We start from the raw sequence: 72,089 nt of genomic DNA, 5'->3' as shown, positions 1-72,089 counted from the left end.
CAGATCATATATCGCACCTTAGTTGTGCTTGAGTTTTGTAGCGTATGGTGCTGTCGGTCCTCCCAGGGATGGTATTATGTACTTAGCGTGCTTGTGTCCGATATTCAGATATTTTGTAGTAATGAGCATTCTAGCTCGGTAAGTATTTCCTTATAGATTTTATGTGTGGATCGGGTGGCACGCCGCCATGGGTATGTTGTTTGGATCGGGTTGCGCGCCGCAACAATGTGATGTTGAGTACAGTCCCCTATATTCTATTTTGTGTGTTTTGTGTCCCATTTTCTGAGGAAGGTTTGTGACACCTTTTCGGTTGTCTAATTAGTTACGCGGGTTGAGTAATCCTTTCCAGAGATTCATTTTCCTTATGTATCACGTTCGAGTTTGTAGCTTCGTGGCACATTGTGGCAGCATATGAGACTTTTGGTCATGTTTGGGGTGGTTTGTTGCCTGAGCGGTTTATACTGGGTGAGACGAGATCTTGGATCTAGGATCAGTGCGATCAGATTATATGAAGTATATTAAAGAGCAATTACCATTATTTGGTTCATAATAAGGTGATGATTCTAGTCAAGAGGGGAGATTCAATGGTTTGATAACTCGGCAGTTGGTTGTGAATTTCTACACATCTCTTCCGTTGTGGCGGTATTGCAAGAGTTAGAGTAGGACTTATATATGCTATGAGGTGCATTGTGAGCATCGAATTCGGGGAATGTCGCCTATTATGATCAGAGAATGTTATTATGGTCATGTGAATGTTGCGGTGCATGGTGTGAATTCGGCAAAGGTATGCAGTCATGTTCTGGTATATCGTGTGGTGATTGATACAGTGTTCGTATGTTGGAAGCAGGCCTGACAGAGAATTTCGGATGTTGGAACTGGGCTCTAAGGCTTATTTGCCTAAATAAAAGAGAATATCTTCAGATTTGATTGAGCTAATGTGCTCAACTGAGTTGTGGTAGCACGGGTAGGTGCACGAGTTGTTAAACAGTGATTTCGGACAACTCCAGCGCAGTTCTTAGCACGTTCGAGGACGAACGTATGTTTAAGTGGGAGAGAATATAACTACCCGACCAATTATTTTGAGCTCTAACCCGTCGTTCGACGGTTTGAGGCCATGAGCAGCTTCACTTCAGGTATTATGACTTGTGCGTATGGTCGGAATTGGATTTCGGGATGTTCAAAGTTGAATTGGAAAGCAAATTCTCATTTCTAAAGCCTTAAGTTGAAAGAATTGACTATGATTGGATTTTAGAGTAAACGACAACGGAATCGGGATTTGAAGGTTCCAGTAGGTTCGTATGATGATTTCGGACTTGGGCGTATGTTCGGATCGGGTTTTGGATGCCCCGGGAGCGTTTCGGCACCTATTGTGGAAGTTAGCATTTTGGAAGAATTTCATAAATTTGGGTTGAAGTGCATTTCAATGTTATCAATGTCTGTTTGGGATTCCGAGTCTGGGAGTAGCTTCGTATAGTGATTCTGGTATTGGAAGCTCGTCCGGAAGTGGATTCGAAGGTCCGTAGATCATTTTGGAGTCATTTGGCTAAAGTTAGAAATTTGAAGGTTTTTGAGAAGTTTGATCGGAAGTGGACTTTTTGATATCGGGGTCGGAATCCAATTCCGGAAGTTGGAATATGTCTGTAATGTCAAATGTGAATTGTGTGCAAAATTTGAGGCCAATCGGACATGATTTGATAGGTTTCGACATCAAATGTAGGAGCTTGAAATTCTAAAGTTCACTAAGCTTGGAATGGGGTGCGATTCATGAATTCGACGTTGTTTGATGTGATTTGAAGGCTCGATTAAGTTCATAATATGTTTTGGGACATGTTGGTATAATTGGTTAAGGTCCCGAGGGCCCCGGGTGGATTTCGGGTGGTTAAGGGATCGAATTTGGAATTTGAAGAAAAGCTGAAGCTTCCAGCTTCTGGTATGATCGCACCTGCGCATGGGCAGCAGCAGGTGCGAGCCACCAGTCGCAGGTGCAAAGGTGAGGTACTGGCCAGCAACTGCAGATGCGAAGGTGAGGAGCTAGCCAGCAACCGCAGATGCGAGGTATTTTGGCGCACCTGCGAACGCGCGAGTGCGAGGATTGGGCGCAGAAGCGGATGGATGCGCAGGAACGAAGGGGCAGGCATACCTGCGGTTGCGCAGAAGCGAGCCATTGTCCGCTGGTGCGGTGCCAGGCCAAAAGGGAGAAATACGCATCTACGAGGAATATGTCCGCAGGTGCGAGTGTGACTCCGCAAGTGAGAAAATTGCAGAAGGCAGAACCTTCATTTAAGTCTGGAGTTACGTATGTTTAGTCCATTTTCTTCATGTTTTGGGCGATTGTGGAGTATTTTGAGAGGGGATTTCAACTAGCAACTTGAAGGTAAGTTAATTCTACACACTTTGAGTTAAATACATAGATTTTAGGGTGGATTATACCTTATAAATCTTGGAAATCAAAAGTTTAGATGAAAAACCTAGATTTTTATAAAAATGAGATGTTAACCACGAAAATAGTTATGGAATTGGATGAAAATTATATATATGAGTTTGTGAGGCTATGGGTAAACTTTATCTTCGAAAAAATTCGGAATCCAGGCAAGTGGGCCTGAGTGCGATTTTATCGACTTTTCAAGCAGAGTTGGGAATTGTTATAAATAGGATTATAATGAGTATTTGAGTATATATATTAATGGGTTTGCAAAGTTATTGGCTAATTTTGGAGCGTTGTGCATCGATTCAAGTTGTTTGAAGGGCTCGGAAGCCGGTTAGGGAACTTCGGAGAGAATTTACCCAGTCCGTGCGTAGCTACTATTGTGCTAAAGTCCGGGTAGTCTAGGACCAAAAAGCATGCTCTATTTGTAATATTCGCAACCTTGTTGTCAATTTAAAATGCTTAAATCATATCGAACTTTGTTAATAAATTTCTAAAAGGCTAGACATCGTTTTCTTGAGTGTTAAAAGAGAAATTTGCCTTTTTCCTTGGATAATTGCCCCTTGATGAATTCTTGATTGATTATTTGAATGTGTTATTTTTTTGGAACGCGCTGAACGCCTCGGTAGATTAAATAGTTGCATCTATGGTTCGTGCCATTCGACCCTCTGGCAGTGCACAATTTAAATAATTGTTGGATCGGGCCATACGACCTCGGCATGATTTGCGCATGCTTGTATTGCTTTCCTTAAAATTTATAAATAACGATATTGCCTCCCTGGTCTGAGATAAACTGATAATTTGATATGGCCTTATTGACCGGAGATATAATCATTAAATAATGGGAGATAAAAATTTGGAGATTTCTTAATTATGAAAGAATTGTTTACTCACTTCAGAATAATGGGCTTGCAACCGTATTAATTAATCCATGTCTAATTTAATGATATTATTCCATTTATTTATAGCCCATAGTAATTGTCGAAGTCGACCCCTCGTCACTACTTCTTCGGGGTTAGGCGGGATACTTACTAGGTATGCATTGATTTACGTATTCATGCTACACTTGCTGCATATTTTTGTGCAGGTACACATATGTTTAGCGGCCTTGTGGGCGCATAGGTGCGATTATGGCTATGACTTAGGTGAGCTGCACTCTATACGACGATCCGCAGCCAACAGAGTGTCCCTCAGAGTACTTACATTTATTTTTCTGTCCAATTTGTATTCCAGATAGTTGTTGTATTTTATTGTACATTCCTAGTAAATGCTCATGCACTTGTGACACCGAGTTTTGGGAGGATTATGGATTGTGTTGTATTGGAAATTTTAAGGATATTATTATTTATCTTGTAAACTTCATCTTTTATGATTTAAATTGAAGAAAAAATATGTTTTCAAAAGTAACAAAAATGAGAACAAAATTAAGTACTTATTGTTGGCTTGCCTGACAGTGGTGTCTGGCGACATCACGACCTTTATGGACTTTGGGTCGTGACATGTCACTTGAAAAGGAAGCTGAGTTGGCCAAGTTTCCGCAGAAGCGGACGGATGAGCGCAGATGCGCGTACACAGGTGCGGATGGGTGTGCGTAGGTGCGAGCCTGGGAGTTTAATGAAACTCCGCAGGTGTGGAGTTTTAGCCGCAAAAGCAGTTGCACAGATACTGCTATTTATGTCGCAGGTGCGGTCACGCCTGGGCAGAAAAGAGAAATTCGAGGGTTTGATTTCATTCTTCGTTTTTGGACTTGAGAGCTCGGAATTTGGCGATTTTTCGAGGGATTTTCAGAGGAAACTTTGGGGTAATGATTCTTAACTCATTTTTGGTTGTAGTCCATTAATCTATAGTTGTTTTCTCCATTTAGTTTCGGATTTGGGTTGAAAGGTTGGGAAAATGGGGGAAAAGTTCTTCAACCGAATTTCTAAGTTTTTTTTGGGATTTAGACATCAGATTTGGTTAATTTTGGTAAGAGTGAACTCGTGAGTAAATGGGTGTTCATATTTGGTAATTTTTACTCGATTCCGAGACGTGGGCCCGGGTCTACCTTTTAGGACGGATTTCAAAATTTTTGTTAAAGTCTTGATTTCATTAATTAGATTAGTCTATTATAGTTGTATTTATAATATGTAATTATTTTTGGATAGATTTGGGCCATTCAGAGTCGGATATTCGTGGTCAAGGCATTTGTTACTAATTGATTGAGCTTGGTTCGAGGTAAGTATCTTGCCTAACTTCGTGTGGGGGAATTTTCCCTTAGGATTTGAGTCTTCTATGCTAATTATAGTCCGTGTACGCGAGGTGACGAGTACGTGTCCGGACTTATTTGTGGAAATTGGCCTTTTAGGAATTCTTAGGTCCTTATATTTATTGAATATGCAGTTGTTTTCGTTATGATTACATTTCTAAATTTCCAGTTTCACTTCTACCTGCTTTAATTGGAATTTATTGCTTCATGATCCACTCTTATTGTTCATTTGATTCATATGTGCCTTAACTGAAATTGGTAACTCTTCTATTATCGTGTTATCTTTTCCCTAACTGCTGATCTTTATCTGAAATTATAATTATCTCTTCTGTAATTGTTCATCCTTAATTGAGGCAAATGATTATCCTTATACTGCTTATCCTTAATTGGAGTTGTTGTATCTCTCGCTTAATTGCCTAACCTTAAAAGAAGTTAGATATCCTATATTTTAGTTGACTTGTCCTTATTTGGAATTATTCGTCTTGTGTTAGCTCCCTCGGTGTCAAACTGTACATTGTGGACCGTTGCTACATGATATTTCCTTTCTTGTTGAGCTGCTATTATTATGACTAGTGTTCTCTATTGTGTCTACTCCTTGTGAATTAGTTCCTCCGTTTCCTTGAGTTCTAAAATTTCTGAGTTGACGTATTTGTCGTATCCTTGTATTATTGTCATTGTTGTTGTTGTACTTGTTATTGTGATGCACCAGGTTTCTACCGTGCGATTGTTGTTATAGGGTTGCACGAGGTTTTTGCCGTGCTATTGTTACTATTGATAATTGCCCCTTGATGAATTCTTGATTGATTATTTGAATGTGTTATCTTTTGTGGAACGCATCGAATGCCTCGGTAGATTAAATAGTTGCATCTATGGTTCGCGCCTTTCGACCCTCTGGCAGTGCACAGTTTGAATAATTATTGGATCGAGCCGTACGACCTCGGCATGATTTGCGCATGCTTGTTCTGCTTGCCTTGAAATTTATAAATAACGATATTGCCTCCCTGGTCTGAGATAAACTGATAATTTGATATGGCCTCATTGTCTAGATATATAATCATTAAATAATAAGAGATAAAATTTTTGAGATTTCTTAATTATGAAAGAATTGTTTACTCACTTCAGAATAATGGGCTTGCAACCGTATTAATTAATCCATGTCTAATTTATTGATATTATTCCATTTATTTATAGCCCATAGTAAGTGTCGAAGTCGACCCCTCGTCACTACTTCTTCGGGGTTAGGCAGGATACTTACTGGGTACGCGTTGATTTACGTACTCATGCTACACTTGCTGTATATTTTTGTACAAGTACACATATGTTTAGCGGCCTTGTGGGCGCAGAAGCGCGATTATGGCAGGAACTTAGGTGAGCTGCACTCTATACGACGATCCGCAACCAACAGAGTCTCCCTCAAAGTACTTATATTTATTTTTCTGTCCAATTTGTATTCCGGATAGCTGTTGTATTTTATTGTACATTCCTAGTAAATGCTCATGCACTTGTGACACCGGGTTTTGGGAGGATTATGGATTGTGTTGTATTGGAAATTTTAAGGATATTATTATTTATCTTGTAAACTTCATCTTTTATGATTTAAATTGAAGGAAAAATATATTTTCAAAAGTAACAAAAATGAGAACAAAATTAAGCACTTATTGATGGCTTGCCTGACAGTAGTGTCCGGTTCCATCACGACCTTTATGGACTTTGGGTCGTGACACGTCACTTGAACATTGATGTCAACATATAGCGGTGCAACATCAACCAACGTAAATTTGACGGCGAAACCTCGCTTGACATAATTGTCCAAAACAAAAAGTTTCCAGCCTACTTCGAACCTTTTTCGATCACCAACGCTCATATATACATACCACTATTTGTCACGATAGTAAAGAAGTGTAGTTTCTACTGTTGGAGGAAGATGCTTGTAGATTGTTTTGAAATATACTGAAAAAGGAAAAAAACATTACTATTAATGTAACGATCCGGCCGGTCGTTTTGAGAATTTAAGTCCCGTCCGGCGGAATAAGGCCCTAAATATCTTCGTATTATGTGTATTGACTTGCGTGCGTGGTTAAATTCAGTTACCGGATGATTCGGAGTGATTTGGGATACTTAGTCGCTAAAATGGAAGTTTAAGTCTCGGGATTTTGACCGTAGTTGGAACTATGTGAAGAGGACTTCGGAATGGAGTTTCGTTGGTTCCGTTAGCTCCGTTGGGTGATTTTAGATTTAGGAGCGTGTCTGGACCATGAATTTGAGGTCCCTAGCTTATTGAGGCTTGAAATGGCGAAAATTGAATTTTTGGAGATTTGGACCGGTAGTGAAAATTTTGATATCGGGGTCGGATTCTGATTACGGAAGTTTGAGTAGGTCCGTAATATTAATTATGACCTGTGTGCAAAATTTGGGGTTATTCAGACGTGATTTGATAGGTTTCGGCATCGGTTGTAGAAATTTAAAGTTTCAAGTTCTTTAAGTTTGAATTGGAGGGTGATTCGTGATTTTAGCGTTGTTTGATGTAATTTAAGGACTCGACTAAGTTCGTATGGTGATTTAGGACTGGTAGGTATGTTTGGTTGAGGTCCCGGGGGCCTCGGGTGAGATTCGGGTGCTTAACGGATGGAAAAATTGGACTTATGCAATTGGTGAATATTTTCTGATTTTGGTGTTTCGCACCTGCGGAAGGGAGACCGCAGGTGCGGACTCGCACATGCGGAGTTAAGGGCGCATGTGCGCTTTTGGTCATGAGTGCCAGTGGTCGCAGGTGCGACGTGTAAGCCGCATAAGCGGAGCCGCATCTGCGAAAGGGTGATCGCAGAAGCGGAATAGAAAAGGAAGCTGAGTTGGCCAAGTTTCCACAGAAGCGGACGGATGAGCGCAGATGCGCGTCCGCAGGTGCGGATGGGTGTGCGCAGGTGCGAGCCTGGGATTTTAATGAAACTCTGCAGGTGTGGAGTTTTAGCCGCAAAAGCAGTTGCGCAGATACGGATATTTATGTCGCAAGTGCGGTCACGCCTGGGCAGAAAAGAGAAATTCGAGGGTTTGATTTCATTCTTCATTTTTGGACTTGAAAGCTCGGAATTTGGCGATTTTTCGAGGGATTTTCAGAGGAAACTTTGGGATAATGATTCTTAACTCGTTTTTGGTTGTAGTCCATTAATCTATAGTTGTTTTCTCCATTTAATTTCGGATTTGGGTTCAAAAGTTGGGAAAATGGGAGAAAATTCTTCAACTGAATTTCTGAATTTTTATTAGGATTTAGACATCAGATTTGGTTAATTTTGGTATGAGTGAACTCGTGAGTGAATGGGTGTTCATATTTGGTAACTTTTACTCGATTCCGAGACGTGGGCCCGGGTCGACCTTTTAGGACGGATTTCGGAAATTTTGTTAAAGTTTTGATTTCATTAATTAGATTGGTCTATTATAGTTGTATTTATGTTATGTAATTATTTTTGGCTAGATTTGGGCCATTCAGAGTCGGATATTCGTGGTCAAGGCATTTGTTACTAATTTATTGAGCTTGGTTCGAGGTAAGTATCTTGCCTAACTTCGTGTGGGGGAATTTTCCCTTAGGATTTGTGTCTTTTATGCTAATTGTAGTCCGTGTACGTGAGGTGACGAGTACGTGCCCAGACTTATTTGTAAAAATTGGCCTTTTAGGAATTCTTAGGTCCTTATATTCACTGAATATGCAGTTGTTCTCATTATGATTACGTTTCTAAATTTTAGTGTCACTTCTACCTGCTTTAATTGGAATTTATTGCTTCATGATCCACTCTTGTTGTTCATTTGATTCATATGTGCCTTAACTGAAATTGTTAACTCTTCTATTATCGTGTTGTCTTTTCCCTAACTGTTGATCTTTATCTGAAATTATGATTATCTCTTCTGTAATTGTTCATCCTTAATTGAGGCAAATGATTATCCTTATACTGCTTATCCTTAATTGGTGTTGTTGTATCTCTCTCTTAATTTCTCAACCTTAAAAGAAGTTAGATATCATATATTTTAGTTGACTTGTCCTTATTTGGAATTATTCGTCTTGTGTTAGCTCCCTCGGTGTCAAACTGTACATTGTGGACCGTTGCTACATGATATTTCCTTTCTTGTTGAGCTGCTCTTATTATGACTAGTGTTCTCTATTGTGTCTACTCCTTGTGAATTAGTTCCTCCGTTTCCTTGAGTTCTGGAATTTCTGAGTCGACGTATTTGTCGTATCCTTGTATTATTGTCATTGTTGTTGTTGTACTTGTTATTATGATGCACGAGGTTTCTGCCGTGCGGTTGTTGTTATAGGGTTGCACGAGGTTTCTGCCGTGCTATTGTTACTATTGATATTTGTACATGCGGCGTGACAAGGCAGGATATATATATGTGGGTTGCGCATGTTGCGCATGTGGCGAGACAAGGTGGAATATTGTTGTACACGTGTGGCGAGACAAGGCAGGCACTTACTTTATTATTGCACACATGATGAGACAAGGTGGGTTGTGTCAGGGATTTATTTGTGATGATTTATGATGGCCTGGGGGCATTCTTGTTGTTGATATTTGTGTAGTGGTACACTTACCTGTGTGAGATTTATCTTGTGAAAGCTGTGAGAAAATATTCTACGTGATGTCCGTTCTTTTTTCTTATGCTTATTTCCTGGGATGGACTATGTTAGGACACTTGCACAAGCATACACGTAGTGAAGCACTCTTATCGGATAAGAGGTGTTCTTGATATTGTTGAGCATAGATGCTCATCCTTGTTTACTTGCCTTCTATGTGAAAATGGCTCTATTGGCACGTGGGTCGTCAGTGCGGTTATGAAGTGTAATGAGGGCACATGATGCCAAGTATTAGGGTTCAGGTATTGAGACTCGTGAGTTGTGATTTTTTCGAGGTTCGGTACCTCGTGGAGTTATTGACTAAAATCTGATGTAAAAGCGGTTGTAGTTGCTGCGTTATTACTTGTCCTTGTCGTATTTGTGATTGCGGATTTAGGTTGTATTCCATTCACTTTTCTGTGTCACTTTTATGGTATTCCGCTGATACTTGTTGTTTCCTTTCTTGTTGAATTTGCTGTATTGTGAGCCATATTGCATAGTCTTTATGTAGATATCATTTTTCTGTTGTTTCCTATACTTATACATATTCAGTTTATTAGACCAGTGGGTGTCTTGACTGTTCCTCGTCACTATTCCATCGAGGTTAGTCTTGATACTTACTGGGCACCGCTGTGGTGTGCTCATTCTACACTTCTGCATATTTTTGTGCAGATCTAGGTATTTGTTCGTTAGTAGCTGTGCGGGTCATTGCTGTGGAGACTCAAGGTAAACCTGCTGCTGCATTCGCAGGCTTCGGAGTCACCTTCAAGTTTTCATTTTGCACTGTTTATTCTTATTTCTGGACAGTTATATTTAGAAGTTTTCTAGCAAATACTCTGTAGAGCTTATTACTTGTACTACCGGTTTTGGAAATTATAAATTTTAAGAGATTTCTATTTCAAATTATTGGATGTTATTTAAATAATGTTGTTATTTCAATTAATGTTAGGCTTACCTAGTCCCTAAGACTAGGTGCCATCACGATACCCAAACAGAGGGAAAATTGGGTCGTGACAATTAAGTTTTCGAAAAATATGAAACTGAAACACGAAAAAATATATGTACAATACTGATGCATATATATTTTCTGGAGTTAAGGTATAAGAAACAAAAGTATTTTATGTAAAACAAATTCAGTTAGGATTAACTCAAGAAGTTATTGTAAAATTTAAAGGACATAATAATTTACCAGATCGTCGTAGTTGATTTATGAATCAGTCATAACCACTTCAAATGTTGGATGATTCTCTTCTTCATCATCACTAGTAGAAGAGTAAGATAGGGCTCGTTTGGTAGAGAGAGAGGCGTCCATAGTTAGGGTTTGTTGGTGAGTATTTTTTAGGTTTTTAGGGATTGAGTATATGAGACTATATATATGGGGCCAACCCAGTCCAAAAAAATATTTCAAACACCTTCCTCAAAAATTTTGAATGCTAATTTTCCCTCTTAAATTTTTTCTTCGTACAATTTTGACAGCTTTGTATCATATCGTTTGAGTGCCAATTAAATAGTGTTTTAACACTAATTCCATCATTTTTCATCCTAAATTTGAATCATAAGTAGCAATTTTGATTATGAAATATAGATATATTTTGCATAGAGAGGTCCCTTTTAATAAACACGATTTTAGTTAGACCACTGAAAAAAAGAATCTTAATTAGACTAATAATTTAACCACTGAAATTATTTACATTCTAATTAGCCTAATGAATCCTCTATTTTAGTTAGCCTAAAGAATTCTGTCAGTGAACAAATAACCTATTACTGGTGCGACTATCTGGTTTAGTTTGAATAGAGTTGTTGTTGAAATTAATGGTGTTAATTGAATTGTATTAATTATTTTGGTTACCAAAATTGTATTGATAAATACAATTTTTGAATCCCCATGTAGATATTGAATCCTATTTATTAACAAAACTAGTCACATACCAACCATTTAACTTCTCAATGAAGCATTTATACCTCTTATTTACTCTTCCTTACTTTTTTGAATTCAAGACTCTTTTAGTCTTTTGAAATGATACAAAAAATATTTTTAAAAAGAGAAAAGAAGATACAGTTATAACAAAAAGAAAACACACAAGAGCTGGATGAAGATAGAAATTTGATATTATTCATAGTTCAATAGAAAATAAAAGTACACATACCATAACTGGATGAAATTAAAAATAAAAGCTAACAAAGGGAAAAAAATAACACAAACATAACATAAAAACTAATTAATTTCAACCGGATCTTCAGGAGTTCCTTGTCCTTTCACTTGCACTTCGAAGACACAAACAATTGTGCAATTTCAATCAACTCAAATTTAGCGACACAACCTCGCTTGATATCATTCCCCACCACAAAAAATTTTCAGCCGTCTTTGAGCCATCTTCGTTCACCAATAGTCATTCCTACAAACCACTCTTTGCCACCATATTGAAGAAGCACGGTGTTATTTATTTCAGGAAGATGCTTGTAGATTCGTTTTGGAATATGCTGCAAACAGAAGAAAAAATCATTAGTAATAACTTTTAACCCTAAAATATATAGCACAAAGACACACTGCCGGAGGCATCAAAAAACTTACTGATGCATATAGTAATCTGAAGTTAAGGCATAAAAAATAATAGTAAGAAACTCATTTAGCCCAAATCCCCCCCCCCCCCCCCCATAAAAAAGCCACACTGCCGGAGGTTATAAAAAAAATTCATTTACCAGATAGTCTTGCTAAATGTATGAATCTTTCATAAGCACTTCAAATGTTGGATAATGCTCTTCCTCGTTATCATCAGAAGAGGGGTAAGATAGAGATCGTTTGGGAGAGCTGGTCCATAGCTGCTTATGAGTTTACTGCTTTATCTATATTTCTATTGTCTTGGTGGGTGAATGTGTATTTGTGTAAGAGTGTGTGTTTATGTCTTTAGGGTTGTGTGGGTGAATGTGTATATATACACGGCCAACCGTTCAAAAAGGCATATTTGACTATAAAGTTTAGTAAAATGCATATTTGGAACCTAATTAAAATGTGTATTTTGCATATTTAGTCCCCTTGTACTAGTCAATTGACACCAATCGTTGTACTTTGGGATATAATTAGCAATTTAATTATGAAATATTAATGAATTAAGCATCCCTGTGTAATGTTCATTATGACCTCAATTGTTAAATTATTTAATTCAAATCATAATAATAAGTATATATTAATAGTAACAATATAATTCCATTTACTAAGGTTGTAGTCATATACTACGCTAATATTAATTACATTGTTGCGCTTTATAGTTATATTGATCATCTATATAATAACCAAAATATAATTTCGTTCTTAAGGTCATACGTATCGGCCACTATTTATTCATAGCAAACCATATAATGCCATTTACTAAGGTTGTAGTCATGTACTACGCTAATATTAATTACATCGTTGCGCTTTATAGTTATATTGACCGTCTATATAATAGCCAATATATAATTTCGTTCATTAAGGTCATACGTATCGGCCACTAGTTATTCATAGCAAACCATATAATTCCATTTACTAAGGTTGTAGTCATATACTACGCTAATGTTAATTACATTGTTGTACTTTATAGTTATATTGACCGTCTATATAATAGCCAATATATAATTTCGTTCATTAAGGTCATACGTGTCGGCACTATTTGTTCATAGCAACAATTACTATTCCATTTACTAAGGTTGTACTCATATACTATGCTAATGTTAATTACATTGTTGCGCTTTATAGTTATATTGACCGTCTATATAATAGCCAATATATAACTTCATTCATTAAGGTCATACGTATCGGCCACTAGTTATTCATAGCAAATCATATAATTCCATTTACTAAGGTTGTAGTCATATACTACGCTAATGTTAATTACATTGTTGCGCTTTATAGTTATATTGATCGTTTATATAATAGCCAATATATAATTTCGTTCATTAAGGTCATACGTATCGGCCACTAGTTATTCATAGCAAATCATATAATTCCATTTACTAAGGTTGTAGTCATATACTACGCTAATGTTAATTACATTGTTGCGCTTTATAGTTATATTGATCGTCTATATAATAGCCAATATATAATTTCGTTCATTAAGGTCATACGTATCAGCCACTATTTATTCATAGCAAATCATATAATGCCATTTACTAAGGTTGTAGTCATATACTACGCTAATGTTAATTACATTATTGCGCTTTATAGTTATATTGACCATCTATATAATAGCCAATATATAATTTCGTTCATTAAGGTCATACGTATCAGCCACTATTTATTCATAGCAAATCATATAATTCTATTTACTAAGGTTGTAGTCATATACTACGTTAATATTAATTACATTGTTGCGCTTTATAGTTATATTGACCGTCTATATAATAGCCAAAATATAATTTCGTTCATTAAGGTTATATGTATCGGCCACTATTTATTCATAGCAACTATTACTAGTCCATTTACTAAGGTTGTAGTCATATACTACGCTAATGTTAATTACATTATTGTGCTTTATAGTTATATTGACCGTCTATATAATAGCCAATATATAATTTCGTTCATTAAGGTCATACGTATCGGCCACTAGTTATTCATAGCAAACCATATAATTCCATTTACTAAGGTTGTAGTCATATACTACGCTAATGTTAATTGTCGTGATGGCGCCTATCGTGGAACTAAGAAAGCCGACTCATTTCCAAAACAAACCGATATTTTCATTTCAAAGATAATGCCAAGGCTATTTAACATAAAAACCTTCGTAAAGTAGTTCAAATCAAAACAAAAGTGCGGAAAAGAAAAGCCCGACATCGGGGTGTCACTAGTCATGAGTATCTACTATAATTTGTCTGACAATATCGAGACTAACATAGTCTGGAAAATATCTAAATACAACTAAAGAAAGATAAGAGGGAGAAGAGCAGGGTGATCGCCAGGCAGCTACCTTGCTATCCTCGAGAAAATCTACAACCGGAATAGTCAACAGCCGCTACCGTGTCCAGATACGCCTGGATCTACACACAAGGTGCAGGGAGTAACGTGAGTATGCCAACTCAGTAAGTAACGACAGTAAATAAAGACTGAGAAGTAGTGACGAGCAATAATGCAAGTAAAGTTCATATCACAAAAATTCAGTAAAATATAGCATGCTTTTAAAACCCGAGTTTGAATCAAATAAGTTCTTTAAAATCCAATTCCAGTAAAATCATTTAAAGACATCTTTCAACAATTTTCAAACAATGGCTCAATGCAAAGGTGAGCAAAAATAATGAAATCATAATCAGCCCCTCGGGCAACATCACTCATATACAGCCCTTCGGGCAAACCTCACAATTACTCGTATACAACCCCTCGGAAAGACCTCACCATCACTCATGCCTCCAAGTCACTCAGCACTCGGCACTCATACTCAATAGGTACTTGCGCTCACTGGGGGTGTGTACAGACTCCGGAGGGGCTCCTTCAGCCCAAGCGCTATATCAAGTCAATCATGGCATAAATCAATGAGGCCCTCGGCCTATATCAAACATGCTACAGCGTGCAGCCCGATCCCATAAATATCCTCACAAATCAGGACCTCGGCCTCACTCAGTTATAAACCTCTCCTGCCTCTCAGGCTCTTAGAAAACAAAGTATTCAGCCCAAACAACATTTATATGATGCATCAAAATAGAGTAATAGAGACAGAGTTATGCTGTAAATATGTATAAACATGACTGAGTATAGATTTTTTAATCAAAAACAATGAGAGGATAGCAAGAAAAGATCTCTAAGGGTCCAAACAACACTGGCATAAGGCCTAAACATCGCATCCAGCCTGATTTACAAAAATTCTTTCTAAAACACATAAGAATCACATAGTTTCAACAAAATATTCAACTTTACAGTTAATACAGGACGGACCAAGTCACAATCCTCAACGGTGCACGCCCACACGCCCGTCACCTAGCATGTGCGCCACCTTCAAATAGTAAAATGATACAAAATTTCGGGGTTTCATACCCTCAGGACCAGATTTACAATCGTTACTTACCTTAATCTAAGCAAATCACTACTCCGCAATGCCCTTGCCTCTCGAACCGGCCTCCGAACGTCCCGAATCTAGCCACAAGCAGTACAATACCATTAATATATGCTAAAGGAATCAATTCCACAAGAAAAATACCAAATTATAGCCGAAATCCGAAATCGGCTCAAACCCGGCCCCCGGGCCCACATCTCAAAATCCGACAAAGGTCACAAAACCCGAAAGCCCATTCACTCACGAGTCTAACCATACTAAATTTACTCAAATCCTACAACAAAATCCCCTTCAAAACCTCAAAATTCCATCTCAAGAACTCTTCCACTTTTCCCCCAATATTTCACCCCAAATCACAATTTGGATGATAAAAATCAAGATATAATCATGGAATTTAACCAAAATCAAGTGAGAAACACTTACCCCCAATCAACTCTCTGAAAATCCCTTCAAAAAATGCCTAAATCCGTGGTCTCTAGCTCAAAATATGAAAAATGGGTTCAAACCCTCGATTTTGAAATTTAACACTGCCTACCCAGATTTCTTCTTCGCGAACGCGAACTCCCTCTCGCGTTCGCGTAGACCAACTAAGACTGCCTCTCCGCTTTACTCTTCGCGAACATGACAATTGCCTCACGAACGTGATGCCTTACCAGATCAACCTTTACGAACGCGACCCTCACCTCGCGAACGCATAGACCAAGGACCAAGGGTCCCCAACAGCCTTACTCCTCTTCGCGAACGCGACACCACTCACGCGTTCGCGATGCACACACGACCCTACCCTTCGCGTTCGCGTCCTCACCTTTGCGAACGCGTAGAACAAAAATTCACTATCTCAGAAACACTCTTCGTGAAAGCGAGGCCCTTCTCGCGAACGCGTAAGAGGAAACCAGAACCAAAATACAACAACATATCAGTTATCTCACCAAGGCCAAAAATGACCCGTTAACCACCCGAAACTCACCCGAGTCCATTGGGACCTCAACCAAACATGCCAACAAGTCATATAACCCCATGCGAACTTAGTCGAACCTTTGAATCACTCAAAACAATATCAAAATACCAAATTACCCTCGGATTCAAGCCTAAGAACTTTTAGACTTCCAAATTGCCGAAACCCGCTAAACCACGTCCGAATGACCTCAAATTTTACACACAAGTCAAAAATAACACCACGAACCTATTCCAACTTCTGGAATTCCATTCCGACCCCGATATCAAAATTTCCACTACCGACCAAAATTGCCAAAATTCTAACTTTCGCCAATTCAAACTTAATTCTACCATGGGCCTCCAAATCTCATTCCGAACGCGCTCCCATGTCCAAAATTACCTAACAGAAGCATCAAAATTCAAATCCGAGGTCGTTTACACATAAGTCAATGTCTGGTTGACATTTCCAACTGAAACTTCTACTTTAGAGACTAAGTGTCTCAATTCACTCCAAAACCACTCCAGACCCGATCCAACTAACCCGATATATCATAATATAGCTGAAATGCATAAAAGGAAGCAGAAATGGGGAAAATGGGGCTATAACTCTCGAAATAACCGGTCGGGTCGTTACAACCTCCCCCTCTTAAATAACCGTTCGTCCTCGAACGGGTCTAGAAATATACCTGGAGTCTCAAATAGGCATGGATATCTACTCCGCATCTCCCGCTCGGTCTCCAAGGTAGCCTCCTCCACAGGCTGACCTCTCCACTGCACCTTCACTAAAGCTATATCCTTTGACCTCAACTTTCGAACCTGCCGATCCAAAATGGCCACCGGCTCCACATCATAAGTCATATCGCCCTCCAACTGAACCGTGCTGAAGCCCAAAAAATGGGACAGATCTCCAATATACTTCCGGGGCATGGAAACATGAAACGCTAGATGCACACTCGACGAGCTGGATGGCAAGGCAAGCTTATAAGCCACCTCCCCTATCCTCTGAAGCACCTCAAAAGGCCCAATAAACTGGGGGCTCAACTTGCCCCTCTTCCCAAATCTCATAACACCCTTCATGGTGATACCTTCAGCAAAACCTTCTCCCCAACCATAAAAGACACATCACAGACCTTCCTGTCCGCGTAGCTCTTCTGCCTAGACTGCGTTGTGCGAAGCCGCTCCTGAATCAATTTCACCTTATCTAATGCATCCTGGACCAAGTCTGTACCCAAGAGCCTAGCCTCACCCGGTTCAAACCATCCTACTGGATATCTACACCTCCTCTCATATAAAGCCTCGTACGAAGCCATCTGAATGCTCGACTGATAACTGTTGTTATATGCAAACTCCGCGAGCGGCAGAAACTGATCCCATGAACCCCCAAAGTTAATGACACAAGTGTGCAACATGTCTTCCAATATCTGAATAGTGCGCTCGGACTGCCCGTCCATCTGATGGTGAAAAGGTATGCTCAACTCAACCTGAGTACCCAACTCTCGCTGCACGACCCTCCAAAACTGCGATGTGAACTGAGTACCTCTATCTGAAATGATGGAAACTGGGACACCATGCAGGTGAACAATCTCTCGAATATAAATCTTGGCCAACTGCTCTGAAATGTAAGTAGTACCAAATGAATGAAGTGTGCGGACTTAGTCAGCCGATCCACAATCACCCAAATAGCATCGAACTTCCTCGAAGTCCGTGGGAGCCCAACTACGAAGTCCATGGTGATTCGCTTCCACTTCCACTCTAGGATCTCTAACCTCTGAAGCAAGCCACCCGGTCTCTGATGTTCATACTTAACCTGCTGACAGTTGAGACACCGAGCCACAAACCCAACTATATCCTTCTTTATCCGCCTCCACCAATAGTACTGTCTCAAATCTTGGTACATCTTCATGGTACCCGGATGAATAGAATACCGCGAGTTGTGGGCCTCCTCAAGAATCAACTCCCGAAGCCCATCCACATTGGGCACACATATCCGGCCCTGCATCCTCAACACGCCATCATCACCAATAGTCACATCTCTGGAATCACCTCGTTGAACCCTGACCTGGAGAACGAGCAAGTGGGGCTCATCATACTGACGCTCCCTGACATGGTCATAAAGAGAAGACCTGGAGACCACACAAGCCAATACCTGACTCGGCTCCGAAATATCCAATCTGACAAGCTGGCCTGCTAGGGCCTGAACATCCAATGCCAAGGGTCTCTCTGTTGCTGGGAGATACGCTAAACTCCTTAAACTCTCCGCCCGGCGACTCAAGGCATCGGCCACCATATTGGCCTTCCCCGGATGGTACAAAATAGTGATATCATAGTCCTTGAGAAGCTCTAACCATCTCCGCTAACGCAAATTAAGATCCTTCTGCTTAAACAGATGTTGCAGACTCCGGTGATCAGTATAGATCTCATAATGAACCCCATACAAATAATGACGCCAAATCTTCAAGGCGTGAATAATAGCTTCTAACTCAAGATCATGGACAGGATAGTTCTTCTCATGTGTCTTCAACTGGCGAGAGGCATAGGCAATCACTCTACCCTCCTGCATCAAAACACATCTAATGCCTATCCTCGAGGCATCACAATACACGGTATAATAACCTGAAACTGATGGCAGAACTAACACTGGAGCTGTGATCGAAGCAGTCTTGAGCTTCTGAAAGCTCTCCTCACACTCATCCGACCACCTGAATGGAGCACCCTTTTGGGTCAATTTGGTCAAGGGAGATGCAATAGACGAGAAACCCTAAACGAACTGACGGTAATAACCAGTCAAACCAAGAAAGCTCCAAATCTCTGTAGCTAAGGACGGTCTGGGCCAACTCTGAACCGCCTCTATCTTCTTCGGATCGACCTGAATACCCTCACTGGACACCACATGCCCCAAGAATGCTACTGAACCGAGACAAAACTCATACTTGGAGAACTTTGCATAAAGCTTCTCCTCCCTCAATCTCTATAATACAATCCTCAGATGCTGAGCGTGCTCCTCCTGGCTACGAGAGTACATCAGGATGTCATCAATGAATACAATAATGAATGAATCCAAATAGGGCTGGAATACACTGTTCATCAAATGCATGAACGTTGCTGGGGAATTGGTCAGCCCAAAAGACATCACTACGAACTTAAAATGGCCATATCGGGTCCTGAAAGCTGTCTTAAGAATATCTGAATCCCGAATCTTTAGCTGGTGATACCCGGACCTCAAATCAATCTTGGAGAACACCCTCGCTCCTTGAAGCTGGTCAAATAAATTATCAATACGAGGCAAGGGATACTTGTTCTTGACTATGACCTTATTCAATTGCCTGTAATCAATGCACATCCTTATGGAACCATCCTTCTTCTTCACAAATAGAACCGGTGCACCCCAAGGTGACACACTAGGCCGAATAAACCCCTTATCAAGGAGTTCATGAAGCTGCTCTTTCAATTCCTTCAACTCTGCCGGTGCCATACGATATGGTAGGATAGAAATGGGCTAAGTGGCCGGCACCAAATCAATACCAAAGTCAATATCCCTGTCAGGCGGCATGCCCGACAGGTCTTCAGGAAACACATCCGGAAAGTCACGTACCACCGAAACAGAATCAATGGCAGGAGTCTCAGCACTAACATCCCTTACAAATGCCAAATAAGATAGGCAACCCTTCTCAACCATACTCTGAGCCTTCAAATATGAAATTACCCTACTAGGTACATAATCTATAGAACCGCTCCACTCAACCCTCGAAAATTCGGGCATCGCCAATATCACGGTCTTAGCGTGACAATCTAGAACATCATGACATGGAGATAACCAATCCACACCCAATATCACATTAAAGTCAACCATACTGAGCAGCAAAAAATCCACTCGGGTCTTCAGACCCACAATAGTCACCATACATGACTGATATACATAATCCATAATAATAGTATCACCCACAGGAGTAGATACATGAACAGGTGAAACTAAAGACTCACGGGGCATATCCAGAAAATGAGCAAAATACGAGAAAATATATGAATAAGTAGAACTAGGGTCAAATAACACAAAGGCATCTCTGTGGAAAACTGAGACAATACCTATAATCATAGCGTCGGAAGCAGTAACATCTGGCCTAGAAGGAAGAGCATAGAAACGGGCCTGACCAACACCTGATCAACCTCCCCCTCTAGAGCGACCCCTAGCTGACTGACCTCCACCCCTATCTGGCTGGGCGGGTGGTGAAGTAACTGGTGCTGAAGTCGATGGCTGACTCCTCTACTGAGGTGGACCCCCATGACCATGAGGACACTACCTCCATATTTGCCCAAACTCCCCACACTCAAAACAACCCCCTGATGCTGGAGACGATGACTGAACGGGACATCTAGCACCGGGATAACTGGTAGAAGAACCTGGCATGGAGGAGCCCTGAACTGACGGAGCACGGGACGAACTCTAGGTTGGGAGGGCACTGAGTGATGAGTGGCCCTGATGAGAACTGTGAGAACCATGGATCGATGATGCACCACGGTGAACTGAGCTGGCTGGCTGAGCATGCCTGAATGGATGGCCTCTGTCGTGTTGGAACTGACCCCCATAAGGAGCACCACTAAATCCTCCTTGTCCTCGAGGACTCTTAACCTCCCTCTCAACCCTCTACTAACCGCGAACCATCTCAATCTTTCGAGCAATGTTGACAACCTCATCAAAGGTAGCACCAGATACTCTCTCTGGTCATAAGAAACCGAAACTGAAAATCGAGGCCATCTATAAACCTCATGATCCTCTCTCGGTCTGTGGGAACCAACCAGATCGCATGACGGGCCAAGTCGTAGAACCGCATCTCATACTGCGTCACAAACATATCACCCTGATGAAGCTGCTCAAACTGTCTGCGTAGCTCCTCTCTGCGGGACTGAGGTACAAACTTCTCTAGAAAGGGAACAGAGAACTGCTGCCAAGAAAGGGGTACTGTGCCAACCGGCCTACGCCTCTCGTAAGCCTCCCACTAACTAAATGCATCCCCAGAGAACTGGAAAGTAGTAAATGAGACCCCACTGGTCTCCAGAATACCTGCTGTCCGGAGCATCCTCTGACACTTATCTAAGAAACTCTGTGCATCCTCACCCTTTGCACTACTGAAAGATGGAGGCTGGAGTCTCCCAAACCTCTCCAATCTATGCTGCTCATCCTCAGGCATAACAGGAACTACATATTCCTGAGCAGCTACAACCGGCTGGGCTGGTGGCCCCCGGTGTCTGAAGCCCCTGAACAACCTGCTCTGGTGTGCGAGCGGTGGGAGTCTGAGTGTCTTCCCTGGCCTGAGAAGTGGTTGCGGCCATCGAGATAGAGACCGCCTGAGCAAGGCTGGTACATGCTGCCAGAATCTAAGTTATGGCCTCCTGAATGTGTGGAATCACAATAGGCACACGTGGTGCCTGAGCTGGTGCATCAACAACTGGAATCTGATCCTGATCTGGGGCAACTGGTGGGTCTGCAGGTACTGCCCTACCTACTGTGCGGGCTACACCTCTACCCCTACCGCGACCTCGGCCTCTTGCGGCCCTGACTGGTGGTACTGGTGGCTGTCCATCCTGACCGGTAGTACGAGTCCTCACCATCTGTGAGAGAATGAAACAATAAAAGTTTAGTTACTAGAATCAACAGATTCGCACGACAAGAATTCAAGAATGTGAGATTTCCTAAAGGTTCTGCAGCCTCTCGAAGATAAGTACAGACGTCTCCGTACCGATCCGCAAGACTCTACTAAACCCGCTCATGACTCGTGAGACCTATGTAACCTAGGCTCTGATACCAACTTGTCACAACCCAAACTAACCCTGTCGTGATGGCGCCTATCGTGGAACAAGGCAAGCCGACTCATTTCCAAAACAAACCGATATTTTCATTTCAAAGATAATGCCAAGGCTATTTAACATAAAAACCTTTGTAAAGTAGTTCAAATCAAAACAAAAGTGCGGAAAAGAAAAGCCCAACATCGGGGTGTCACTAGTCATGAGCATCTACTACAATTTGTCTGATAATATCGAGACTAACATAGTCTGGAAAATAGCTAAATACAACTAAAGGAAAATAAGAGGGAGAAGAGCAGGGATGCGATCTCCAGGCAACTACCTTGCTATCCCCGAGAAAATCTGCAACCAAAATAGTCAACAGCCGCTACCGTGTCCAGATACACCTAGATCTGCACATAAGGTGCAGGGAGTAACGTGAGTGCGCCAACTCAGTAAGTAACAACAGTAAATAAAGACTGAGAAGTAGTGACGAGCAATAATGCAAGTAAAGTTCATATCACAAAAATTCAGTAAAATACAGCATGCTTTTAAAACCCGAGTTTGAATCAAATCAGCTCTTTAAAATCAAGTTCCAGTAAAATCATTTAAAGACATCTTTCAACAGTTTTCAAACAAAGGCTCAATGCAAAGGTGAGCAAAAATAATGAAATCATAATCAGCCCCCCGGGCAACATCACTCATATACAGCCCATCGGGCAAACCTCACAATCACTCGTATACAGCCCCTCAGGCAGACCTCAACCATCACTCATGCCTCCCAGTTACTCAGCACTCGGCACTCGCACTCAATAGGTACATGATCTCACTGGGGGTGTGTACAGACTCCGGAGGGGCTCCTTCAGCCCAAACGCTATATCAAGCCAATCATGGCATAAATCAATGAGGCCCTTGGCCTATATCAAACATGCTATGGCGTGCAGCCCGATCCCATAAATATACTCACAAATCAGGTCCTTGGCCTCACTCAGTCATAAACCTCTCCAGCCTCTCGGGCTCTCAGAAAACAAAGTATTCAACCCAAACAACATTTATATGATGCATCAAAATAGAGTAATAGAGACTGAGTTATGTTGTAAATATGTATAAACATCACTGAGTATAGATTTTTCAATCAAAAACAATGAGAGGATAGCAAGAAAAGACCTCTAAGGGTCCAAACAACACTGGCTTAAGGCCTAAACACGGCATATAGTTTTAGCAAAATATTCAACTTTACAGTTGATACGGGACGGACCAAGTCACAATCCCCAACGGTGTACACCCATCACCTAGCATGTGCGCCACCTCCAAATAGTAAAATGATACAAAATTTCGGGGTTTCATACCCTCAGGACCAGATTTACAATCGTTACTTACCTCAATCCGAGCAAATCACTACTCCGCAATGACCTTGCCTCTCGAACCAGCCTCCGAGCGTCCCAAATCTAGCCACAAGCAGTACAATACCATTAATATGTGCTAAAGGAATCAATTCCACAAGAAAAATACCAAATTATAGCTGAAATCCGAAATCGGCTCAAACTTGGCCCCCGGGCCCACATCTCGAAATCCGACAAAGGTCACAAAACCTGAAAGCCCATTCACTCACGAGTCTAACCATACTAAATTTACTCAAATCCTATAACAAAATCCCCTTCAAAACCTCAAAATTCCATCTCAAGAACTCTTTCACTTTTCCCCCAATTTTTCACCCCAAATCACAATTTGGATGATAAAAATCAAGATATAATCATAGAATTTAATCAAAATCAAGTGAGAAGCACTTAACCCAATCAACTCCCTCAAAATCCCTTCAAACATCGCCTAAATCCGTGGTCTCTAGCTCAAAATATGAAAATTGGGTTCAAACCCTAGATTTTGAAATTTAACACTGCCTGCCCAGATTTCTTCTTCGCGAACATGAACTCCCTCTCGTTCGCGTAGAACAACTAAGACTGCCTCTCCGCTTTACTCTTCGTAAATGCGACAATTGCCTTGCGAAAGAGATGACTTGCCAGATCAACCTTCGCGAACACGACCCTCACCTCGTGAACGCGTAGACCAAGGACCTGTGGTCCCCAACAGCCTTACTCCTCTTCGCGAACACGACACCACTCATGCGTTCGCGATGCACACATGGCCCTACCCTCCGCGTTCGCGTCCTCACCTTCGAGAATGCTTAGAACAAAAATTCACCATCTCAGAAACACTCTTCACGAACACGAAGCCCTTCTCGCGAACGCGTAAGAGGAAACTAGAACCAAAATACAGCAATAGATCAGCTATCTCACCAAGGCCAAAAATGACTCGTTAACCACCCGAAACTCACCCGAGTGCCTCGGGACCTCAACCAAACATGCTGACAAGTCATATAACTCCATCTGAACTTAGTTGAACCTTCGAATCACTCAAAACAACATCAAAATACCAAATTACCCTCGGATTCAAGCCTCAGAACTTCTAGACTTTCAAATTTCACCAATGATGTCGAAACATGCTAAACCACGTCCGAATGACCTCAAATTTTACACACAAGTCAAAAATAAAACCACAAACCTATTCCAATTTTCGAAATTTTATTCCGACCTCGACATCAAAATTTTCACTACCGACCAAAATCTCCAAAATTCTAACTTTCGCCAATTCAAACCTAATTTTACCACGGGCCTCCAAATTTCGTTCCAAACGCGCTCCCAAGTCCAAAATCACCTAACGGAGTTAACGAAACTATTAAAATTCAAATCCAAAGTCGTTTACATATAAGTCAATATCCGGTTGACTTTTCCAACTTAAGCTTCTGCTTTAGAGACTAAATGTCTCAATTCACTCTGAAACCACTCCGGACCCAAACCAATTAACTCGATATATCATATTATAGCTAAAAAGCACAAAAGGAAGCAGAAATAGGGAAAACGGGGCTATAACTCTCGAAACGACCGGCCGGATCGTTACATAGTCACATACTACGCTAATGTTAATCATATAAGTTAACCTACATTTCCTACTCTACAAAAATCATAAATACTCTAAATATGAATGCTAACGGATGGATTGAAGAGGATTTCTATCCATGGTTTAGGATGAAAGTGCCCAGATCGTACATCAAGCGCGATGATCTGGTAAATTCACTTTTTTTCTTTTTTTAGTTTACATGATATGATTTTTTACCCTATCTTTCCATTACATTTGTGCAGTACCTTCCAAAGAGTATCTGTGACTATCTTCCTCCTAGTTCAATTAAAACAATACATTAATATAATGGGAAGGAGTGGAATGTGACTCTAACAGGTGTTGTTTGAAGAAGACTCGTTAAGGGGTGGAAATAATTTATTGTCGACAGCAATCTGAAGAAAGGAAGTGTTCTTCTTTTTGAACTTGCTGAGGCTACATCAACGGCTGTGATATTCGTTGTTGAAGTGCTAGGAACATCTAATGCTTAGCTTTTTCAATTTTTTTCATTAAGGTTATGTAGTGACTGTGTTCTACCCTTGTCATTAAAATATTTATGGATTAATATGATTTTCTTATAATATTGTTTGTTATTTTTCCTTGTATTATTGTTATACTTATTTATTTTAAGAAGACTGGAAATATTGTCTGTGATTTTTGCTTGTTATACTTTTTTTATGTTTATGAAAATTATTTTATACATTTAGTATAAGGAAGAAAATGACTAAAATCTAAACTACTGGGAAGATGACTGGAAATTACAAGTCCTCCTCTTCTTTCGGATATAATAGAACCTAAAACAAGAGTGTGAAACATTAAAAAATTTAAAAAAAACTCTTAAAAATCTTAATACAATTTGGTCATAGAGAATTGGAAAAGTCATCACAAATAACGAAAAATTATAATAATTAGTGATTTTAAGTATTGGAGACCGAAATATTAAATACAATTCAATCACCTCTAGACTCTTCGGATCAAAACAAAAGGGAAAGAACAATTTTCCAAAAAAAAATGTTGCAGCCAAGTTTTGAACCTTGGCAGCGTATGAAAGGGAAAGAACTTAGAGAGTTGATCAACTAGAGGGTCTATCGGCATTTCTGATTGGAGCATTTCTGATTGGATTCAATATTACAAATACCTTTATTAGTGAGTTGATAAAAAAAAAGAATGTGGGTACTTGTTTCGAACCCAGGCAGCAAAGGTTTAGAGTTCAACACGATAAAATTTTGGCATCGAACAAATGCTTTCTGCACTCTCTTTATTAGAACAATTTTATTTCAAGTATTGAAGTTAGAATACAACGTAACTAATCCAAAATCATGGGGAGAGATAGCAAAAATAATGCAGTAGCTAATATGCCATTAAAACCAAACAAACACTATAAGAAAAAATGATATGTTTAAGTTTCATAAATCATTAAACAACAAACTTTATACAAAACAAGCAAAATTTCTTCAAAATCAAAAACATCCTGGATCAAATAAAACAACAATGCAATTAGGCCCATTGAGAACTCCAAGTTTCAGCAATATTCTTTATCAAATATTATAGTTCCAAGTCTGGTTCGGTATTGTAACGACCCGGCCGGTCGTTTCGAGAGTTATAGCCCTGTTTCCCCCATTTCTACTTCTTTTGTGCTTTACAACTGTATTATGTCCTACCGGGTTGGTTGGTTTGGGTCCAGAGTGATTTCGGAGTGAATTGAGATACTTAGTCTCTTAATTGGAAACTTAAGTTGGAAAAAGATGACCGGATGTCGACTTGTGTGTAAATAAACTCGGATTTGAATTTTGATGGTTCTGTTAGCTCCGTTAGAGATTTTGGACTTAGGAGCGTGTCCGAAATATAATTTGGAGGTCCGTAGTAGAATTAGGCTTGAATTGGCAAAAATTAGAATTTTGGCATTTTGGCCGGCAGTGGAAATTTTGATATCGGGGTCGGATTGGATTTTCGGAACTTGGATTAGGTTCGTGGTGTCATTTTTGACTTGTGTGTAAAATTTGAGGTCAATTGGACGTGGTTTGGTAGGTTTCGGCGTCGTTGTGGAATTCTGAAGTTTAGAAGTTCTTTAGGCTTGAATCCGGGTGTAATTTGGTGTTTTGATATTGTTTTGAGGGATTCGAAGGTTTGACTAAGTTCGTATCGGTTTATCGGACTTGTTGGTATAATTGGTTGAGGTCCCGGAGGCCTTGGGGTGATTTCGGGTGGTTAACGGCCTAAAGGGAGTTAAGGAAATGCAGTTGAAGCTGCTGCTACAGGTGTAACCGCAGGTGCGAGTATGCAGAAGCGAAGAAGAGCCGCAGATGCAGCCAAGAAGGAGTTGGGCAGGAGCCGCAGGTGCGAAGATTTTTCCGCACCTGCGAGGGTTGCAGATGCGGGCAGCTGGGCATAGGTCCGAAGGATGGTCGCAGGTGCGATGAATTCCCTCACCTGCGATACGCGCAGATGCGGTCTTGGGGCCGCAGGAGCGAGGTTAGGACTTTTAAGTGAAATCCGCACCTGCGATGGAATTTTCGCAGGTGCGGCGTCGCAGAAGTGACAAGAGGACCGTATGTGCGATATTTCTGGGCAGAAAAACATCAGCTCGAGGGTTGGACTTTGATTTTCGATTTTGGACTTGAGAAGCTCGGGAGAGAGGCGATTTTTCGAGGATTTTCAAGAAAAATATTGGGGTAAGTAATTCTAACCCGGATTGGTCTAAATTTCGTGAATCTATGGCTTTCTCTATCATCTAATTAAGTATTTGAGTTGTAAATTTGGGGGAAAATGGTAGAAACTTCACATGCTAAATTTTGAGTTTTGGAAGATAATTCGAGTAATTCTTGTATGGTTGAACTCGTGAGTGGACTGGTGTTCATATTTTGTGACTTTTATCAGATTTCAAGACGTGGGCCCCGGGGGGGTTGAGCCGATTTCGGCTTTTGGGCTATATTTTAGTAGTTTTCTTGTAGAATTGATCCTTTTAGCCAATATTGATTATCTCGTACTTCTTATGGCTAGATTCGGGGCGTTTGGAGATTGATTCGAGAGGCAAGGGCATTTTGGAGTAGGATTTCTACGTTATTGAGGAAAGTAACAGTTTTAAATCTGGTTTTGAGGATATGAAACCCCGAGGATTGGTATGATGTGAGTGTTTGGAGGTGGCGGGTGTATGAGCGTGCACCGTGAGGGATTGTGACTTGGTCCGTCCCGTGAGACTGTAAAGTCGAATAGCCATTGTTATTACTTATTTTTCCTTGTCTTTGAGCAATTGACTGCCTTTTATGTTAGAAACCATGCTTAGGCCAGATTCGGGTCTTTGAGCAATTGACTGCTAATTGCTGTCTTGTACTCAGTCACAGTCCTATGTGTGTGTTATATCTTTGTTCCCTCTCATTTCTTGTTGATACTTGTTGTATTCTCTGTTTGGGCTGGTTATTATGATATTCTGTGAGCCCAAGGGGCTGGAAAGGTTAGTGACTGAGATAGGGCCTGAGTGTCGAGCTGTGAACTATGTAAGGGTATATGGATCGGATTGCACGCCGTAACGAGTCTTGTGGCTATTTATGGACTGTGGATTGGGTTGCATGTCGCAACGAGCCTTATGGCTACTTATATGATTGGATCGGGTTGCACGCCGCAACGATATAGCGCTTGGGCTGGAAGGAGCCCCTCTGGAGTCTGTACACCCCCAGTGAGCACAAGTACCTATTGAGAGTGTGTATTGAGGGCTGAGAGCCAAGAGTATGAGCTGATGAGATGAGTTGAGTGACTGCTTCCTTGAAAGGCTGTACTTGCTTTTATTTATTGTTGCACTTAGTTTCTATCTAATTTTGTTGTGAAATTTCTGGAAGATTCATATCTGTTTTACTTGAGCTCGAACTGATTTGACTTATACCACCGGATTTGAAAGAATGTTCACTCTTTACTAAAAGCTTTCGAAATGATCTGCATTATTATAGTTCGTCACTGCTTCTCAGTTCCTTATTTAATTCTGTTACTTGCTGAGTTAGATTTACTCATGTTATACCCTGCACTTTATGTGCAGATCCAGGTGTGTACGGTTCTGGCGGTCACTGAGTTCGTACGCGGGCTGATTATCGGAAACTTACTAGGTAGCTACCGGCGTCCGCAGTCCTGTATTGGTGACTTCACAATGATACAATTTCCTTAGTTGTGTCTTGAAACATTCATACACTGTACGTGTATAACACTGAATTACCTGCTCCTCCCACTTGAACAATGACTCACACACAATTTGAAAGTCCTTTGACCTGTATTCCGCTTTCAACTCTTTCTCATGCTTAGCTCTTATAGCTAACTCATACTGGTGAACAAACATCCTAAGAGTGTTTTGACGGGTAATATATCCATCAAAGAACGCATGCATCCCCTCACTTCTTTGCGTAGATAGCATACCAGCCCAAAAATATACATCAAGGTACACAGGAACCCATTTTTCCTTCTTAGAGTAAAACTTGTTGAACCAATTCCGTGTATGCAAATTATACTTTGCGATATATTTTGTCCATTTTCTCTCAAAAACTTCAACAGTAATGCTATCAAGGACCATGGATTTAAATTCTCCACGTGCAATTTTAGAAGGACGAACACCACTTAAGTAAAGAGGCAACTTTGAAAATATATGCCAAATACAATACCTATGTATTGTATGTGGCATCACTTCAGCAATGGCTGGCTTAATGCTCTGACACTGGTCAGTTATGATCGCATCTGGATGAACATTTCCCATGGCATCAAGCCAAGTTCTAAAAACCAATTTATAACTATTGATATCTTCATGAGACATGAGAGCACATCCCAGTAAGATGGACTGTCTATGGTGATTGATGCCAACAAATGTAGCACATGGCATATTATATCGATTCACAAGGTACGTCGTATCAAAGCATATCGCATCATGGAATTGCTCCCATACCACATTTCGCAGCCTACCAATATTATCAACGTCTATTGAATAGAAAAACTCCATATCCTTAACTTGCATTTCACGAAAAAAGTTGAGCAGTGACTGTGCGTCCCCTTCTTGCATTTCAAAATTCCTACTCTTTAAAATAAAATTTCTACAATCTTTTGGAGTGCAACCCAAATTTTGCAGTCCACCACGTTGAACCTCAGCAAGTCTAATATTCTTGGAGGGTGTAATGCCAGATCGATCGTGAGCTACAAGATCCCTCTTCAAAGAATAAAAAACGGACCTATGTCTAGTCATCAGGCGCGATATGGAAGGAAGAAAATCATGATTGTGATCGTGAACAACCTTAGAGACGCGCCAACAACCAGAATCATCCAAAACAACAGTGAGCCTAGCTTTACAATTGTTACTCTTGGTGGTAAACTTGGTTTTGCGAATCCTAGCCCTATCACAACAATAAGTTATGTACCTGGCAGTGTCACCACCCTTCTTGTTGGAATTTCGTTTGACGATGGAGAATCCTTTTAATCGTGCATGTTCTTTGTAGAATGCAAACAAATAATCGTTATCTCTAAATCGAATTCCAGAGATTGGACCTACAACCATATCATCTTCAGTGAATTCATTCTCCATTTCCTGATCAACATCACATAACTCTAACTCATTTCCTAAAAATTACTCCTCATTATCGTCAGCTTCTCCATAATATTCTTCATCGGGTTCTTCATTATCATCATCTAAGTGCACAGCATTGTTGAAACTGCCGTGAGAATCAACATCGACTCATTCGTATTCATTCAACAAACTGTCATACGATGTCATCCCTAAAGATCTGTACAACTCGTCCCTAACTCGATCAAACCTATTATCTTGGTTCATATTCATGGTTGTTGTATTTGTGTTATGTTCATTTGGATTCATATTTTCTTGCACCACCAAATTTTCTTGGTTTGAATCCATTTTTAGATAAGGAGGAAGTGTCCACTTTGACTTGGTTTGATAAGGAGGAAGTATTGACACTACTAAATCTGATGCTTCTTCCTCCTACTAAATCGTATACCGTATTTTTTTTTAAAGAAAATATAATAATTTGCTATACACATAAAATACAATGGAAATACAATATAATGTAAAGACTCTTCAGCTTCCTCCATATGTGAACATGGATGATTTTCACACAGCTCAATGCTTGGGAATAGGAAGAGCCTCTCCACATTTAATTTTCTGTTTTGGAGGAAAAATTGTAGGGCTAAATAATTAGGAGGTCGTTGATGTAATTTCACCCGTGTGGCCACAGTTGGGTCACAAAAGTGTGGTCGTTTAGCACCTCTCTTGTGTTATTACTAATAGATTATTAGATATTTGTAGTCGAAAATATAAAGAATTTTGGTCATATATGTATCTAATTATATTTTTTGAGCTATAGCTATAATAATCCTAATATCATTAAATATAAGTTATGTCTTCAACACCAACAACAAACTCGACATGTACGAATGCGAAACAGGAATACGAAAATACAACAATAGAACTAATTATGTCTTCAGGTGGTGAATTTATTTTAATTTGATGCTCCAATCAGAAGCGGAGACAGAATTTCAATCTTATGGGTTGTGAATTTTATAACGACGAATTCAAGTGTTAGTGATTCGATTCTAAATTTTATATTTGTACATATTTAATAAATTTTAAATATCAAATACACTATTTAAGCAAAAGCTATTGGGTTCAGCCAAACTCGTAACTTGGCTTGTGCCTCCGCCCCTGGTTCCAATGGAGATAACGTTCATCTTCATCAAATTATATTATAAGGAAAATTTACCTAGCTAATATAAACTTATTTATCATTTTTATTTAAGTTTGTACTTAATTATATTCTATATCCATATTTACCGTTTATGTATAAAACCAATAAAAAAAGATTCCTTAAATTTAGCATCACATTCTCTCTCGTTCACCAACCCCCTCCTAAAAATTAGAATATCATCTATTTTTCAGAAGATTTCACATCCCATTCTCCCCCTCCCCCTCCCCCTCCCCTTCCCCCCACCCCCAATTCTTATCACTCAAAATTAGTACTTCTCTCATAATTATATCAAAATTGTGTGATAGTTGTATCTGGTATAGTAATACCTAAGACAATACATGATACAATACTAAAACCAACTCTATACTTAATCAATCTCTCTCAAAATTGAGATATAAACTCCAAAGTATATTCTCAATCACTTGCAAAAATACCCAATCCAAATAAATCACAAAATTATAAAATCTGAATATCAAATTCAAAGCTTCAAAGCCTTTTAATTTAATATTTAGCAATCATATTAATTTAAATTAATCAACTACTTATTTTTCACATTAATCAAACGTAGTACAATAAAACTTATGTGTGTTGATGAGTGCCAAACATTACGTGTGATTTCTGTCTTAGGAAGTGGGGACCACAACTAAGTGAAAAGCTGGGTGAATTGACAGTTAGATTTGCAATAGAAGAAGAGGGAAAGAGGAGATGAGAAAAAAAATATAAATGAATGCCTTAATTGAAGGCCTTAATAATAAAGTGAGAGCTTTTTAAGGGGGATTATATATAAATTATTAAAAAGTTAAGGTATTTATTAAAAACTGAAAAGTTTTGAGAAAAATGGTAAATAAGTCCTTATTATAGAATATATAGGAAAATATCCCTATATATTCTATTGTCTAGTTCATCTTCGACAAAAGTAGATAGGTCCTTACCCTTAAAATCTTGAAATTAAGAATTATTCGAGTAAGCTCTTTGTACAACAATTTAGTTTAAGTTCACAAGAAATCATTTGATTTTCAAGTTTGGCAATGAAGTATATGAAAGTTGATATTGCATTTAAATAATTAATTTTTCTTTTTTGAAAAAATAAAATTTGTGAATGACGCTTAAAATTTGAACACTTCGCACGAAATACACCTTCAGACCACAAATTAAAAAATCTATCAGAAACAACCTCTCTACTTTCTAAGGTAAGGGTAGGATCTGCGTATACATTACTCTCCCCAAACCTCACTTGTAAGATTTCATTGGGTTTGTTGAGAGGAATTGTCAAGAAGACCTCCTCAACACTTGAATTAGTCAAGTGACCTTCTATTTCTTTCTCAATTTCTTTTGGGTTGGAAAATGGCTAAATGAGTGGGTTAGGATGGATGGCCATTTTTAATATTTTAAAAACTTGTGGGTCACATATAAAATTTGAAAAACTTGCTTCCTCTCTCATTTTTGCCGCTCAGTTTCTCTGTCTACTCTCTCTGCTCTCTCTTCTCTCTTTCACTCAACCCATCGACCAAGGTGGTTTCCTGGGGGACGGGACAAGAATCAAGTTTCGATTCTAGGTGTAATCGTCTCTATAGACCCATCAAGCACTGTATTAAAGCTCAAAACGCGTCAATTTTGGTAAATTCTAAATTCTTCTTTTTTTGTTTCTTATATTTTTTATTTCGAGTTTTGTAGAGTGATTCGTTCATGTGCTTGTTCAAGATCGATTGGGTTGTGAATAACCATATCTTATATAGCGTGTATGGTTATATTTGCTTCTTGGACTACCTCTGTGTTGTGCATATTAGAATTTTGTCATAACTGCTGACCTAATATTTATTGATAAACCTGTGGTCAATTATTTCTGGTCATAGATGTTTGCTGGAATTGGGGTTTATTTTTCTTATTCTGGTCATAAGTTTAAAATTATTAAATGTGACATTGCATATTTTGATATAGGTAACATGAGGAGGAAATCAGTTGCTAAGAAGCATATTCCTTTGACAAAGCCTTCACAACCTTCAAACATGGAAAAAAATGCAGAAAAAGAAGCATCGCCAAGTAAAGCAATTGCTGAGCCTTCAAAAAATGCTACTAGAAAACGAAAAGTAGATACTTCTAAAGCTTCCCCTAGTAAAGAAAATGCTGAGATTTCTAAGCGTGATAGGAGAAAAAAGAACAAAGAGTCATCAAAGTCTATCAGTAAAAAAAACAAGATCAAAGTCTAGATTAGTTGATGAGGACATACTTGTTAGTAAAAAATCTGTTTCAAGGAAGTTAGCATTAGAGGGTGTTGACGAGGAAGAGGGAGAAGACTTGGATATAAATGCAGCACAAACTCAAATGGAAGAACACGTTTCTGAAAAAATAATTGTTGAAGAAAAAAAGGACAGTTATGATAAATCTTTAGGTGTAGAGGATGATGAAAATAGTGATGATGCTGCTCAAGAGGTTGATAAAGATGCTGAAGAAGAAGAAGAAGAAGAAGAAGAAGAAGAAGAAGAAGAAGAAGATGATGATGATGATGATGATGATGATGAATATGAACAACTTGAAGATGGTGAAGATGGACTGGAAAGTGAAACAAATGCAGAAATTGAAAGGTGACCAAGATGCATTGTCGATTCCTGTGTTTGTAAGGTAAGGGTGATCGACGCATCCAAATACAGATTCAGGACTTTTCTAAGAAAGCATAGATGTTTCCCAACCAAGATAAGTGTGAGGTCTAGGATCAATGTATTTCACGAGTTCAAGGATAAACTTAGAATAATCAAATTGATGAAAAAGTTTAATAGTGGTTGTTTTTGTCAGTTTGCAAAACTTTCATAGCACCGGACACAGTTCAATGGACAACTTATCCATTCCCTGCTGCTTCGCCGAAATTATTGTGCGAGTTGTGGTTTTTAGTTGGAGACATGCCTATTCACTTTGTATTGAAGGAATTTGATATGATTACTGTATTGAACTGTGGTGCCAACCAAAGTAAAGAAACTATGAAAAAAGTGATGGATGATGGCCAAGCATTTTGCGACAAAGTTTGCCAGTTGAGTAGGAAAGGGGTGGATACAGAGCTGCTTTTTGAAATAGTTGAAGTCCAAGAGGTTTGACACAGTCGATAGGTTTAATATTGCATTGGTGTAGTTTGTCCATTCAGTGTTGCTTGCAAGGGATAACATAACGCTCGTCGATAAGAAATAGATTCGTATGGCTAACAATCTAGAATTTTTCATGAAATATCCATGGGGCAAGGAATGTTTTGAGCTTACAATTGAGTACTTGAAGAAGGACATGTTGCCAATGTACAAATCATATGTTATCAAGAGGAAGGAAAATAATATATATGCTAAAAAGTTCAAATCAGCTAGTTATGCCATGAACGGCTGGCATTCATAGTAAGTATTAAAACAACATTCTCAAATTTCTTTGTAATTGAGTACTATTATTTTATTTACTGCAGACAGAAATTAATACTTTTTGGTTCATGAAAAAATGTAGGCATGGGCGTACAAAGCAATTCCGCTATTTGGTCGTAGTGCTGAGAAATCAAAGGTCATACTGATGTCACTGCCAAGGATGTTGAGATGGCACATCAAGAAAGTGACATCTGACCCTGATTGGGATCCCTTTAAGCAGAGAGTTGATGACCCTGGTGTGGTAAGATAGGGAGAACAATAACACTCCACTAGTAGATTATAATCAACCAAAGTAGGAGATTATCATAGATCGTGTGTCTATTGTTTTGTATTACTTGTCTAATGACTTCTATCTATGCTATATTTCAAGAGGTGCATTGTAACGACCCGACTGATTGTTTTGAGCCCTGGCACGTCATTCGGCGGTTCGAGGCCTTGAGTGGCTTCGCTTCAGGTGTTATGACTTGTACGTATGGTCGGAATTAAATTTCGGGAAGTTCATAGTCGGTTTGGAAAGAAAATTCTAAATTTGAAAACTTTAAGATGAAAGACTTAACCAAACTTTGACTTTTAAGTAAACGACCTCAGAATCGGGATTTGAAGGTTCCAACAGGTTTGTATGATGATTTTGGACTTGGGCGTATGTTTGGATCGGGCTTTGGATGACCCGGGAGTATTTCGGCGCCTATTATGGAAGTTGGCATTTTGGAAGAATTTCATTTAAATTGAGTTGAAGTGCATTTTCAATGTTATCAATGTCCGTTTGGGATTCTGAGCCTGGAAATAGCTCTGTATGGTGATTATGGTATTGGGAGTACGTCCGGATGTAGATTTGGAGGTCCGCAGGTCATTTTAAGGTCATTTGGCGAAAGTTGGAATTTGGATGATTTTTAAGAAATTTGACCGGGAGTGGACTTTTTGATATCGAGATCGGATTCTGATTCTGGAGGTTGGAGTAGGTCCGTAATGTCAAATGTGACTTGTGTGCAAAATTTGAGTTCAATCAGACATGATTTGATAGGTTTCGGCATCGAATATAGAAGTTTGAAGTTCTAAAGTTTATTAAGCTTGAATTGGGGTGTGATTCATGATTTTGATGTTGTTGGATGTGATTTGAGGCCTCGAACAGGTCCGTGTTATGTTATTGGGCTGGTTGGTATGATTGGACGGGGTCCTGGGGGCCTCGGGTGGATTCCGGGTGGTTAACGGATCGAATTTGAATTTGAGGAAGAGGTGAAGCAGCTGGGCATCTGGTATAACCGCACTTGCGTGAAGAGGTCCGCAGGTGCAAGCCCGCAGGTGCGGGAGATGGCTCGCAGAAGCACAAGGAGCCAAGGCTGCTGAGAACCGCAGAAGCAGAAGGATTTGCGCATCTGCGATGGCGCATGTGTGATGTCAGTAGCCGCAGAAGTGGCAAGGGCCGCAGGTGCGGATGGAGTTCCGCAGAAGCGGACGCACAGAAGTGGCCTAAGAGCCACAGGTGCGAAAATGTCGCTGGGCAGTAGGGTTTCTTTAAAACGGAACTTGGCCCATTTTTCTCCCATTTTCATTTGGTTTGGGCGATTTTGAAGAGCTTCAAGGGGAGATTTTCAGCAAGCAACTCAAGGTAAGTGATCCCCACTTATTATAAGTTAAATACATGGGTTGTAAAAGAATTTAAACATGGAAATTAGTAGAAATTGTGGGGGTTTTGGTAGAAAACCTAGAATTTAGTATTTTGGATTTTGACAACAAATTTGGACATGGAATTGTGAATAAATCATATATTTGAGTTCATAAGGTTATTGGTAATGATTATCTTCAAAAATATTCGGAATCCGGGCACGTGGACCCGAGGGTGATTTTATCGATTTCGAGCGGAGTTGGGAATTATTGTAAATAGGATTATAATGAGTATTTGAGTATATATTAATGGGTTTGCATAATTATTGACTAGTTTTAGAGCGTTGGGCATTGGTTTGAGTCGTCGAAGGGCTTGGGAGCCGGTTATGGAACTTCGGAGCGACATAAGTCTCCTTTCTAACCTTGTAAGAGGGAATTTACCCCATAGGTAAAATAATTCAATATGTGCTTTTATTTATGGGGGCTACGTACGTACGAAGTGACGAGAGTCCGTGCGTAGCTACTATTATGCTTATGTTCGGGTAGTCTAGGACCCAAATCGTATTATATTTACGATGCTTATATCCTACTTGTTAATTTAACCGTTTAAAACATATTGGAACTTGATAAAGGAATTTCAAAAGGTTAAACTTCACCTACTTGTGTTTCGGACGGGTCACTTGACCGTTAATGAGAATTGATAATTCTTTGAACATCAAACCTAAATAAATCCTTAATTGGTTGTTTGAATGTGTTTATCTTTTGTGGGACGGGCTGAACGCCTCGGCAGATTAAATAGATACATCTATGGTTCGCGCCGTTCGACCCTCCGGCAATGCACAATTTAATATTATGTTGGATCGGGTCTTACGACCTCGGCATGATTTGCGCATACTTGTGTTCCTTGCCTTGAAATTTATAAATAAAGATATTGCCTCCTCAACCTAAGTTAAATTGTTAAATAATGGGAGATAAATTTGGAGATTTCTTAACTTTAAAAGGAGTGCTTACTTACTTCAAAATATTGAGCTTGCAACCGTTCATATAATCTATACTTAATTATATCATTGATATCCTATTTATAGCCCATAGTAAGTGTCGAAGTCGACCCCTCGTCACTACTTCTTCGGGGTTAGGCGGGATACTTACTAGCTACGCGTTGATTTACGTGCTCATACTACACTTGCTGCACATTTTTGTGCAGGTACACATATGTTTAGCGGCCTTGTGGGCGCAGAGGCGCGGTTATTGCGGGGACTTAGGTGAGCTGCACTCTCTACTATGATCCACAGCCAACAAAGTCTCATTCAGAGTATTTATATTTCTCCTGTCCAAATTTGTATTTCGCACAGATGTTGTATTTTATTTTCCTTCCTAGTTGATGCTCATGCCCTTGTGACACCGGGTTTTGGGATGATTATGGGTTGTTCGGTATTGAATTTGTTAAATGTATTATTATTTACTCTGTAAATCCTCATTCTTTACTATTTAAATTGAAGGAAAATATGATTTTAAAAGCAACAAAATGAGAACCCAATTAAGTATTTATTGTTGGCTTGCTGACAGTGGTGTCCGGCACCATCACGACCTTTATGGATTTTGGGTCGTGACATGCACCCTTACCTTATCCCTACCCTAAGTGAGATGGATATGGACTACATGAAGAATTTGGTACCATACGACGATGAGGTAGCGGATCCTATAATCGACCAGCTAGGGTTGATTTGGAATATGTGACTACCATTAAAAAGCACCTGGTGCAGTGAGCTTAGAGACTAATGATGAAGCTGACATTTCTGATGATGACCCTTTGGTTGAGAGTATTTCTGGTTCACCACTAGTTGGTGATTTTTCTGATATTGGTAGAGGAGGACCATGCAGGATGTGCAATGCTCAGTCAAGTGATACAAACGCGCGCGAAGAGTTGAAGGTTGTGAATGAGAAATTGGATAAGGTGTTGAAGATCCTTGGGGAGATGCAAAATCAGAATGAGAGTCCTTCTAAAGTAGTTAAGTCAACTTGGTACAGAGTTACAAGATTTCAAAGCAGTTTGAGGAATGCTCCAATTTCTGCAAACAAGATGAGGAAGCTGAAACAGAGCAGGAAGTTGAAACCAAAGGTAGACGTACTCAAACCAGTTTTGCAGGAAGATAAGAAACTATTCTATGAATGGTTTGACAAGAAGGAGAAGTTTCCCAAAAACTTATTGATTGGAAGCTATGGCTGGAGTTTTTCTAGCAGTTGTGCGGTGCTAACCTGTCCGTTTGAACTTTTGTAAGTCCCTTAATCACTCATTGCGTGTATTTCTATTTTTGGTAGTAGCTCTATATTTAACGTGCAGTTTTTTTTATAATATTTAGCATATGGAGGAACTTTTGGCACTGATGCATGTACGAAACATAAAATGTCCACGCCTTTATACCAGTAGTCATGTTGTTATAAATGTTGCATTATGCAACAACATGTGCACTGCATGGATAAGATCAAGGAGGCTGCTAGTAAAGAGGGAAAGGATTTGGGGGAAAGGATTTGGAATTTTGTGAGACAGTTGATGCTTGTCAAGACTTGTGTATTACACCCCTGATGCTATATCCTCAAGTAAATATGCCAAAACCTGGGGTTATGGAGTGGTGCAAGGCTAAGTTATTGTACTATGTGTGGCAAATTGATAACAAGTATTTTGTGCATGTTGTTTTCCACTTAGCAAAGGGTTTGATTCGAATTTACGATAGCAAGGGACAGTACCAAAAAGCCATATAAAAGCAGAATAAAAATAACAAGATAGTAAGGTGATCAACAATGAAAGAAAACAACGGTTAGTCATAAAAACCTACTAACAACAGAAAGCGAGACTGCGTGCCAATACTACTTTTATGAATACTCTAGACTACCTACTCTACTACCCTAATCCTCGACCTCCATACCTTCCTATCAAGGGTCATGTCTTCGGTCAGCTGAAGTTGTGCCATGTCTTGCCTAATCACCTCTCCCCACCTCTTCTTTGGCCTACCTCTACCTCTCTGTAGGCCCTCCAATGTCAACCTCTCACACCTCCTCACCGGAGCGTCTGTGCTCCTCCTCCTCACATGACCAAACCACCTAAGCCACGCTTCCCGCGTCTTGTCCTCAATAGGGGCCACACCCACCTTGTCTCGAATAACCTCATTTCTAATCCTATCTAACCTGGTGTGCCCGCACATCCATCACAACATCCTCATCTCTGCTACCTTTATCTTCTGGACATGAACAATCTTGACTGGCCAACACTCAACCTCATACAACATCGTTGGCCTGACCACCACTTTGTAGAACTTACCTTTAAGTTTCGGTGGCACCTTCTTGTCACACAAAATACCGGAAGCGACTCTCCATTTCATCCATCCCGCCCCAATATGATGCTTGACATCTTCATCAATCTCCCCATCTCCCTGAATAATAGACCCAAGGTACTTAAATCTTCCTCTCTTAGGTATGACCTGCGAGTCCAGCCTTACCTCCCCTTCCCCTCCTTGAGTCTCGCCACTGAACTTATACTCCAAGTTTTTGTCTTGGTCCTGCTCAACTTGAAACTTTTAGACTCCAGGGTCTGCCTCCATACCTCTACTTGTTCTTTCACATCGTCTTGCATCTCGTTAATCAATACAATATCATCAGCAAATAGTATGCACCACGGCACTTGTCCTTGGATGTGGCGCGTCACTACATCCATCGCCATAGCAAACAAAAAAGGGTTGAGTGTCGACCCCTGATGCAACCCCATCATAACCAAAAAATAGTCTGAGTCCCCACCCACCATTCTAACTCGGGTCTTTGCTCCATCATGCATGTCCTTAATCAACCTAACGTAGGCAACATGTACACCTCTAGCCTTCAAACATCTCCACAAAATCTCCCTCAGAACTTTATCGTACGCTTATTCTAAGTCGATGAATACCATATGCAAGTCCTTCTTTCTCTCCCTATACTGCTCGATCAATCTCCTAACAAGGTGGATGGCTTCTATAGTCGAACGCCCCGGTATAAACCTGAACTGGTTCTCAAAAATAGGCATACTCCTCCTCACCCGTAGCTCTACCACTCTCTCCCAGACTTTCATAGTATGGCTAAGCAGCTTGATACCCTGATAGTTATTGCAATTTTAGATATCACCCATGTTCTTGTATACAAGAACCATCGTGCTCCACCTCCACTCTTCGAGCATATTCTTCGTTCTAAAAATGACATTACATAACCTAGTGAGTCACTCCAAGTATGTCTTTCCCGCACACTTTCAAATAATATTCATTGACTATATAATGAAAATTATTTTCACCAATTTAGGCTTAGATTGATACCGATATAATTGATACGTTATAGTAATCCATTTTATCCAATTCAAAGTTTGAAATTTATTGAATTAAATGTTTACAACTTTAAGTTATCACAAATAATTATCATTTTTTTATTTAACATAACTAAATTAATATTTACACTAACGAACAACTAATAATCAAGGAACTTCCCCTATACATGTTCAATTTATGACTGATATACCGTTCTTAATTCTTTACTATGAAAGTCTATTGCTTTACATTTACAATGGATCTATAGACCACCAGTGGGGTAGACTATATAATGTAGGATTATTCAAAAACTGTTGTGAAATTTTTAATTCATTGGCAGGAAATTCAAATATTTGGAAGACTGAAATTTATATCCCCTGAGTTGTATGTTTCTATTGGAACCTCTTTATTTTATTTTGGGGTCTTTTGCACTTAAGTGTTGTCAAATAGAAAAAATATCGAAAAAGGATAAAAATAAAAAACAGGGCAACAAAATTCAAAAAAACAGGGCAGAAAATTAAATAGACAAAAACTTAATATTTTAATTAAATAACTCCCTTCATGGCAGTATATATTTTCTCCCATTAACTAAAGAAAAAAAATTAAACTGTAGGGAGAGAAGGATCACGGGGAGGAGAATTTTCTAGGCTAACATAGTGGTCAATATTTACATCAGCCCCACGAAGGAAAATCCGCAGCATGCGTGCTATATGGCGAATGTTCCTCTCTTGCCTCACTCTGTCTTTTTGGATCTCTCGGATGAGCCTATCCAGTGATTACCTTATGAAAATGGCGTTCATGCTTGGCCTTGGCCTCAGAGGCATTTCTCTGTTAAGTGATTGGGCTATTTGGAATATGAATAAATATTCCCATCAGATCCAGTGTATTTATAGGCAAATTTTGATACTAAAGGGTGCCTTTCCATATGACTTCTCGTAAATGACGTGATTGTTGAGTATTTTGAGAAACGAATTAATGCTTTGCATCGGCATATTCGATGTAGTTCAATTAATTATACAACTCCTTTTCATATTGGCTGCCAACTGTTATTAATATTAGACATTAAATTAACTACTTAAACCAGTGGTTGTCAATAGACTACCTAAAATAGCGCAGCTAGTCTTGGTTAAATTGAAAATATCGATGGGGGTTGACAATAGAACATTGGTTGATTACAGGTGGTTGAAGATAGAATAAAGGGGTTGATCTTAAAACAGGAAATAAGTATGTCACATGACTCCTTCTTAAAATAAGGAGGTTGATTCTAGATCATAGGTCTACAATAGATAATGTGAGTAGTTTATTCTAAAAAAGTAGTCTATGAGACAACTTGGTCACATGACTCCTTAAAATAAGGGGGTTGATTCTAGATCATAGATTTAAAATAGACAATGTGGGTGGTTGACAATAAAACAGTAGTCTATGAGTCAACTTGGTCGCATGACTCCTTCTTAAAATAAGGGAGGGTTTACTCTAGATCATAGGTTTGCAATAGACAATGTTGGTGGTTGACCATAAAATAATAGTCTATGATGTACAATGCATCAGGTGATAGTAGAAATAACAAGTCTAATAAAAACAACAAGTGATTACAAATAACAAGTTTAGAATATTAAAAGAGTTAATTATCTTTATTACAGCACCAGTAGCTAAAAGATCAAGAATGCTACAACAATACATTACAAGTCGTTTTCTTGTGGCCAAGTTCTTTGCAAATGGAATATTTATTTGTCTTTCTTCCTGCAACCAGAAGAGCTAAGTTCTAAAATTCTTGGTCACCTCTTAAATTTTCTTTTACCCTTTGTAGGCTCGACATCGGGTGGAAGTATTTTTGTGGATTGAATCTCGTCAGGCACCACCCATTTCTCTTCTGTAGGGATTGTGTGAATGGTTCCCTTATATGCAGCCAAATATGTTGAAACCTTATAGAACGGAGAGGAGTGATTGTAAATGGAGGAACCATATCCATCCCCAAAGCTCAATCTCAGAGCTGCCATTGCATGTGGGCAAGGTATTTTTTCCAAATCAAACTGACAACAAGAACATGTGTTCAAATCCAGATCAACTATTGCATCCCTATCGTGCCCGACGACGCTCTGGTTGTTCTCTAATTGATGCACCCGGAGCGCGTCGCCGACAACCCTATTATTCCTAATCTTCTTTTTAGCAGAAGGAACAAAGAGGGTCAAAACATTTTTTATTTCATTACGCCGCTCCTCGAATTTTTCTGTAAACTTTTGAATAATAAGATTGAATAGGCTAATGATCGGGAAGTCTCTTTGATCCTTAAGCATTGCGTTAAGCGATTCTGCAATATTTGTTGTCAACACGCCGTATCGGTTTCCTGGAAAGAAGACCCTGCTCCACTTTTGGAACCCAATTTCATTTGTGAGGCAATTAGCTACTTCCCTGCTTTTATCACGCAATTGCTGAAAATGGTCAAAGAACTCCTCAGTAATGTATGACTGTGTGACAAAAAAGAAATGATTAATAAAATTCTACAATGAAACCTCTTGCGCATATTTTCAGCAATGTGACGCATGCAAAAACCATGATGAGCGGCAGAAAAAACGTTTTTGAAGCCATTCCCAATAGACAGATGTCGATCAGAGATAATGCAGAATTCATCATTGTCGTCAACAATGTGCCGCAACTGTTCAAAACGTAGGTCCAAGAATCATCGCACTCTTCATCGACTACACATAACGCAATTGAAAAAATCTGATTCTCTATATCTTGTGCCACAGCAGACAACAAGCAGCCTTCATACCTGCCACTCAGAAATGTCCCATCAACGGCAATAACCTTTCTCATATGCGCGAATCCTTTAATGAAAGCTCCAATAGATAAGAAAAAATATCGAAAATACAATTTATGATCAAGCTTCAAATCAAGAATACTTCCTTCATTATAGGACAGCATAACATGGCGATACGCTTCCAATAAAGCATACCCTTCTTCCTGAGTACCTCTGATCATAGCCTGAGCTATTTCACCTACCTTCCATCTCCTCCAATAAGTAAGATTTTGATTAAAATCTGCAAAACATAGCATCTTTCAGATATGACAGGGATGGGCCTTTGCCACTAACATACCGTTCATGGTAATATACACCCAAAGTCTTCGACGATGCGTTAGGATGACGGCTTGATATATGGTGTACCCCGCATGTGTGCTCGCCATGGTACTTGGTAATATAAGACCTATCAGAACTCGCATACTTTAAAGCGCGTAACTTCCACGGGCAACTCACATCTTGGCATGCCACTGAAGTTAATTTACTGCTACTCTTATTCATACGAAACATAAAATGCATTTTCACAAAAGCAATCTCCAACTGTTTCATTAGATCCATTTGTTGTCAAAATATTTTCCAAGGAAAAAACATGTACCATCGGGGTGGGTGTGTTGTGTAGCTAACGAATCCACCAAGCCTTCATCTCCAGCTGCCCGACTGACAATATCTGGGAGCTCTTCCGCTCCATCTGCATCTTCCATACCATACGAATTCATTTCATTGTCACCAAAATCATGCAAGTCATCACTAAATCCACTGAAGCCATCTTTCACCATTCTTTCCTCCTCTACTTCTAAAATTGGTGGTAGTGGTGGTGGTGAAGCTACGCCATTTGAACCTTGACGAGACCTTTCAACAGGAACTTCAATCCCTTCTTAAAACTCATTTTCAGCCACAAATATCTTCAAACAAGGCCTCATACCATCAATTGTAACATCAAGGAGGTACATTGTAAATCATTGTCATTCTTAACGAAGGAAGGAGGAATCTTGTCCCTTTTCGGTGCAGAGCTAAGCATATATGTAATATTCAAATTCCTTGGGGAACATGTTAGTTTTCCACATTTAATAATGACATCAACAAATTCGTCAAATGTACAATTACAAGATATACGGATAGGTACTGTAACCTTTGTATGGGAATTTCAATTCCAACTAGTTGGCCCCGCAACTCATTCACCAGAATATAGATTGCATACTAATATACAATCTCCCATTAGTCTATTGTGAACCAGTGGTCTATTGTACACTAGTGGTCGAGCATCGTGCAGAAAAAATTTACAGAAACCCAAATTAATAATGACGAAGAAGATGAGATGAAAGCACTTACCAGATGAAGGAGGTACACAATATACCACCTGGAATGAATTATCAATCCAATGTACCACCAATTTCTTCCCCAAATTCGACAGATCCGAAAAAACCCCAATTTGTCGATTTCTTCAAAGTAAATGTTAAATCAAAAGAATGAAGCTTTGAGAGAAATGGGGAAGAAGGAGACGACCTCTATGTGCTGAATGCAAGAAAAACAAACTGCAAAATCAGCCGTGGGAAATGGGGATTGGGGCAGATGAGGCGGGAAGGGATGGATTTTCTTTTCTTTTTTTTAAATCTGATAATATTACATTTATATAGGTTGGGGGCAAAGTATAATAACTGAAACTTTAGGGATAAAGACTCAACTTCCACCCTTCACTTTATAATCTCACTTAACCATTAATTAAGCATGAAGGTCAATCCTACAATAATTAAAACCTGAAGGTCACTTGGCCAATTCAAGTTTGAAAAGAGGTCACCTCGCCAACTACGCGGGTTTGTTGTTGTTAAAAAGCTTAAACAAAAACCAACTTTTTAAAAATTATTTGCAAGTGAAGTTGAAAACTCCACGAACTAACTTGAAGAAACTCCATTACTTAATGAGGAGCAAGGACTAAAAGAGTTTTTCGTCAACCAAAAAACTCAGCTCAACCTGCCAATCACCAATTAAGTTAAAAAGGACAACATTCATTTCTCTACCAATTAAGGTGAACATGTCACAAGAAACACCAATCCAAATTCATACATAACAAAAATTACAAAAAGAATCATACATCAAAATTATATAAAGGAGCTTTGATATAATGGTGTCAAAACTGGGAGGTTGCTTCATATGTCTGGCTGAGTTGAAATGGTTTCTCTTTGTGGCCTGTGTTTCTTCCACTGTTTCTTGGTCATTGACATAATCCACTCGGGAACCTCACCACCAGAAGAAGTAATAACATTTGCTATGTTCCTCAAAAAAGGAATATCTGCTTCAGTATAAAATGTAATCGCCTCTCCTCTTCTTCCTGCTCTTCCGGTACGTCCTATTTACAAGAATCACACCGTGCAGTTTTCAGTGAACAGTGGAAACTGTTGTAATTCATCGTAGGACAATGATGGTTGATGATCAACATATTAGCGAGACCATGCTAAATGTTTTGGGAAGTCATGAAGTTATAAATCACTATATAAAGTAGTAGAAGCCAAATTTAGGTTCGATGTTTACCAATTCTGTGAATGTATGCTGCAGCAGCGTCTGGAAAATCATAATTTATTACGCAATTGACCCCTTTGAAATCCATTCCCCGGGACACAACATCCGTGGCAATTAGAACCCATGTTTTTCCAGCTCTAAAGTTATCAACAGCATTTTCTCTCTGCATATAATTGAAGTGAGTAGGAACCAGAATTAGTGTCCAATACAGCAGCACACAAAATTAATCAAGCGAATATAAACCATAACCCTGCACTTAAAAATCCACATAAATTTTTCTATCAAACTTCATCAAATAAATAATACCAAAAAAAGTCCTGCAGTTAAAACCAACCCCAGAAATATATAAAGAACTTAATTCCCATATTTAAATCAAAGGTCTAAGGTGGCTCATTTATTTGGAGCAATGCATCCATAAATAATTAGAAGTCCCTCCTAAGTAGGTAAAATTGCAGAGCAGGTATCTCCATCTTTCCTGATGAAATCAGCTCTCTTCTTTGGGTGGTCAAGTCAACATCAGACTCTAAGCTCCAGTTTTCGACCTTGATTTCAAAAAAAGGAACCAATAAAAGCAACCAAAATAACACTCTTGTGATCCTGGCCATCCATAATCCAGTGGTCAAAGAACGAATAGACTGATAAATGCTTAGTTGAAATGAACATAATAATTACAGGCAGTCACAAAATTATCTTCCTCTTAAAGTGTGTTCTGATTTTAGACTAAAACAGACATCCCCCTCTCCGTGATGAACCACCCGTTGATGTAGAAAATGAAGAAGCCATGCCAGAATTACCTGTGTCTGAGAAAGATCTGAATGGATAACATCAGCTCGAAAATCTTCCAATTTTAGTTCGTCATATAGCTCCTTTGCACGCTCCTTGTTTTGAACGAATACTAGCACCGGTGGACTCAATCTCTACAAATATAATAAAACAATAATAAGATGAGCTTGGTATATGTTATCAGTTACCAAATCATTGTAAATGTTGATCATAGATCAGCTTAACAAAACAGCAACAAGATAACTACCACAATTAGCACAGATGATAAGATTTCCCAAATGATCACACTATGATATCACAATATAAAAGTACCAAACTTAGCCGTGAAAATGCAATTGAGCATTGAATAGAATGTGATTCGAAGGAATCAAGAATAGAAGTACTCATTGAGATTGCCCCTAGAACGCTGATATTGACACTTTATACACAAATCAAACACACTTTTCTATTTGAGAATGGTAAGTGTATTATAAAGGTACTTTGAGGGCAAAAAGGAAAATATTTGTACCTTAAAACATAATATATGTTTAGCTCTCTTAGCTTTTTGGTGTAAAAATGAAAATGTACAAGTAGATAGGACGGTTAATTTCCTCAGTTCTTTTCACATGTATGTAGTGTACCAAGAAGAATAGCACCCAGAGAGTGCAATGAATTAGTAAAACCCCAACAAAATGTGAAGAATTATCATTACATTTTTTAAAAATTTAAAAAAAAACAAAAACAAAAAGGCACTGTTCGAAAGTGTATTTACAGAGATTTCTAAGGTGAATCCCTTCCTATTCTTAAAGGGATTCTACAAGATCTATCATTTGCTTCAGCTTCATTTACAAAGTTCTGTTTACACCAGAAGTGCTTCTGAATAGATTTTTCCTTTGTTTTCAAAGCATCTGTCATTTCTTCTCTCCAAATAGTTCACCATATACATGCAAGAATAGGATACCACCACTTCTTCTGCTTCTACCTCCTCCTTTAATGTTCCATCACTTCAAAAGTTCACAGTATCTCTAGGCATATTCCATTTAAGCCCCACCATGTTAAGAAACAGCTGCCACAATTGATCAGTAACATGACAATGCAAAATGGATGATTGACATTCTCAGATTCTTTTCCACAAATGCAACACTTTCTAGCCACCAACCAGGTTAAACGTGCCACCTTATAAGGGGTATTTGTTTTCCAGATTCTCCCCCCAAGGCCACAATAGCACCAGTACTAAAGCGTAAACTGCTCATTTTTCCTTCCCCACGATATAGCATGATGATCCCAAGTTACGGCAGCTCCGGATGGGGTAAAACAATAAGTCTGAATAGCTATTCCATTTAAGCCCCACCATGTTAAGAAACAGCTACCACAATTGATCAGTAACATGACAATGCAAAATGGATGATTGACATTCTCAGATTCTTTTCCACAAATGCAACACTTCTAGCCACCAACCAGGTTAAACGTGCCACCTTATAAGGGGTATTTGTTTTCCAGATTCTCCCCCCAAGGCCACAATAGCACCAGTACTAAAGCGTAAACTGCTCATTTTTCCTTCCCCACGATATAGCATGATGATCCCAAGTTACGGCAGCTCCGGATGGGGTAAAACAATAAGTCTGAATAGCTATTCCATTTAAGCCCCACCATGTTAAGAAACCAAAAAGCAATCCTCTTCCATCACCCACTACAAATCCAATATTACTGACAAAGTTTTGCCAAAGATCTCTAATACTCCTCCATAAACCCATCCCATATGCTGTAGTCATTACTTTCATAGTCCAAGAACCTTGAGACCCATACTTTACACTGATTACTTCCTTCCATAGTGCATGTTCTTCTGAAGTGAATCTCCACGACTGTTTCATCAGTAAGTGCAGTTATATTGTTTTAATTTTCTGATTCCTAAAACCCCTTCCGTCTTGTAAAGTGTAAAGGAATTCCATTTCACAAAATGGAAAGTTCTATTATCTCTTGCCCTTCCAAAGAAAATCCATTCTTAGTTTGTCCAACCTCTTCTCCACTTTGTTAAGAGAAATAAGGACATCACACGTGGGAAGTGCATGAAGGACACTATTTATCAGCACCACCACCACCACCACCACCCCACCACCACCCACCACCACCACCCAAAACAAAAACCAAAGTATCAACTTTCCACCTTGCCAACCTTTTTTCACATCTTTCTAAAACTCCCTGCCAAAGTCTAAAGCTGTGTTCCTAGATCCAGCTGCGGTAATCCAACACTCTCTTTATTCTTTATAAGTTTTTCGAGCAGACATAGCATACCGCATCATATAGACAACTGGATGAACTTTGTTTCAAGCAATATGTTTTTAGGCCTTTTTTGTGTATAACTCGTGTATACTGGGATGTTATTCTTTTCAAGGTAGTAATACTCCTTTTCCTATCAAATGAAAAAATGATTCGCTTACATAACAGTAAGATGGTAGCAAAATGGTAATCTAAAAGCAGCAAAGAAAACGAGAGTTTCGTATAGTGTGAGGAAAAGGAAAGAAAAATGTAGAAATCATCAAACATTGAGATCCTCAAAATATCAGCAAAACTATGGCTGCACACCAAGTCGTGTCAGCTAGTGCCCATCTTCTGGGAATGAAAAGATCAATTCAGCAGGAAAAAAAAACATGAAAAGACTGAGAGGCACATAATGACCGTACAATATACTAGAGTACTTCAAATGTGATAATTAGACAGTAAATGTTATATCCATATGCAAATCACTCATGTAAATTTTGTTCTGCAAGTTATAATTATGGTGGAGGCAACCTTCAATCACCGCAAAAGAGGTATACAACCAATTCAGATAACTAAGCGACATGAGGATCATACCTCTGCAAAGCTTTGACGAAGAGCTAGAAGTTTTCCTTCTTCACTCCCTACGAATACCAACTTTTGCTTTATTGTTTCGGAAGCAGAATTTCTGCAGAAATGCAAAGCAGCCAAGTAAGCATTCGCTAACACAGAGAGACAGAAATAGGAGAGAAAGGACGGAAGAGGCAGACAATTTTTCTTCTTCTTCACCAAGAAACAACAGAAAAAATGTACAAACAGCCCAAAACAACCGTTCACTTCAGTGCAGTTTTAAAATACATCTGCCAAAGGCCTATTAGTACTTACTTCCTACCAATAATGACTCGAACAGCATCATGCATTATTGTACGTGCTCTGTCTTCAACTATATCAGGTAAAGTAGCACTGAACAACGACCGAAGAATTGAAGGATTTGTGCACGCGTTCACCACAAAATCAACCTGCTCTAGCAAGCCAGGCTCAAAAAGCTTATCAGATTCATCTAAGACAAGAAATTCAACCCTGCACCCAAAAGGAGTTGGTGAAAAGGCGTCCTAATGCTGATTAAAAATGGACTATATTTCACACCAAATTCTAAATAGCAACATTTTATACGTCTACACAGTAAAAGCCGAGGCATATACTCCTCTACATCTAATTCAGCATGCAAATATTCAAATCTCAGTGTGATTGTGCAAATATAGTAGTAAAACAAAGAGAAAATCTTTGAAATCCTTGCATATCTACACCAGACCCTGAGCTTCATCAATTGGTTTTTATTATGAATTACAGTTCAAGTTATGCATTCATCCTGGGATCTACCATTTCATCGCCTTCTAGAATCTTATTTAACAAGACTCCAGAGTCCAGACTTATCTAATATCAAGAAGATTAAACTTTGAAATGCCAACACTAGCACATGAAAGTTTGACCACTAGAAAATGAGCAACATACCTACTTTTTTATCAGAGAGAAACATACCTACTTAAATCAAGCTTTCCTTTGCGGATAGCAAACTGTAAGCGCAATGGTGTCGAGATGAGTATATCACATCGCAGTTTAGAAAAGTCTCCACTTTTAGCGAGCTTTTTAGTCATCAACCTGATGTAGAACTTCTTCCCTTTAGCCAACTTTCGGCATTCTCTTGTAGTCTGAGCAGCTAACTCTTTTGTAGGGGAAAGAATTACAGCTCGGACACCATCATTTGAAGTATCCTGATCAAGAAAGATGGCTGTCAGATGTCCAACAACTTCTCATAGAAAATGATAATGATCATAAAATATCATAACAATGCCAATATATATACCTTGAGTTTCACAAGTATTGGAAAGACAAAAGCAAATGTTTTTCCAGAACCGGTAGGTGCACAAGCAAAGCATTCCCGCCCCTTATGAAAGTCCAAAGCATTCCCGTCCCTTATGAAAGTCAAATATGATAAAAGACTGTTAAAGGAAAAACAAGAAAGATATATAGTGGCGGGATCAAGGAAGATCATACAGATAAGAGGACTGGAATAGCCTGTCTTTGGATTGGTGTTGGTTCTTTGAAATCCCAGTTCTGCCAGGTTGCGTAATAGATATAATCGACATTTATATCTGTATAACCATATACAAACAGAACATGGGTCAAAGAGAGGACAGAGGGAAAGTCAGTGCAGGCAACAATAAATTGACTGATGAACACAGAGAAAGCAACTTGCTCATCACAACAAATTTTGTGTGGAGGGATAGTAGGTAGTCGAGCATTTTTCTTTTCCATACCAGCAGTTTTAGTGTTAGTCTTGTATTCTATTATTCTTAGATTTCTATTACTATATGTTGTTTCTTTCGCTTCGTTTTCTTATTATCTTGTTATTGTTTCTGCTTGTTGCTACTGCTTTCTTTTCATCTCTCCTTGAGCCGAGGGTCAATGGAAACCCCTCTCTACCTTCTCAAGGTATGGTTAAGGCCTGCGTACACACTAACCTCCCCAGACCCCACTTGTGGCATTATACTAGATTTGTTGTTTTTATTGTTTTCTCTCATGAAACGGAATGTGAAACAAAGAAGAATACTCCGAAAGGAGAGTTAGGAAAGAGGTTCCTCGCCAGAATTGCAGAATTTACCTCATTTTATCACCAATGGCAATTCCGCCCCAAAAAAGCACAGTACACAGGTAAAGATGACAGGACGAAATAAGAGTAGCCCTGAGAATAAAATCATCTAACCGTGCATGATAGATGAGCCCTCTAACCCTGCTACGTATGCTCTTTAAGATGAGCCTTCTAAATTGAGCCCTCTTCCCCAACCATTCCCCAGGCAAAATGAGAACAAAATTGGAATGGATAACAACAGATACCATAATTGCAGGAGAAACAGCAAAATCTTCATTAGCCTACTGCCTACTTTATTTTGCATGCTAAGATCAATCAAAAGGAGCTTAAAATGTTCATCAACATCCTGTCACATCGTGTTCTTGCTTTAAACACATCACAACAAAATGCTTTAACACACATACAATTAAATTGAAGGAGACATAGAAAGTGTTAACTAAAATGAATGGACTAAGGCTTTGTTAGGTGTTTCACTAAATGTAACTTCCTTAACTTGATCGAATTGTTCCACGGTTGGATATACTACTGTAAATAAGTAAGCATCTGAAATATTTGACAATAGTGAAAGACGAGACAATCAAGAGCAACGAAGATGGTGGGATAAGTGTCTCCAAACTAAAAATCAACAAAAAGCGTGACAGAGTACCTTGATCTTAATTCTGCAAAACTGTGCAATGGCGAAGGGACATTACTTCCAGAAGCATGAATGCCATGTAACTTCCGGAAAATTGCATCCCTCTGAAGCCACAAAATCATAGGAGCAAAAGAAATATATCTCTTCAAAAAAAAGTTCATAGTAATTCATGAACACAACAAAACAACTTCCTAGAAGAAAATGAAACAAACCTCCAATTGCCGATAATATTCTTTTTTTCCCTCAAGCAATTCATTTGCAGATTGATCATTCTCTTCACTGGCAGATTCCTTTTGCAATTTCGAATTCTTGAAGACGGAAAATCCGTCCACCGAGTCTAAAACCAAACCAATGCCATGAATTAGGAGAAAGGGCAAAGCAGCGAACTTTAGTACCCAATCTATACTGGGAACAAAGAAATAAATGAGAAGCTCAATAGAAGACAAAAAACAAAATTACCAGGAACTACTCCTTTCTCCTTTCTCTTCCTCTTCTTACCCACACGGGTATTTGTCTCATCTTCCATTTCAGATTTTTCATTTTCAACGAACTCCAGCTTCTCTAATGAATTGTCCCTTGTTTTATGCTCCTATGTTAAATATAAAAGAAATCTTCATTATAATACAGATATACACAACTAGAAATAATTAAGATCTCTAAAAAAAATGAAATTGAAACAAGAAATATGCAAATGCTACATAGAGACGATTCAGAGGAACTCAGGATTCCTTTTTTATTCTTTTAAAACAAACTGTCAAAATTCGTGTCAATTTCTGCAATGTAAAATCAACAAAAACTGGAACAAAAATATCAACTAGGTTTCCATTATATGCATCAGATTACACAAAAGTAAGAACTTTTGCAATATAAAATCAACAAAAACTGTAACAAAAATATCAACTAGGTTTCTATTATATGCATCAGATTACACTAAAGTAAGAACTTTTGCAATGTAAAAATCAACAAAAACTCAAACCTATAATTGCAGAATCATATGTAACAACAATTTAGCTCTTTTATTCGGGTATTTAGGACGAAAATTACCTTAAACCTGTCAAAATCGGTGGCAAACTTTTTACGATTGAAAGTGATGCCGCCAAACAAAAAAGATGCATCTTTTTCCATAACCCTAAACTGCGGAGAATGAAGCTATGAGTGAAACTCAGCAGGTGTTTGGTTGAAGAGGAAAATAGGACCTGAAGTTAACAAGGAAATAAAATAGAGGGGATGTAAATGAATTATGGAATGAATATTTGGGGGTAAACCCTACAACTTGGTATTGGCAGCTGATAATTTGGGAACTTCAGTTCAGGGGTTTAGATTTTAGAACAGTAGTTTAGTTAGAAAGTAAAACCCCTACGAGAGGAAAAGAGAGAAATAAAAAGAATTAGAGTATAATTTCAAATATTACGTAAATTTTCTCTTTTCAAGATTTAAAATCACTTACCAAACGTTCAAAATATACTTATTTTTGTAACCACTTTTGAAAAAAATAACTTTTCATAAATTTACTTTGGAAGATAGCAGCTTATGTTCATCAATCCATTCATAAAACATTTTTCGATGTTAGTTAAACGATTCATATTTGGCTGATTTTCTCCAAAAATATTTTTGATAAAATTATAAAAAAAATGATACGAAAGCTTGGCAAAACAAGCTTATATTAATTTACGAGTAGAAAATTTTAATCTTTGTGACTTATTTTTTACTTATATTTTGTGGTAAAATTATATGCTTATTTCATTATTTTATGAATGTACTATATAATTCATGCTTCTTCAAATAGTTTTGCAAACTTGTAAAAATAAATGACTGGAATCATCGAATAAAATGAAAAGTGTTGCTTAATTATGTAGAAAGTACTATAATAAAGGTATTGTACATATCTTGGACAAAAAAAGCCATAAGAGAAATGACTTTTAATTATACTTTCTAATATTTAATATTTTTTTCATTTATAGTATTACTCTTCATGTTGAGCCTTAAATTAAATGGTTGAGTGGCATGAAAGAATTAGATCATAATATACTTTTGTCAAACAAAAATATAAAATAAGGGACACTCGCATAATATTTAATACAAGAAATGTTATGTGTTGCAAGTTGAATCACAAATAATGTACATATAACTGATAAGTTGGCTTTTTAGCCAAAGTCTCTTGTGTTTTTATAGAATTTTATGTCCCATTTATTGAAAAAAAATGGATTAATTATGCTTTGAATGGCTTGATTTCATGTATTGGAGATTTGAGTACGCTTAAAGAATAAAAAGGAATCAAAAATATCAAGAAAAGATCAAGTCCAAGTGAAAAAAATGAAAAAAAGTTGAAGTTTGAGCTGAATACTCTGTGTAGCCTTGCGTAGCCTACGCAGAGGAAGAACCTGAGAAGTAAAGCTTTAAGGACATTCTGTTTTGCCTACGCAGGTTGCGTAGGCTATGCAGATATCCTACGCAAAAGAAAATATGAAGTGTTCAAGCTTGCGTAGGCTACGCAGTTAGCTTAAGCCCATGCATCCGGCCTACACAATTGACTATAGGGCAATTTTATTCACTTTTAGGACTTAGTATAAATAGTTATTTTAAGTCATTCTAGGGTATTTTTTTGGCAAGAATACTTGTGTAGCAACTTTGGAGATTTCTTCTTTGGGATTTTGGGTGACTTCACCATTGTTCTACACAATCTTTCTTTCCTCTTTAGCTATTATGTTTAGATTTTCATCTCTTTTTGTATTTTTCTTCCTTAATATGTCTAGCTAAGTTTATTAAGTTAGGATTATGAACCTTAAGTGTACTTATGTTGTTGGGTTATTAATATAAATTCTAGTTTTCATTAAGTTTTGTGTTATCTAATTACTCTGTGCTTTATTGATTGATTTTGTGGTTGCAAACACTAGATCCATGCCTATTTTGCTTGTTCTATATTGGAAAAGTGAAATTTAGCTTAGGTACAAAGTAATTAGCAAGGAATTAAGTGGGTTAATCACTTGATTAATGAAATCTAGCTAAGAATAATGTAATTTCTACTTGGGCTAATCAATTGCTTATAATTGAGCCTTAGTTGTCTTGGAAGAGCAATTTGGGTTAGAAACCTCTTAAGTGTTGGAAGACATTAAGTAGGTAGATTAGAAATTGAGGTCATAACATAATTAACTAGAATTGAACATTTGTATACCCAAAAGCATAGCCTACATGAAGGGGAAGCAATTCTAGCACCTTTCTCTTGTTTGTTAGAATTACATCTTACTTGCATTCTAAGTATTCGATAAAAATTTTAGACTAGTTTACATAGTAATTTCAGAAGTAACTTTAGAAGTAATTGAACAATCATTCTTTGTTTGAAGATTACATAAAGAATTATCAAGTTTATACATATTTGGACACTCTAACACACACCTACTCCTTGTGAGATTCGACACTAACCTTATTGGGTTTATTATTGCTAACGACCGTGCTACGCTTCTTTTAGAGGTGTAGGATTGGACGTCATCAATTTTTGGCGCCATTGCCGAATAGTACGGTGTTCTTGTGTTACTTTGTTATTGTGTATTTTTTTGAGTTCTTATTTTATCTTCGTGATACATTAATTCGTGTGTGCTTTTTGCAGGTTATCAATGGCGAACAACAATGACCTTGGTGATTTTCCTCTTAGGGCCATTGATAAAGATATGATAGATGAAGAAGCGACTTCGGTTCACGGAAACCAGCGTGGTCGAGGGCAAAACCAACATCAACCTCTGCCGCCTCCGCCACTACCAGCTCCACATGGCCAACCGACTCAACAATATGCCGCACTAAATGATGGCTATGCGGGCGCCATTGTCCCCTCTCGCATTGGGGCGGGCAATTTTTAAATTACAAATGTAATGCTCACCTTGCTTGAGCAAAGAGGCTACTTCACCGGAGCATCTCATCAAAATGCATCAAGCACTTAAAGGGATTCATAGATGCTTGTTGGGGAAGTAAGCAAATAAATGTATACAAAGACGCTTTGAAATTGAGGTTATTTCCTTTATCCCTAAGGGGAAAAGCCTTGGATTGGTTAGAACGCTTACCAAACCATTCTATCCATACTTGGGATGAGTTGACGGATAAGTTTATTGCCAAATTCTTCTCACCTGGGCACATGGCTACTTTGAGGGATGAAATCTTAGCATTCAAGCAAGAACCGAATGAGCCACTACATGAAATTTGGGAACGCTATAGAACAATGGTGAAAGAATGCCCTAACAATGATATGACGGAGAACATGTTGCAAAAATCCTTCTACCATAGGATTAATACAACCAATTAATATATAGTGAACCAATTTGCCGATGGAAACTTCATGACCACGCCTTACCCGGAGGCTTGTGCCATACTTGATGAGATGGCGGATACATCACCTGCTTGGCAATCCCGAGCAAATGTGCCTCAAGGGGATCTGAATATGATTCACCTCAACAAGGAGTTGCATCCTTTATAGCAGTAGGGAAGATATGATAGTTGATGTTATGCTTGGGATAAGTTTCTCTTTGCTTAGCTTGGTCTATTCTGGCTAAGCATTCACGGTGCATTCTCGGCTGCTTCCGGTCTGGTAGGCTGATCGCCCTCTAGCCAGTGACTAGCCCAGCTATGGAGCTAGGTCTACACCGCCACGTCGAGACTCTCTTTCGAAAGTGAGAGATCATGGTCAAGTCATTGCCGAGTTGACCACCACTATGAATCAACCTACAAAAGTGCAACTTTAACAAACTCAAACATCGTGGTAAGTACATGTCGTGGAAGGTGTTCATGTCTTGATCTAAGGATGAAGGGTAATCAACATCATCCTCAAGGGAAGATGCACTCACAAGATGATGGATACTACACTCAAGATGATTATTATCAAGAGCAAAATGAGGAAGTTCAATTTGTGAGCAACTAATCAAAATCAACGAGGTAATTATCAAGGATCTAGCCAAGGACAATGGAGGCCGAGTGATACAATCTTAAATCCAAAGAGTGACGAGGGAATAAAGCGTGTGTTTGTCGTTTCCACGAGACAGGGCAAAATCCTAAAGAATAGATCCATTGTAGTTGAGGATGATGATGATGATGAAGAGGAGTTGCCTCTCAAATATGCTTTTCCTAAGGTCAAGAGAGTCCTAAGGTTCCTAAGGTTACTCTTCCCAAGGTTGATGATCCTCCTAAAGTTGATGAAGTTCCTAAATAAGATGTACCTCTTTGTCACGCCTCAAACTCGGGGAGCGCGACCGGCGCTCAACCGAGAAAAACCGGCCGAGCAAGCATGTTAGATTTTCTTCTACCCAAACTCATCCATGAATAAAGATGAGATATACTCCATTAATCAATCACTGAAAAGATTTTATTAACAACTTCCTTTTCATTCCCATTAGCAGCTTCATTCATAATTTCCAAAAAAAATATTACGAGCTTATAGAATTAATGAAAAACATGATTTTCAAATACCAATATTTCTAGTTCAATTCCCAACTTCAACCACAACCCACAACTTGTCTACGGAGCCTCTAAATACAATAGAAGAGTAATATGAAAATGCCGGCAACAAGGCCCCGACTATACCTCAAAACACAGTACATGAGAAACAAAAGATACATGACCCCAAAATGAAGTGGGGCTCACCAAATCAGCTCAAAAGAGTGCGATGCTATCACTGATCAATGTCGCGTCCTGTAGAACCACTTGCATCCATTAAAGATGCAGCGTCCCCGGCAAAAGGGATGTTAGTACTGTCAAATATCACTAGTATACATAGCTAAAAGTCCTCTTTCAAAATAAAATGCCCATATAAGAAAAGACAACACATAGAAATAGCAAGTCATAATCAACAATATCCGAATGTTCAGTTAAAACATAATAATTTTTAAAATACGAACTTTATATATAATTTTGGTTGGGAGATCATTAGCACCGATATACCACCATCTTTGCTCGCACGGATTCCGATCACGCCCGATCGGTTAGGCCATCTCCCCACGAACAATGTGGTTTGACATGTGATGTGAAAGAAAGTTGTTACCAAGAGTAGTACCACTATATGCGCAATATGGCGTCTGATCTCCACCCGATCATCTAGGCCGCCTTCCTACATATGCCGTGTGGGTTGACTTTTCCAATCCACAAAGGTTCCAGTTTCATCCCAATTAAGGGTAATAACATCACAATTTCCCGAAGGTTCCAATTTCATCCCAAATAAGGGGAATAATCCCAATCCACCCCTACACTGGCACGTGTAGTTTCAGGTGTGAGCCTTATGACCCACTCTTCCTCAGTTTTGCTAATGATTCTCCCAAAAATATTTTTGATTTGATTTGCAAACAGAAATATCATAAATACAATTGTACTTACCTCAACATCTTTCACATTGTATAAATTCTCATTAGTATTTTCAGTCATTCACAACGACAATATTTCCTTGGCTTATTTGGCCATTCACAAGATTCTTTATTCCTAGCACGATGGACGTATTTCATATTCCACACTTTCACCTCTTTCGATTTCATGATCACCATCAAATATCAAGATATAGAATATCCCAAAAATCACAACTTTAAGTTCATTAGAAATGAACAATTTAAGCACAATAGATCTCTTTCCAAAAAATGGAGTAAAATAATTGGTAATTGATGCGCCTGTTCAAATCATCAACAAGTGACACCCCATTTATTCTTGAAATACATTTTCCCAAAAATGACAATGTACAATTTCAACACATGAGTATATAGAACTCGAATCACACTGGATATATTTATAAAGCAAGACATTAGTTAAAGTAGCCACTTATGGGCATGAATTGAATACAAAAGCCTTTAGACAATTCTATTTTCGAAATCGTTTTCAAACAATCGAGTCGAGGCTCATTTCCTATTCTTTATTTCATTCTCTCAAATTATTTGCACTACTAGCCACAGCCGCAACTTAAATTCTTGGCACGTTGACCACACGCTATATCCCCCAATTCAATTATTTCATTTCCAACCACCTTTCTAGGTTATCAATAATAATACATTTCCAATCCATAGTTTAGGTACACATATGAGCAATTATGAGTCTTAAGCATATCGAGTTTTTCTCACCCAATTGGTATACTAGTTTTCATTTAAAACACAACTCAAAGCCATACCATTTTAATACGCAAACTATACTTTGAACATCTATCTTTCGGCATAAGGCTCATTCGGAATAAACAAGTTTATAGGGAGTAACCTAGAATATAGAAGTTAGGAATCTTGAGCCAATCATACTTGATCGTACGGAAACATTATGGATATCTATTCCAAGAGAGAAAGTTTAGCCAACATACCTTGCTTTGAGCTTTCCTTAAATTACTACAACGTTCCAGAAATTCTAGCAATCCCAATCTATTTTGAGACATAACAAAATTGAACCATTATTAGGAAGATATTCATGATCTCAGCTCATTTGAGCATTTTATCAAACACTAGGTGTGCAAATCTAACTACAAGGTTCTTCTGCAAGATTTCCTTCACTCCACACCCCAATCTTTACTTATTTGAGCTCAATAATCTTTCCACAAACCTTATTAGTACAAGCATGTATAAATAATGCTCTTATACCCAAGAATCATACTCCAAATCAACTATCTTTTACCCAAATTCAAAATTGGAAACTGGGTATGGAACCTTACCTCTTAGATGAAGTTCTTGTGATTAGCTTCCTTGATTCTTGAAGATTGGTGCAAGTTTGGATGATTAAAATGTTAGGTTCCCTCCTTATCTCTCTAAAATGCTCTCACCTCTCTCTAAAAAAAACACCCCAAAATAATCCCCAAAGGCTATTTATCAAAATGGGGTCGGGTTATGAAAATAGAAAAATTACCCCTCCCCCCCCCCCCGAAAGTAGGTATGCGGTCGCATAATGGATCACAGAATGGGTATGCGGGTCACAAAATGCACCGAAAATCGATGCCCAAAACTGGGCTTCACTGGACAGGTCTGCGACCATTTTGCGGTCGTATAACTACTTCTGCGATCGCATAATGGTTCTGCGATCGCAGAATTGGTCGCAGAATCGCATTTTTTCAGCCTTTGGTAATTTGGTCATAACTTCTTGTAAGAATGTCCAAATGACAAACGGTTTGAAGACTTGAAAACTATACTCAAAGGGCTTTAATTTTATAGGTAATTAACCATATAACTCTTCATATTAAGAGAGTTATGATCGTTTTAATTTAGATCTTGTGCGAACTCACTTGAAATTTTATCCCATCATAAAATTTTTAACTTGACTTAGCCTTGGGGCCCTTCTTAGATCATAAACCATTCTTAATGAACCTCCTACGTATATTATCATGATCGATTGATATCATTCATATAATAGTCCTTGTCTACACACAAAATAATATAATTAGCACACATCGACTTTCTTAATAGCGCTTAAGTACTTCAAAAGTTTCCGGGGTGTTACATTCTCCCCCACTTAAGAACATTCATCCTCGAATGTTTCACAAGTCACTTCTAATAATAGAGTTACCATCCTTTTGCCTCCAGCCATTATACATAGGCGCTTATGACTACATGGTCTTATACTTCCTTTCCAAAACTTCAACTTACTTATGGACCTTAAGATTTGGCTATCTTTACAAATTCTTAAAAATTTCGACAGAGTTTCTCCTATAACTGGGCCTATCCACCTGTCAGAGAATTCCAGAAATCAATCCTAACAATATATCCATTACTCAACAACGCATCACAATATATATCAACAACACCTATCTCAACATTAGGGCATTACATTAACAAAAGTGGTATCTTTACATGAAATGTACACATTTAAACCATAATGCATAGAAGGTACGTTTTTGAACCACAACCATTTGGCTCTACAAACAAGTGAGAATATTTCCTTTCCTCAACACTTTCGGCCTACGAGGTGATCTACTGGACTCACAGACTTAGCCATAGCACTTGACTGAGGCAATCTTAACTTCTGAACTTATCTAACAAGGATAGCAAATAGTTGCTCCTCATAATCCAATTATCCATTAACTTCACCTTCTTAGACATAGACACATGAATCACCGGGTACACGGAGAACAATAATAGGGAAACATCATACTCATAGTTTGGCCTATTTCCTTCAAGATTTTATAAGGCCTAATGTGACTACACATACTTTACCTTTATTAATAATTCACATAGCATCCTCATGGAAAGAAATATTGAGAATAACCCGTTCACTTTCTTCAACTCTAAATCTCTACTCCGAACACCCAAACTAAACCTTTGGCAACCTCCAACAATTACTCTATGATGTGCTAGCATGAATATGACCAAAATTTTCTATCCAATATATTTGATCACGGGATGATGCTTCTTCTTTGACATGTTTGAACCTTTAACCCCATATGTTTACTATAAATAGGAACAACAAAGTTCGAGATTGGGCTGAAATTATTCAAGAATCCATCAATGTGCCGAGCACGACATTTCAGGAGGTTATATCCTAAGAGACATAAAGGTTACTAACAATAGTGCTGACATAGTTAATAATTATGATGACATCACTGCACGTGAGGCATAGAGTTGCCTAGTAGGCATTGATAATGTAGGGATCATGTTCATGAATAGGAGATTTAAATAAATGAGTCATTTTAGACATGTGACATATGGGAGGCATGGTCTGGAGGATAAAGACATTCGCGTCAGTTATTCTTGGAATACTATGAGCCAGGAAAAGGACAACAACAATTGTTTCATTCCATACGGGCCTTGTTTGGCCTCAAAGAGAGATAGCACTTATGTGACACCAGTCGGCTCTTGGAATGTAGGAAAAATCAATTTAACTCGAAATGAGAATATTCTAGCAACCTGAATGTGATATGGGTTTCAAGATACATGAAGTTGCATTACGCTCTTAACTGTATTTGACACAAGGAATCTATTCCGCAAACCCATGAGAATGAAAAAGAACTCGAACATTTGTGAGATTATTATCTTTCTGACAGCTTAACCCTTCTTGATAGTTGATTCTAAACGAGAGGACTAGAGATACAACGAACTTGTCTTTCAAATCAATATGCTCTCATGTTACTAGATGGTGAAAAGGATTCATGATAATATACATAAAGGAACAAAGTGATTGTTCAAACCATAGGAACTACATACAACGGAGAGAAAAAGAGTGGCTCAAGAAATATCTCAACACTAGGCTTCTTTACATTAGATTTGATACCACATAGGTAAATATTATGGTGGTGTGTTCATAGGCACCAGTGAGCAGATGTTATCTATTTGAATCAAAAGGTTCTGTACGAAATTCATCAGGTATAGTCCCTTATTGAGAAGTTAGGAACGCAAGTGGGAAGTATTAATCCTAGAGTTATAACTCAATTCAAGGACATAATTATAGAGCTCAATTCCTCAAGAGGTTGTAAACAAGAGAATATGTGATAGAGTGGCTTCACGAATAATGCGTCCCATTCAAAGAGTAGATACAAAGAACGACTCGTAAAGTGATTCTGGTTCTATCCCAACTTCCATAGTAGCATAAGGAGTGACATATGACAAAGTGGAACCGGGATCAATAAGAGCATACACATCACGAGATTGGACAGTCAATATACTTGTAACCACATCTGGAGAAGCCTCAAACTTTTGACACCTCCTCATAGCATAAAACTTGTTGGGCCCTCCCGAGCTCTGAATACCACCCCTAGTTGTTCCATGCCCTGCGGGCGGTATAGTGCCTCTAGCTGGGGGAGGCGTTGTGGATGTAGCAGCTAGAGAACTGGCTGGTTAGGCCATACCCATGCCCAAGCTCTGGCGAGACAAATAACAATCTCTTTGAAAGTGATCCATCATACCACACTTGTAGCATACTTTGGTACCATAGTGACATACTCCCAGATGACATCTTCCACACTTCACACAACGGGGATGAGGTCTGCTAAACTGATTCGTCTCATTGACTTGATATTTACCCTTTCTGCATACATCATAAGCATACCCCTTATCCTTCCTCCAAGCTTCCAATGCGGGAGTAATAATTCCATCACCGGGTTGTTGTGTGGACCTTTGGTATTTCCCAAAGCTATCACCCCTAACGCGATTCTGAGCATACTCACAACACGATGACAAATGTTCCTTCCCGCATGACGGACACAACTGGATGAGTGTACCCAACCTTGGGCATTTGTTCTTCTTGTGCCCCCTCTTTCCACAACCATAACATATTTCAAGAGTCATCCAACATCTCCCCAAGTGTCGCTTCTTGCAAACTAAACAATTCAGCTCATTAGTACCAACAACCTTTTTTCGCTTCTCAGATTCTCTCACCACGCGATCCGGTGGTGCGGTGACATTGGTAGGAACATGGACACTTCCCTTAGCAACAAGTTCCTCCAATCCCTCTACGGCTCGACGCATTCTTCCAACAAACTCTTGTGTAATCTCCTCCAGATTCAATGGCGCGGTCATTCCCTCCTCGTTGTTTTGAACTCGTGGATTACTCATCTGAAAAAAATGAGACATAACGAGGAAATTAGCTCTCTACCTTGGGCTCTATCGCACAATCTTGGAATACCAAAGAAGTGTGAAATTCCTAAATGTCCAAGTAGCCTCCTCATTATAGATGTGGTCAACAACACACCGATAAGAAGGACTCTATTAGACACGGCTCTGAGACATCCTAGGATACTTTAAAATCGTAGGCTCTGATACCAAGTTTGTCACGCCCCAAACTCGGGGAGCGCGACCGACGCTCAACTGAGAGAACCCGGCCGAGCAAGCATGTTAGATTTCCTTCTACCCAAACTCATCCATGAATAAAGAGGAGATGTACTCTATTAATCAATCACTGAAAAGATTTTATTAACAACTTCCTTTTCATTCCCATTAGCAGCTTCATTCATAATTTCCAAAAAAAATATTACGAGTTTATAGAATTAATGAAAAACATGATTTCCAAATACAAACATTTCTAGTTCAATTCCTAACTTCAACCATAACCCATAACCTGTCTAGAGAGCCTCTAAATACAATAGAAGAGTAATATGGAAATGCCGGCAACAAGGCGCTGGCTATACCTCAAAACACAGTACATGAGAAACAAAAGATACATGACCTCGAAATGAAGTGGGGCTCACCAAATCAGCTCAAAAAAGTGTGATGCTATCACTGATCAATGTCGCGTCCTGTAGAACCACTTGCATCCATTAAAGATGCAGCGTCCCCGGCAAAAGGGATGTTAGTACTGTCAAATAGCACTAGTATACATAGCTAAAAGTCCTCTTTCAAAATAGAATGCCCATATAAGAAAAGACAACACATAGAAATAGCAAGTCATAATCAACAATATCCGAATGTTCAGTTAAAACATAATAATTTTTAAAATACGAACTTCATATACAATTTTGATTGGGAGATCATTAGCACCGATATACCACCATCTTTGTTAGCACGGATTTCGATCACCCCCCAATCGGTTAGGCCATCTCCCTACGAACAATGTGGTTTGACATGTGATGCGAAAGAAAGTTGTTACCAAGAGTAGTACCACTATATGCGCAATATGGCGTCTGATCTCCACCCGATCATCTAGGCCGCCCTCCCACATATGCCGTGTGGGTTGACTTTTCCAATCCACAAAGGTTCCAGTTTCATCCCAATTAAGGGGAATAATATCACAATTTCCCAAAGGTTCCAATTTCATCCCAAATAAGGGAAATAATCCCAATCCACCCCTACACCGGCATGTGTAGTTTCAGGTGTGAGCCTTATGACCCACTCTTCCTCAGTTTTGCTAATGATTCTCCCCAAAACATTTTTGATTTGATTTGCAAACAGAAATATCATAAATACAATTGTACTTACCTCAACATCTTTCACATTGTATAAATTTTCATTAGTATTTCTAGTCATTCATAGCGACAATATTTCCTTGGCTCATTTGGCCATTCACAAGATTCTTTATTCCTGGCACGATGGCCGTATTTCATATTCCACACTTTCACCTCTTTTGATTTCATGATCACCATCAAATATCAAGATATAGAATATCCCGAAAATTACAACTTTAAGTACATTAGAAATGAACAATTTAAGCACAATAGATCTCTTTCCAAAAAATAGAGTAAAATAATTGGCAATTGATGCGCATGTTCAAATCATCAACAAGTGATACCCCATTTATTCTTGAAATATATTTTCCCAAAAATGACAATGTACAATTTCAACACATGAGTATATAGAACTCGAATCACACTGGATATAGTTATAAAGCAAGGAATTAGTTAAAGCAGCCACTTATGGGCATGAATTGAATACAAAAGCCTTTAGACAATTCTATTTTCGAAATCGTTTTCAAACAATCGAGTCGAGACTCATTTCATATTCTTTATTTCATTCTCTCAAATTATTTGCACTACTAGCCACAGTCTTAACTTAAATTCTTGGCACGTTGACCACATACTATATCCCCCAATTCAATTATTTCATTTCCAACCACCTTTCAAGGTTATCAACAGTAATACATTTCCAATCCATAGTTTAGGTACACATATGAGCAATTATGAGTCTTAATCATATCGAGTTTTTCTCGGCCAATTGGTATACTAGTTTTCATTTAAAACATAACTCAAAGCCACACCATTTTAATACGCAAACCATACTTTGAACATCTATCTTTCGGCATAAGGCTCATTCAGAATAAACAAGTTTATAGGGAGTAACCCAGAATATAGAAGTTAGGAATCTTGAGCCAATCATACTTGATCTTACGGAAACATTATGGATATCTATTCCAAGAGAGAAAGTTTAGCCAACACACCTTGCTTTGAGCTTTCCTTAAATTACTACAACGTTCCGGAAATTCTAGCAATCCCAATCTATTTTGAGACATAACAAAATTAAACCATTATTAGGAAGATATTTATGATCTCAGCTCATTTGAGTATTTTATCAAACACTGGGTATGCAAATCTAACTACAAGGTTCTTCTACAAAATTTCCTTCACTCCACAACCCAATCTTTACTTATTTGATCTCAACAATCTTCCCACAAACCTTATTAGTATAAACATGTATAAATAATGCTCTTATACCCAAGAATCATACTCCAAATCAACCATCTTTTACTCAAATTCGAAATTGGAAACTAGGGTATGGAACCTTACCTCTTAGATGAAGTTCTTGTAATTATCTTCCTTGATTATTAAAGATTAGTGCAAGATTGGATGATTATAATGTTATGTTCCCTCCTTATCTCTCTAAAATGCTCTCACCTCTCTCTAAAACCCTCAGAAAAACACCCCAAAATAATCCCCAAAGGCTATTTATCAAAATGGGGTCAGGTTATGAAAATAAAAAAAATAACCCTCCGAAAGTAGGTCTGCGGTCGCATAATGGACCGCAGAATGGGTATGCGGTCTGCGGTCGCATAATTTTATCCCATCATAAAATTTTCAACTTGACTTAGCTTTGGGGCCCTTCTTAGATCATAAACCATTCTTAATTAACCTCCTACATATATTATCATGATCAATTGATATCATTCATATAATAGTCCTTCTCTACACACAAAATAATATAATTAGCACACGTTGACTTTCTTAATAGCGCTTAAGTACTTTAAAATTTTTCGGGGTGTTACACTCTTATGGCCAATGATACACCCGAGGTGATTGAAGTTCCCAAGTGTGGGGTACCAATAATAAGTCCAATTATTGTTAAATAGGTACACCAATCACAAAGAACCTCTCAAAATGCAAAGGAATCCCCTTCAAAGGAGAACGAACTAATCAATGAGGCAAGCAAGGAAGCACCTAGGGTGTACAAACAATTACCGAGACCGCCTCCTCCATTTCTAGAAAGATTTGCAAAGCAACAATTGGAAGGTCAATTACAAAAGTTTTTTGATATGTTGAATCAAATTACCATCAATGTGCCTTTTATAGAAGCTCTTGAAAAGATGTCGGGTTATGCTAAATTCATGAAAGACTTGGTTACTAAGAAGAAGAATGTTAATTTTGATACCATCAAGGTCACCCACCAATGTAGTGCAATCATCTCACAAATCGGGGTTAAGAAGATGGAAGACCCGGGGGCTTTTACTATTCCTTATTTTATTGGGTTAATAAGCTTCGCGAAAGCTTTGTGTGATTTGGGGAAAAGTATCAAGTTGATGCCTTATGCCGTTTTCAAGAAGTTGGCCTTGGGTGACCCAAGGCCTACATCAATGAAGTTATTAATGCGGATCGCACTTTGAAGAGACCATTGGGCGCTATTGATGATATTCTTGTCAAAGTGGATCGATTCTACTTCCCCGCGAATTTTGGATTCTTGATTGTGAAGTGGATGTAGAAATACCAATCATTCATGGTAGGCCTTTCTTGGCTATCGGGAGGGCCATATGTGATGTTGAAGTAGGAGAGCACAAATTCCGGTTGAATGATGAAGAAATGGTCTTCCACATCTAAAAATCAATGAAGAATCCACATGACTATGGAGTGATATCCATGATTGATGTCGTCGATGAAGTGGTAGATGAGGATATGCAAGAAATTTGTATGGATGAAGCTTGGCATGTTGTTCTACTCAATTCGGAGAATGAGGCAATTGAGGGTTACATTGAGGTCGTGATGGCTTTGGAGGGACTTGGTTCCTATTCTTACAAACCCGCAAAATTGTCTCTTGATTTGGAGAACCGGGTTACTCTTCCTACTTGAGTTCTTGGCCCTAATTAATCTTTGCTCTGTATTATATCATTCTCTTTGTCTAATGTGCAGGTTTTATTATTTCTTGATGTGCTCAAAAAGCACAATTTGGCATTAGGATGGACCATTACAGATATTCGGGGGATAAGTCCGTCCTTTTGTATGCAAAAGATAAACTTGGAGGAAGGGTGCAAGCCAAGCGTGGAACACCAAAGAAGGCTCAATCCTCCTATGAAAGAACTGGTCAAGAAGGACATCATAAAATGGTTAGATGTCGGAGTAGTGTATACAATCTCGGATGGCACTTGGGTGAGCCCAGTACAATGTGTTCCAAAGAAAGGAGGGATGACCGTGGTTCTCAATGATAAGAATGAGCTAATTCCAACAAGGACAATCATCAGATGAATGGTTTGCATGGACTATAGGAAGTTGAACAATGCTACCTGAAAAGATCACTTTCCAGTCCCTTTTATTGACCAAATGTTAGATCGGTTAGCGGGAATGTCCTTTTATTGCTTTCTTGATGGTTACTCGGGCTACAACCAAATTCAAACTCCCCCAAAGACCAAGAGAAGACGAGTTTTACATGTCCTTATGGAACCTTTGCCTTTAAGAGGATGCCATTTTGTCTTTGCAATGCTCCGACCACCTTCCAACGGTGTATGATGGCTATTTTCATCGATATGGTGGAAGATTTTCTTGAGGTATTTATGGATGACTTTTCCGTTGTGGGTGATTCTTTTGATGAGTGTTTGGCTAACTTGGTCAAGGTATTGACAACATGCGAAAAAATAAATCTTATTTTGAATTGGGAAAAATGCCACTTTATGGTAGAAGAAGGCATTGTGCTTGGGCATAAGGTGTCCAAAAAAAGGTATTGAATTTGATTCGGCAAAGTTGATGTTATTGTCAAGTTACCTCCGCCAAATACCGTGAAGGGTGTAAGAAGTTTTCTAAGGCATGTGGGATTCTACCGGAGGTTCATCAAGGATTTCTCAAAAGTGGTGAACCCAATGTGTAAATTGTTGGAGAAAGATGCCAAGTTTCACTTTGATGAAGCTTGTATCGTTGCTTTTGAGGAACTCAAGTGGCGTTTGACAACCACTCATATCATTCAAGCTACAAATTAGGAGTTATCGTTTGAGTTGATGTGTGATGCAAGTGATGTCGCCATGGGAGCAGTGTTGGGCCAAAGAATGGGTAAGCTTTTCCATCATATTCACTATGCTAGCAAAACAATGAATGCCGCTCAAATGAATTGTACGGTAACTGAAAAAGAACTTCTTCCAATTGTTTATGCTTTTGACAAGTTTTGTTCTTATCTTGTAGGTTCAAAGGTGGTGGTGTATTTGGACCATGCTGCAATCCGGTACCTTTTGGCTAGATGGATATTACTCTTACAAGAGTTTGACATAGAAATCAAGGATAGAAAGGGCACAAAGAATCAAGTGGTGGACCACTTGTCTCGTCTTTAGTTGGGGGGAGACCTTTGGAGGTCGAGGAAATCAATGAATCCTTCCCCGATGAACAAGTCTTTGTAGCCATAATTGTTATGGATGATGAGTTTCCATGGTACGCGGACATGACCAATTTCTTAGTGAGTGGGTTACTACCTCCGGGGCTTCCTTCATACCAAAATAAGAAGTTCTTGAGGGATAGTGACTCCTACTATTGGGATGAACCTTATTTATTCAAGATATATGTGGACGACATTATAAGGAGATGTGTCCCAGAAGAGGAAGGGGTGACGATCTTGAGGGCTTGCCATTAATCTCCTTATAATGGACATCATGGAGGAAATAAGATAGAGGCTAAGGTTCTTGAGTGTAGATTCTATTGGCTCACATTGTTCAAAGATGCCAACACTATAGCCAAAGCTTCTGACCAATGCCAACGTCAAGGCAACATCTCAAGAAAGAATGAAATGCCTTTGAATCCGATTGTAGAGGTGGAGTTATTTGACGTGTGGGGAATTGACTTCACGGGACCGTTTGTGAGATCCTACAAAAATAAATACATCCTTTTGGTGGCTAACTATGTATCCAAGTGGTTGAAGCGGTAGCTCTATCAAACAATGAAGCAAGAAATATCACCACGTTCTTGAAGAAGACACTCCGAGAGCTATTATAAGTGACAGTGGTTCACATTTTTGTAATCGATCATTTGCCACTTTACTTGAGAAATATGGAGTCAATCACAAAGTTTCCACATCATATAACCCATAAATAAGTGGGCAGGTTAATGTTTCAAATCGTGAGATTAAGACCATTTTGGCCAAAACCGTCAATGCCAATAGGACGGATTGGTCAAGAAAACTTGATGATGCTCTTTGCTCCATATTTAACGACACATAAAACTCCAATTGGCATGTCCCCATATAAGTTGTTATTTGAAAAGGCTTGTCATTTACCGGTGGAGTTGGTGCACAAAATGTAACGACCCGGACGGTCGTTTTGAGTGTATTAGACCCGATCCCCTATTAACTGCTTCCCCTATATCTTTTTTTGCTTATGTGACTTGCCGGGAGGTTTTGTGTTTGGTTTCGGAGTGTTTTGGGACACTTAGTCCCAAAACGGAAGCTTAAGCCTTAGGATTTTGACCGTAGTCGGAACTGTGTGAAGACGATTCCGAAATGGAGTTTGGTCGGTTCTATTAGCTCTGTTGGGTGATATTGGACTTAGGGGCGTGTCCGGATTGTGTTTTGGAGGTCTAAATCTCATTTAGGCTTGAAATGGAGAAAGTCGAATTTTTGGAGATTTTGACCGGTAGTGGACTTTTTGATATCGGGATCGGATTTCTTCCGAAAATTAGAATAGATATGTAGGGTTGAATATGACTTGTGTGCAAAATTTGGGGTCAATCAGACGTGGTTTGATAGGTTTTGGCATCTATTGTAGAAATTGGAAGTTTCAAGTTCATTAAGTTTAAATCGGAGGGTGATTCGTATTTTTAGCATTGTTTGATGTGATTTGAGGGCTCGACTAAGTTCATATGGTATTTTAGGACTTGTTGGTATCTTTAGTTGAGGCCCCGGGGGCCTCGGGTGTGTTTCGGATCATTATCGGATGCGTTTTGGACTTAGAGAAATGGCAGAAATTTTGTGATCTCGTGCATCTAGTTTCCTTATAGGCGATCGTGAGAGAGGGGTCGCGATCGCGTAGGCTCAGCTGGGAAGAAGAGGTTTTTTTCTTCGCGTTCACGGGCATAAGGATGCAAACACGTAGTGGTGTGAAGTGGTACTTCGCGAACGCGTGGCCAAGGTCACATTCGCGTAGAGTTAAGGAGGCTAAAGTTGGGCCACGCGCTTTGCTCATCGCGAACACGTAAGTCTGAGAGCCAGCACATCGCGTTTGCTTGGTGTTTTACGCGTTCGCGTAGGGTTAAATCCTGGGGCAGCGAAGTTGTTCTTCTCGATCGCGAGTGTAATCTTTTTTTCTTTTTTTTAACATTCCTAAGGTAAAGCAGTCATCAAGCCAGAGCTAGTTTCACAGCTTTTCCCCGATCGCGATTAAGGAATCACTGGGCATACTTATATCATTTCAAAACGAAGGTTTAGCCATTTTTATCAAAACTTGAGTTTGGGAGCTAGGAATTGGACGAGATTTTGAGGGATTTTCAGAGATATCGATTGGGTAATGATTCTACACACCATTTTGGTTACATCCCACTAATCTATCAGAAATTTCATCATTTAATTTCGGAATTGGGGTGAAAATTTGGGGAAAATGGAAAGAAGTTCTTCAACCAAGATTTTGGATTTTGATTGGGATTTTGACATCGGATTTGGATAATTTTGGTACGAGTGAACTCGT

At 38.8% G+C, this 72,089-nt stretch overlaps 3 protein-coding genes and 1 pseudogene across 3 annotated transcripts; 1 reads left to right on the top strand and 3 right to left on the bottom strand.

The window, feature by feature from the left end:
• Window positions 1-11,625: 11,625 nt before the first annotated feature.
• Window positions 11,626-30,501, bottom strand: LOC107827122 (protein FAR-RED IMPAIRED RESPONSE 1-like). Its single transcript, XM_016654195.1, has 2 exons — window positions 29,155-30,501; window positions 11,626-11,751 (listed from the first exon to the last, which is right to left on the bottom strand). The coding sequence occupies exons 1-2, from the start codon at window positions 30,499-30,501 to the stop codon at window positions 11,626-11,628; spliced, it is 1,473 nt and encodes a 490-aa protein (XP_016509681.1).
• Window positions 30,502-42,766: 12,265 nt separating this feature from the next.
• LOC107822574 (uncharacterized) lies at window positions 42,767-44,738 on the bottom strand. Its single transcript, XM_016649126.2, has 4 exons — window positions 44,711-44,738; window positions 44,384-44,659; window positions 43,542-44,029; window positions 42,767-43,456 (listed from the first exon to the last, which is right to left on the bottom strand). The coding sequence occupies exons 1-4, from the start codon at window positions 44,736-44,738 to the stop codon at window positions 42,767-42,769; spliced, it is 1,482 nt and encodes a 493-aa protein (XP_016504612.2).
• A 988-nt stretch (window positions 44,739-45,726) lies between these two features.
• Window positions 45,727-53,866, bottom strand: LOC107822563 (DEAD-box ATP-dependent RNA helicase 57-like; annotated as a pseudogene).
• Window positions 53,867-68,942: 15,076 nt separating this feature from the next.
• LOC142166217 (uncharacterized) lies at window positions 68,943-69,752 on the top strand. The gene is made up of 3 exons (XM_075224769.1): window positions 68,943-69,047; window positions 69,192-69,369; window positions 69,607-69,752. The coding sequence occupies exons 1-3, from the start codon at window positions 68,943-68,945 to the stop codon at window positions 69,750-69,752; spliced, it is 429 nt and encodes a 142-aa protein (XP_075080870.1).
• The last annotated feature ends 2,337 nt before the right edge of the window (window positions 69,753-72,089 follow it).

Source organism: Nicotiana tabacum, chromosome 2 (assembly GCF_000715075.1).
Source record: "Nicotiana tabacum cultivar K326 chromosome 2, ASM71507v2, whole genome shotgun sequence".
Classification (NCBI taxonomy): Eukaryota; Viridiplantae; Streptophyta; class Magnoliopsida; order Solanales; family Solanaceae; genus Nicotiana; species Nicotiana tabacum.
Note: the sequence above shows the minus strand (reverse complement) of the source record. Positions and strands in the feature narration are given on the sequence as shown.

Excerpts from the sequence above, each read along its gene's own strand:
- LOC107827122 (XM_016654195.1), bottom strand. The coding sequence starts at position 30,501 with ATGGAGAATGAATTCACTGAAGATGATATGGTTGTAGGTCCAATCTCT. Across the intron at positions 11,752-29,154 it reads TGTTCAAGTGGGAGGAGCAG|CATATTCCAAAACGAATCTA; the intron begins GTAATTCAGTGT and ends TTCTGTTTGCAG.
- LOC107822574 (XM_016649126.2), bottom strand. The coding sequence starts at position 44,738 with ATGTACCTCCTTGATGTTACAATTGATG. Across the intron at positions 44,660-44,710 it reads CCTTGATGTTACAATTGATG|GGATTGAAGTTCCTGTTGAA; the intron begins GTATGAGGCCTT and ends AGTTTTAAGAAG. Across the intron at positions 43,457-43,541 it reads TTTTTCTGCCGCTCATCATG|TCATACATTACTGAGGAGTT; the intron begins GTTTTTGCATGC and ends TTTGTCACACAG.
- LOC142166217 (XM_075224769.1), top strand. The coding sequence starts at position 68,943 with ATGGCTATTTTCATCGATATGGTGGAAGATTTTCTTGAGGTATTTATG. Across the intron at positions 69,048-69,191 it reads GTTTGGCTAACTTGGTCAAG|TTACCTCCGCCAAATACCGT; the intron begins GTATTGACAACA and ends GTTATTGTCAAG. Across the intron at positions 69,370-69,606 it reads TTTTGAGGAACTCAAGTGGC|GTTCAAAGGTGGTGGTGTAT; the intron begins GTTTGACAACCA and ends CTTATCTTGTAG.